The sequence below is a fragment of the Lygodium microphyllum genome, chromosome 8, assembly GCF_053477565.2.
Source record: "Lygodium microphyllum isolate KBCC chromosome 8, Lygodium_microphyllum_v1.1.10, whole genome shotgun sequence".
Taxonomy (NCBI): Eukaryota; Viridiplantae; Streptophyta; class Polypodiopsida; order Schizaeales; family Lygodiaceae; genus Lygodium; species Lygodium microphyllum.
The window spans coordinates 127,152,035-127,224,123 of record NC_141142.1 but is presented as its reverse complement, the minus strand read 5'-3'; the positions used below and the strand labels follow the sequence as shown (position 1 = coordinate 127,224,123).

The 72,089-nt window shown below is 39.7% G+C and overlaps 1 protein-coding gene and 1 pseudogene across 2 annotated transcripts; both read right to left on the bottom strand.

Annotated features, from left to right (window-relative positions):
• Positions 1-34,578: 34,578 nt before the first annotated feature.
• Positions 34,579-47,433, bottom strand: LOC148032835 (uncharacterized; annotated as a pseudogene).
• Positions 47,434-53,875: 6,442 nt separating this feature from the next.
• BGAL8 (beta-galactosidase 8) lies at positions 53,876-64,559 on the bottom strand. 2 transcript variants are annotated; one of them, XM_087683507.1, is made up of 19 exons: positions 64,004-64,551; positions 63,154-63,249; positions 62,886-62,998; positions 62,257-62,323; positions 62,086-62,178; positions 61,626-61,769; positions 61,328-61,416; positions 61,034-61,139; positions 60,861-60,948; positions 60,548-60,666; positions 58,486-58,650; positions 58,142-58,353; positions 57,862-57,962; positions 57,599-57,696; positions 57,315-57,425; positions 56,706-56,816; positions 55,323-55,534; positions 54,891-55,218; positions 53,876-54,531 (listed from the first exon to the last, which is right to left on the bottom strand). In XM_087683507.1, exons 1-19 carry the CDS (start codon positions 64,202-64,204, stop codon positions 54,403-54,405), a joined length of 2,583 nt encoding a protein of 860 aa, XP_087539633.1. In that variant the 5' UTR covers positions 64,205-64,551; the 3' UTR covers positions 53,876-54,402. The 2 variants fall into 2 exon arrangements, with proteins under 2 accessions (XP_087539633.1, XP_087539634.1); XM_087683508.1 differs by lacking the exon at positions 58,486-58,650 and having other exon boundaries at positions 64,004-64,559.
• Positions 64,560-72,089: the final 7,530 nt, after the last annotated feature.

The following is a 72,089-nucleotide window of genomic DNA, read 5'->3' as shown; positions in this document are numbered from 1 at the left end:
GTTAAGCCTTAACAATATACCTACAATCTGCATACTCCCTCATGATGGAATCAAGCGCAATTTGATGGTGCCTTCTTCACGATTTCATGCTTTTTCTCTCTCCACGATTTGATTGGTTGCATAAAATGTTAGGGGGATCCAAGACTCCCAAAAGGCACTACCCCTTTTGGCCTCTCGAAAGTCCACCTCTTCGAATCTTGACCATTTGTTGGCTCCTTCCTCGTCCGGCATCCGATTCGTGCTCTGAAAAATTCTAGGCGTCTGGCTTGACATCCCGCATTGACTAGCAACTCCTGACAACCCGCACGGAAGTCTAAAAAATTGTCAAAAATCCACAAGTGTCGCTTGGGCGCCTTTTAAAAGCCGTCTTTCACTTGGTGCTTAAAATCGTCCTAGCTGGAGCCGCTACCTTCGATGTTGAATGTTTTTCCCCTATATTCCGGTTTTTTTGGAAAATTTTAGGCACATCCGGGGCTCAAAACTCCGCTCTCACTCCTACTACATATCCAATGTTTAGACGTATAGTAACCATGGTGTACATTAAGCTACCAACTATAGATGTATACCTTAGCCATTTTAACGTCTTGCTCATTGGTGCTTTCCTCTTCACTAAGTTTCAAATATGAATGTACTGCAACATTGATTTTCTTCCCCCTTTGAGACACTCCACGAATGTATTCCGTTTGAGATAAGTAGAGTACCATTTTTTTCTCTATCCTACATAAACCTCATGCCAAGAATGTGATGAGGATTTCCCAAGTCCTTCATGTCAAAGGATTCATGCAACATTTTCATTAGGACATCCACATCCATGATTGAATTTCCAACATTTAGCATTCCATCCACATATAGAATCAAAACCATGAAGCTACCATCCCTAGCTTTCCTAGTATATAGATAGTGATCAATCTCACTTCTACTAAGACCACATAAAGGTATCAAATTTCTGATATTGTTTCCCAAGAGCCTATTTCAAACCATATAGGCTCTTGTGTAGCTTACACACCACTATTCCTTGCCATCCACATGAAACCCTTCATGTTGCTACATATGAATGTCCTCATGAAAATCCCCATGCAAGAAATCTTTCTTGATATCCATTTGAACCAACTCCACATCCTCTTTGGCAACCAATTCAAGCACCATACGAGGGGTGGTCATCTTGACTAGAGAAGTTCTTTTTTTCTTCCTTAAACCCCATGACTAGGTCTCATCTTAAGGAGGACATGGCATCAACCCCCCAAGCCTGACTCAAACCTTGACTCAAACCTCAGAACCTACCAACTCCTTGCAAGGCAACAAGTATCTTCTGGAACTTTTCTTTTTCATGATGGAACTCGTGACAAATTTTAGCCTGTAGGCCTCATTCAAAGGCAACCCCTTACTCCGTAAGGACTTTATCACGTCAGAAAGTTAAACTAAGCATTCATACCTAGGCTGGCTACCTTACAGAAGAAAGGTAGCCCCCTATTGGCCATCGAACAAACAAGAATAACACCCAAGATCCGACTTGTGAGCACCTTCAAGTAAGAGACTAGCAACCCAAGTCTTGGCCTCATACCCATAGAAAATAATACATAAAACCTTACCCCTACCTCTCAAAACCATAAAGCAATAAATAATAAGAGACAAGATTATAGAGATGCCTCATATTAAGGAAGAATCCATGTTGATGTGCAAAACACCTATATCATGATAGCAAAAATGACCTAAACTGCAAAATAACACTAGCTAAAAGCCCACAAGTTAAAAGCACCCACATCAAGAAAGAGATTAACTGGCCCTCTTGGTCTAATGAAGTATGACAAGAAAACACTATGCGTAGCAAAACAATGCTAATCTAAATCTTTGACCCCTACATGAACTCTCCTAAAGCACAAATCCTAGATCAAGGGATGGGCCACTCAAGCCCCTATGTTTGTACCTCCATTCAAAAGGGTACCAATTTCCATGGTACTTCCTCTTTACTAAAGTTTATATTCCATCCACCATTTTAGGTATAATGATTTAGAAAAATAATGTCTAGAGATCAATACCAATTTGTGAGCTTAGGATTATAGTATTCAATATCATGACCTAAAATCATAATTGGGTCCACCTCTTTCTACAAAATTGTTGTACATTTCTACACAAGGAGGTGGGACTGACGTCTCCATGAACAATGACATAATGTTCTCCACTTGGACACTTTTATCAAAGGAGCTTGAAACTAAGCTACACTTGGTATATCCAATGGCTTTTCGAGCTAATATATACTTAGATCACCCTTTAAGTCACTAGGTACAACATTGCCCCCTACAGCTAAACGTTTAGACTTCCAAATATACTTAGGTCAAAATGTATTTTGTCCAAGCATATACATAGACCCTTTCTTATCATTCATACTCTTTGTCAAGGGGACTTGTTGTATAAGGTAAGAACCAAATGGAGATGAGGAGCCCAAACGTCTCCTCCTCCTTTTTTTCTTTTTCTTTGATGAACAAGGCCATCCTTCTTTAAATGGATTCCTTGAAACATGGTTGCTACCACACAAGAAGAACTGCTAATTCCAATGCCATGTGCTCCATTGGCTCATAATAAAGTTTTTTTTGAATGAGTCATACTACAAGCATGTAGTCTACTATTTTGAACTGTCTGCATTGGGGAAACACATGGTTCTCTTATGGGTTCATTCACCTCTCTTTCATGCTCAAAAGGACATGTAGGTCTTGTAATATCTACATGTTGTCTTCCAAGATTGAGATCCTCACCATAATGCAAAGGACCTCTTAACTCGTGAAATGGATACACAAAACTCGTGTTTTTCTCCTTGTGCTTATTCTCTTTTAGGATCTCAATTATTTCCACTTTCTTATTGGAAAATGTGTTGAAATTATTTTTGCACATGTAGTATACGAGGAAAATCCAAAAGTTCTCCTAATTAGCTAGAAAATCGTTCTCATACTCCATTGCTTGTTCTTTGGCCTCAACTAGGGTTTTTGGATTACTTAGTGTGACATTTATACTATCATTGAGGTCTAGCCTATTCATAAATAGTTCTCTTAGTGGATCATCAGGAAATGGATTAAATGTCATTGGCCTAAGCCTGAGGCAATCATCAAAGGCAGATATATAAGACTTAATGCTACCATAAGCATGCCTTTTAATAGCCAAGAGCTTCTTAAGAACTTGATCCACATGCAGAGTCTCTTGAAACTATCTAGACAAAGTCATAGACCTCTTGGATTGAACTTATGGTTTTCCTAGATAGACTTTTATAACATTTTTGTGCTTCTCCTTTAAGAGTACTAGAGAACCATAATATTCAATGGGTATTATCAAAGCCATAAGCATAGCATACTATGTTTGTCATGAATTGCATGGTGGGGGAACTTGCTTGAGCTGCAGTGTCAAACACATTATACACACAAGAGGAAGCTCACTCAAGAACACAAGAAGAGAGATAGAGGCCAAATTTTTTTCTTGTTGGTTTCTTCTTCTTTCACACACAATACAATGTACACAAAGTATAGATAAGATATAGTATAAATAAAAGTGGCCTACTAAGTCAAACAATACATAATTGACTATAGTAATCGACTAGCACTATATCTATGCCAATTGTAGGTAGGTGCAACAAACCTGAGCATAGCCTTTTGCAACCAGTCTAGCATTATACCTACTAACAAATCCATTTGAATTATGCTTTTTTTAGACCCACTTATAGCTAATAGCTTCCATGCCCTTGGGCAATGGTACTAGATCCCGTGTCTTATTGACCTCTAATGCAACCATGTCCTCATCCATTGTTGCATCCCAATGAGCATAGCCAATAGCATCCTTAGAACAAGTGGACTCAACATCCTCAACCACCTTTACCATATTAGCATAATGGTGAGTTTCATAACCTTCAAAACCAAATCTTTTAAGAGGATATCTGACCTTGCTAGACCTACATACCACTAGATCACTCAATGGAGCCTTTACATTACCATGTGCTCTCTGTACACCTAGTGTCTTGATGCAAAAAGGAATACTAAGCTCATCATCCAAACTCCTTAAACCATTGGAATCTCCATCAAATACCAAATGACTAGTAGATGTATCATTACCATCTGACACTTTGTTCTTTCCTTTGTCTTTACTTGCAAGACTTATAGATGCACTTGAAGATGTGGGGCTGCTCAATCTCCCAAACCAAGGGCTAATTGTACATGTAGTAGTAGATGATTTTTCTAGTCCATTAAGGCTATGTGATTCTTGATTTTCTTTTTACACATAACTATCATCATCATAATCATATAATGCATCACTACTAGATGCATACAAATTGCTCATCTCATAAAAAATAGCATCCTTGCTCACTCTAAACTCACCTATGATAGGGTTATAATAATGATACACTTTGTACTCTGAACAATATCCAATGAAAATACATTTTTTTTCAGCCTTTGGATCAAGCTTCTTTTGTAGCTCACTTGACACATGAATATATGTAATACATCCAAACATTTTCAAGTGTGACACATTAGACTTCTTGCCTATAAAGCATTCTTCAGGGTGAACTGCAACTATGGGAGTTCTATTCATAATAGAAATAGTAATAAGAACCAAAAATGTTTTGGAAAAATCTTTTCAACCTTTAATGCCTTTGCAACTTCTATAATATGCCTATTTTTCCTTTCTACAATCCTATTTTGCTGTGAGGTATGTCTACAAGTAAACTCTCTTTATTCCATGAGACCTCAAAAAGTCATTGAACTCATTAGAGAGGTAGTCTCCCCCTCCATATGATCTCAAACACTTAACTTTCATGTCTATTTCTATTTCAATAGCAAGCTTGAAAGTTTTGAAGTGCTTAAACACATCTCTCTTTTCCTTAATGAAATACACCCACAACTTTCTTGAACAATCATCAATAAACATGATAAAATATCTACTACCAAGAGATATGTTTCATATAGGCTCCTACACATTTGTATGCACAACATCAAGTATGTTTCTACTCACATCTCTAGCATGTGAAAAAGTTTATCTTATTTGCTTACAAAACTGACATGATTCACACACTTTATGGAATTTTCCAATGCTAAAATCAGGCAACCCTTTGGATTGCATTAATTTCAACCTTTGCACATTTGCATGTGCCATATTTCAATGTCTGCAACCACTCCTTTTGTTGAGAATCAAGCTTACGAACACTAACTCTATCTTGTACAGTTATAGCCAGTTGTTGTAAGTCATGTATGTGGCAAGAACTAAGTTGATCAAATTTAACCGCAATTTGGTAATACAATCAGTTAGTGACCTAGTTGCTTGTGCTATATGTGACTTAGTATTTCTGGTGTGTAACTCATAGTATGAGATAATAATGAAATGATGAGAGAGTACATTTCTCTCTATTGATAGCTCCATGTCTTTGCATGTCTCTTCTTTTCTCTTTTAAAACATGGTATCACAGCTAGAGAGCTTGGCTTTGCAATGCACAGGAGTTCAATCCTAAAGAAGCTAGAAGCTAGAGAGTGATTGTGACTTGCACTTGATGTGGTATGTATCATTGATTTTGGTGTCTACTCCTGACAGAGCCTATTGAGGCTTACAAATTGAGCTCATTAGCATCCATTTGAGCTTGGAGAAGTGATTATAGTGGCTAGCATCAACAGTAGCAGATCAATGTGATCCACCCAGATTTGCACTTGTTTTTCTCCCAATGTAATCTGTTGGAAATGGAAAACAAGGTTTGTGTAGTTGTTGCACTCCTTATTACTAAAGCAAGAACCTTGGTCATTGAGTGAAGATTCTAAGCACTACTAAGTGCACAATATGCATCAGTAAACAACAAGTTAAAAGCCCGTCTAGACCGGCATGAACAGGTTGAAATTGTGCATGTCTCTACATAGAATACTCAATTTTGGTACTCATACTATGTCTAAACACTACAAGATGCTTGGCATTGAGTTCAAAAATAGCATCATGCATTTGGATGCTATTCAAAGGGTCTAAAGATCAGTCATCACTGATTGAATATACAAGCAAGATGCTATCTTAAATCCGATGGAAGCTTGTACTTGAAACTTGGAGTTCACTTAAGCTTACTCTTGGTACCTACTTATGCTTGAATGTTGCTACATGAGTGGTGGATGGTCTAAGAGATGTTATGAGCATTGAATACTTAAATCTAGATTGATTTATAGCTTGATAAATAGGTTATTGGCTAGTTACAATTTGTGCAAGGACTTTTCTCCATGCTTACTTGGTATATATGCAATCAATGATGCTCGCTTGAATGTATCATAAATGGTGAAAGATGTATCAAGGGGTTGTTGGGACTAAAAATACTCTAGTTATTATAGAGTTCTTTGCTATTGGTTGTAACATGCTACTTGCATGTCATAAATGGTGAAAGAATTTCAGTGTATGGTAGCATGAAGTTTATGCATCCACTAATACCTACATAAATATAGTTGATGCTAGAATGGTGTGGTGACGTTATGTGACATTCATGATAAGATTTGGGCCTAGTTTATGCTTAGTTTGATGGTGTTTTCACTACCATAGTACAAATTATAGCCAGAGACATTTGGATAGGGATCCCATAAAGCGGTTTACTACCAGTTGAGTACTTCAACTCAATGTATTGACTCTATAGAGGTCATATACTTGCATGAGGACATTTGTGGGATGTTTTGAATTGCAAATTATGAATGGCAATTGTTATTTGAGTAGTTGATGATATTTGCAGTTGCAACCTGCAAGCTGTGAGATGACAAGCTTTTGAAGATTGTCTAGTGACATTGTGGTTGCCTAACTAAAAAGATATTGCATTGCCTTGAACTTTGAGCATTACATTATGGGGCTAATGCAATAAGAACTAAGAATATTACTCAAACTGTGGGGGAGAAGGTTGACGAAAAGAACTTTGCTTTATGGAAATTTAGAATGCAGAACTTCCTAATTGGAAGAGGCTATTGGGATCTTTGCACAGGAGATGAAGCTAAATCGAGACTCCCAGAAAGGAATCCAATCACAAAGCAACTGAGAGCTCATAGACAGTGGTTAGAAAGAGCTAGTGAAGTTATGCATTGGTTCTTGTTATGCATCTCAGATGCAATGGCCATGCAAATTACTAGTTGTCAGACTCCAAAGGATACTTGGGGCATTCTTATGAAGAATTATGGTAATGTTACTCATGCATGAAAGACTCAGCTAAAACAACAATTCAATAATATGACAAGGAATGGTAGGAGTAGTCAAGCTTATACTACGGAGATTAAAACCATTGCAGATCAACTTGCATCAATTGGTTCCAAAGTTGATGATGATGACATGATTGCAGTCACCTTGAATGGTTTGAGAAAGGAATACAAGACCTTTGAACAAAGATTGTCATTACTATGGGAAGTATGGAGACATAGCAAAGGACTATCATAAAAGCAAGCTAACATGAAAGACTCGTGATGATCAGATAGATAGGTTGTTTGCTATGCAGCATGTTTCTAAGGATATGCCTAAGCAAGGCAAGGCTGATGAACAATGGTATATAGACTCAAGTGCATCCAATCATCTGGTTCCGCATGGTGAATGCTTTGATGAAATGACTACATGCTCTGATGGCTATGTATGCATTGGTGATGATACAAATCATGATATTAAGCATACATGTGTAGTACTGTTAGTCATGCATGATGGTAGGAAAAAGAGTGTGTATTAGCTGTTTTACTAAGAAGAGTATAGAAATGGCTGCAATTTGATTGCTAAAGGCAAAAGAGATGGCAATATGTGTATTTCGGATGCTTCTATTCCTAAGTTAAAGGTATCCATGTTTGCCCATGATAATAGAATAGTTAGAGATGTGGAAATCTGGCATAAGCCCATTGGTCATGTAAACATACAAAGGCTAAAAACTATGCAATAGAAGAAGATCGTACTTGGCATGCCAAAGTTCAAGTATATGGATTTAGGACATGTATGCTCCTCTTGTCAATTTGGAAAGCAAGTGAGATTTCCATTTTTCAGAATGTCAAAACAAATTCTAAACTTGTGTAATCAGTCCATTCCGATATTTGGGGTCCATCCCATAATGCATCTTTTGGTGGTGCCAAATATTATGTATCATTTATTGATGATTTTAGCATATATACATGGCTGTATATTCTGAAGCACAAAGATGAGGTGCTAGATTTCCTCAAGGATCTCAAAACACATTATGAAAATGAACTTGGATATTATATCTTGTGCTTGAGATCTGATGGAGGTAGTGAGTATGTCTCTCGAGAGTTTGACAAGTACTTGGCTAAGTATGGCATTAAAGATAGCTTACTTGCAACTATACATCACAACAAAATGGTGTGGACAGAGAGAGAAAATCGTGTACTTATGGAAGCTTCAAGGGTTGTGCTCAATGAAAAGAATTTGTCAAATGGTTATTGGGCTGAAACAGCTATAATTTATGTCTTGAACAAAACACCTACAGAGTTTGACAAGTACTTGGCTAAGTATGGCATTAAAGATAGCTTACTTGCAGCTATACATCACAACAAAATGGTTTCGCGATAGAGAGAGAATTATACTTATGGAAGATTCAAGGGCCATGATCAATGAAAAGAATTTGTCAAATGATTATTGGGCTAAAGCAGCTATAATTTATGTCTTGAACAGAACACCTACAGATGGCATTCTTGATCTTACACTATATGAGAAATTGTATGGCTACAAACTAGATATCAGCCGCCTTAAATTTTTTTGTTGCATTGCTTATGTACATGTACTTGGTGAGAAGAGAAGGAAGTTATATCCAAAAGCTATCAAGAGTTCCTTTCTTGGTTATGCATAGGACAAAAAAGCATCCAAGTGCTACAATCTGTCTACTCATGAGACACTGATCAACACGGAAATAGTATTTGATGAGTTGGAATCATGGTATGGTGTCAAAATGCAATGGTTTTGATGGATCAGCCAATCATACTCATGCTAAAAATTATCCTTTCACTAGTACTACAGTGAGTGGACCTACAAGTGATATGTCTTCTACAGCCAATCTCACAATATGGTTGCACAGTCATGGTTCTGCATCCACTGACACAGATATATTAGTGAGGGGGAGATTAGATAAAGGCAAAGAAAATATCTTTGATGATATTATTGGCCTGCTTACATTTAGATATGAGTCACCTAGTAGTGGCAGTCGTGATAGTGAATTGGGTATACCATCTGTTATGACGCCTGGAGTAAGATAAAGTAGGTATGTACCTCCTCATGAGAGGCAATCGCATAGTGAACCACAAGTAAGAAGATCAAAAAGGGTCTAAAATCTTGGCCTACAACAGGTATTCATCCAAACATTTTGCTTACATGACTAACGTGATGGGTCACAAACAGCCTAGAAGTTCGAGGAGGCAGTTGGAGATGAAAATTGGTGCATTGCCATGGATGAGGAATACATAGCATTGGCTGAAAATGACACATGAAATTTGGTTAGTCTGTCTGACGACAAAACACCCATTGGCTATAAATGGTTTACAAAATGAATGCAAGGTAGATGGATCATTGGAAAGATACAAAGCTTGGCTAGTTGCGAAGGGATATGCATAGCAATATGGTTTGGATTATGAAGAAACTTTCAGTCTGGTTGCAAAGATGGCAACTGTGAGAATTATCATTGCTTTAATAGCATCTAAGGGATGGTAGCTTTGATAAATGGATGTCAAGAATACATTTTTGAATGGAAATTTGATTGAGGAGGGGTGTATTTGGAACAACCTAAGGGCTATATACACCCTGAATCATGTGTGTAGGCTAAAAAAGGCTCTTTATGGATTGAAACAATCACTAAGAGCATGGAATGCTTACATTAGTATGTATTTACAATAGCTTTTTTTTTTAGATGGGACATACAGACCATAGTTTGTTTATGAAGAAGACAGAGACAAGTTATGTGTTCTTGGTGATTTATGTAGATGACTTGATCATTACTGGAGATGATGATCATGGTATTACTAAAATTAAATCCATGTTACAAGATGAGTTTAAGGTGAAAGATTTGGGAGAGCTAAAATACTTTCTTAGGATTGAGCATGTATCTATACCTCAAGGAATCTGACTACTACAAGATAGTATGCACAATATATGCTGCTTAAATATGGGATGATGGAATGTAAGCCCATGAAATTACTATTGGATTAGAATGTCAAACTTCTAGTTGATGTTGGAAGTGAGATAGAGAATGTCACTATGTGTAGGTAGATGGTGGGAAACCTAATCTATCTTAGTATTACCCGTCCTAGCCTCAGTTGCTCAATGGGGCTGATCAACTAGTTTATGTAGAAGACCTATAGCAAGAGCCACATTTGGATGCAATCAAGAGGATTATGCGGTACTTGAAGGGTACTTTTGATTATGGGTTTTTTTATGGGTTTAAAAAGATGCATGATTGATGACCAAGAAATATGTGCAAATATAGGCACAAAAATGTGCTCACATGGAAACAACTTTTGATAAATTGATACTTTGCAATTGTACCCCTTTGTCAAAAATCAAATATGAAGCAATGTAAAATGAGTAGTCCAAAAGGCTCACATTAAAAAAATGTTGAAAGGAAAAGGAAAGGTCAAACCTTTTGTCTCATGCTAAAAATGAAAGGTCCTTAGACCTTAGTTCATGTATGCAAATTTGAATTTCATAATTCAAGAAAGGAAAAGGAGGTGGTTGCATCCGTGGGATTTGGGGATGTGGGAGGTTGAGGTGGTTACACCCTCTCTCTTCCTTTATCTTCTTCTCTCACGGTTCATTTCTCCCTATCCCATTTTGGCACAACTCTCATCTTTCTTGTTCTTGCTTTTCTCTCTTGTGCTCCTTTGCAAAATCTAATGGAGAGTGAGGAAGAGGAAGAGGGTGAGGATGGAAGAATTGTTCAATTTCTTGTGTGCTTTCCTCTTGTGTGTCTTGAGGATATGGATTCTTGGTGAGAATGAGAGTTTTCTTGCAGGTTTTTATGGCCAGCAATGTATTTGTAGCCTCTACCTAGCCGGTTCGTGGTTCGATTTGTGCCGTGGCAGGGTGCTCTTCATTTGGTGCATTGGCCGGGAAAAGAGGTGGCTATGGAGCTTGCAAGAAAACAAGGTTTTTGAGGTTGCCCATGAAAGGTTTCAGAAAATTTCTCTTATGTTTAGGAAGAAAGGGAAGAAGATGATGAAGTGCACGATGATTGAATTCTTCCAAAATGCAATCTGCTTATTCTTCATACCATGCCAAATCGTCCAAGCCCCCTGTGTGGCATTGCAATTGGGAGTGTTACTGCCAGCGTGAACCACCTTCAGAACATTGCAATTGGGATTTTGACCCGCATGTTCCCCACAAGGACCCCGTGGCCTATCTAAAGATGCGTGAATATGTCGTCCATGAGTAATGGGTTGTCACTGAGAGGGCCAAGGTCTCTCCCTCCTGCGAGCCCATCTCCATCGACCCCATGTCCTAGCCCTCCCAGGGCTTCCTCATCTGTGTCCACCTTTCGCCCACAGGGCCTGTGCCCCTCTCATGAAGCTTCTCCATGAGCTCATCGTGGAGAGAAGGAACCAGCCGCTTATCTAAAGCTGCCCGCAGTGGCGGCGCTGATGCCTGCTAACGATGATGACGGTCATAGCTACAGGCATACATGGACAAGTAGGCAACATGAAGCGCGAAATGCGGGCCTCCAAACGACGATGCTGCCTTCTGTCACGGCTCGATCCCCTCACGTCGCTTCGACCAATCGACGTCTTCTTTTTCTCCCCTATCATGATGTGGCCAATCAGAAGACCTTGAAAAATCAACATAAGAAACCTTAATTATTAACCTTTTTCTCATGGGTGGTTTATATACATATCTTTTGTTATCCTTAATGCAACCTTTATTCTCACCAAGAACATTCTCCAATACTCACAAGCTTTAATTTAGGTTTTCCCTTTTGTTATTTTCTTTTTCAATTTTAATAAAACTTATCTCTCCTTTCCTTTTCAAAAATGAACTAGGTGGAATACCTTATGGTCATATCTTTTGGGAGGGTATGCATTATGGTTATATCTTTTTCGGGTTTTTATTATGAGCTTTATGATGTGGTTGTTTTTTTCTTTCTATGCTAAGAGTGAAGTTGTTCTTGTATGCAAAATTGTTGAAGAGCCCTATCTTTCGGGTTTTTTTTTGTGGTTTTAATTGTGTTATTTTCAACCTAGGCTTCCCGTCCTAGTTATGTGTGTATTTTTTGTGATTATTTTTCTTTCCAAATCCAATGACAATTCAAAGATGAAGAAGAAGAAAATGAAGACCGAAGATGAAGATGAAGATTTTTCCAAGAGCTGATCATGGTTCTTCTTCAAATTTGTTCGCGGGGATGCTTCACACTTAAGCGTGGGAGAAAATTATGACCAAGAAATATGTGCAAATATAGGCACAAAAATGTGCTCACATGGAAACAACTTTTGTTAAATTGATACTTTGCAATTGTACCCCTTTGTCAAAAATCAAATATGAAGCAATGTAAAATGAGTAGTCCAAAAGGCTCACATTAAAAAAATGTTGAAAGGAAAAGGAAAGGTCAAACCTTTTGTCTCATGCTAAAAATGAAAGGTCCTTAGACCTTAATTCATGTATGCAAATTTGAATTTCATAATTCAAGAAAGGAAAAGGAGGTGGTTGCATCCGTGGGATTTGGGGAGGTGGGAGGTTGAGGTGGTTACACCCTCTCTCTTCCTTTATCTTCTTCTCTCACGGTTCATTTCTCCCTATCCCATTTTGGCACAACTCTCATCTTTCTTGTTCTTGCTTTTCTCTCTTGTGCTCCTTTGCAAAATCTAATGGAGAGTGAGGAAGAGGAAGAGGGTGAGGATGGAAGAATTGTTCAATTTCTTGTGTGCTTTCCTCTTGTGTGTCTTGAGGATATGGATTCTTGGTGAGAATGAGAGTTTTCTTGCAGGTTTTTATGGCCAGCAATGTATTTGCAGCCTCTACCTAGCCGGTTCGTGGTTCGATTTGTGCCGTGGCAAGGTGCTCTTCAATGATTTGATAGGATATATAGATGTTGATTGGGCTAGTTGTGCCTATGATAGAAGAGTAACCAATGGCTATGCTTTCAATCTTGAAAGCGGTATGATCAACTAGAGCAATAAACAATTGCTCTCTCCAACATAGAGGTAGAATACAGAGGTGCAACCTTAGCCACATATGAAGCAATTTGGCTTGTGAAACTGCTACATGACTTGGGCATATAGTTGGACAAGAAGGTTACGTTGTTTTGTGGCAACATGACTAGTGTGATGTTGGCTAGCAACCTAGTCTATCATGCTAGATCAAAGCACATAGAAGCTCATTATCATTTCATTAGGAAAATGATACTTGCAAGATAGATAGATCTACTTCATGGGAAGATTGAAGGCCAAGTAGCTAAGTGGCCTATAAGTCAAATTGTGCATAACTAACTATATTAATTGACTGGCACTATAACTATGCCAGTTGTAGGTAGATGCAATAAAATAAATATAATAAGTGATAAGTCAGTGGCAATATGAGCATCATAATAACCATTGACATGCTAAGTGTAGACATATAGACCCATCTGGGGATCATTTTGTTCCTTCTTAGTAAGTATATGTGCATCAATCCCTTCCTTGGCTATAGTATTGCTAGATAGGGTGGAAAGGATAGCTAGCTCACATGAGGCTAAACCTTTACCACTTAAGCAGTACTTAGCCTTAAGTCTTGATGTCTCCTCCTTCCTTAGAAGGGGTCTCCATTACACTTTCAAATCATCCAAGACCTAACATGTCCTTAGAATAGTTTCATGATGTGGAAGTAACTTAGGAATTGTAACATCATGCATAGGAAGTATAAATGCACTCTTACCTTGAGTCATATGTTGTGCAATGCTTTGACCATCCTTAAAGTGAAAATGCCCCATAGGCACTTCACTAGATTTATTTGCATGACATGTATAAGAATACCTAACCCATAATCCCTCAAATTCAAACATGAGGTCATTTGTGGGGCAAAAATTTAATAACATGGCCCATTGGCTAACATCGTGCCAGTCCACAAAGGATCAATATGCCATGTTTAATAGTTGTTGAACTACTCATCTTGGAAGTCATGATACAAACTTGAAACCTTTGAACAAATTAGCTCTCTCACTCTAAGCTCACTGTCGAACCTCACACAACCAACCCCCATAGCCCTATAGCCCTGAGTGACTGGCTATATCTAGAAGAACTCTATCTAAACACTAACATATTGTAGTTATAGTCCACTATTTAACCACCCATCCTGAACTCCAAGCAAGAGTGCCTAACATAAGGTATCCAGCACACCACATAAACGTAACCCTAGCCGATTGTCATGGCCTCTATTTATGAGCATACTAACTTGGTTAGGGGGGTTGGTCCTCCAATCCTCTTCTTTTTGCATAGAATGTAACACTTTCTCAACCTCAACCTCACTTAGATCCCCTTGAATCCTCATATCTAGATAGCATACATAAAGTGAATAAAAGATGCACAGTAATTATTAATGTGCAAACTAATGTGTGTATGAAACAAAAAATCTTTCAATATTTTCTCATGAATATGCTTTAGCAATATGGGGCATTGCTACATAAACTCATGGGCACTAAGTATTCCTAACGCATGCTACCCTCGAGAAAACAAATAACACGTAATCATACTACTAATGAGATGCATCACCTTTCAAAAAAAATTAGCAATATTTAAAAAATAAATAAATGTGTTATAAGGTCCTCATGGAGTATTTTCACCGATGTTGTTCCACTTAATGTTGTCTTCTTCGTGCGTAGGGTTTCTAGGGTTCTTCTTGAGGTGGTATGATAAGTATGATATACCCTCCTATTGTGACAACCAGCTTTTGGGGGGGGGGGGGGGGGGGGGGGGGGGGGGGGGGAGATTAAAGTGAAAAAGAAAATCTTTAAAGGTTGAAAACTTGAACCTTACCTTTATTTGTCCTATCTGTATGCCACCCATTGCAAGGTGTCGCCGCCACTGGACTGCCAATGAATGACTATCGCACCACCCCCTTACTCCATTGTAGGCGTCGACCCTCCCCCAAACATCACAAAATGGAAACTACCATGATAGCCTCAAAAGCAACAAGGGAAGAGAGAAAACATGTAGTGATAATAGAAATGGAGAGAGGGAAGGTAACCCACATCTAAGTAGGAAAAAATAAAGCCTTATTATCATAGATTTAAGTACACACATTATTGTAGTGTGGAGATTCTACTAGAGAGAGAGAGAGGAGATATCCCAAGAAAGTTTGAAAGGCTGAGCTACGCATATAAGCTTGGAGTCTTGCGGAAGCACTATTGAGGTAGGGAGCTCAAGAACAACATGATGATGTCTTGATCTTAGCTGTCCATTAAACAAAGCAACATTTAACCCATGTCTCACAAAGAACTCCCAAGTACTTGTTCCATTCCTACTCCTATTCTTAACACTGTCAAATCTGAAACATGATTGACTAGGAAAGGAAGCAAGTTCTCTTCTATGGAAATGATTCTTATCTTTAGTTTCAGTCCCAATGATACTAAATTGTTCATGACATTGCATGAAGCAATTACCACTCATTAAAAATTAAAGGTTATACATGATATTAGAATAAAGAAAATTTTGCATGGAGTGTGCATGATAAAGTGTTAAATCATTTGGAAAAAAATCCGGTGATGTAAAGAAAAGGCTAGAGATGTGTTATTTTAACATGTGACTGATGTGTATCAATTTATGATTACACTCTAAGAAAAAATAAGTTATTGTGGATTGCATCTCCTTTTGTAAAGTATTCAAAGGACATTGTTTTGAATTATTGAATTTGTCTTTTTAGAAAAAGGCTTATTGTTGTGGGAAAGAGTTACCCTTCTGAGCCAAGATAAATTGATTAAATCTTATAGAGATGTTCAAAGTGATTGCTGAATTGATGTTATGGAAAAGGAATGTTTTCCTAGTTGATGATGATAGACTAGTTACCTTGATTATGTATTCTTAAAAGGCTAAAATCAAGGATTGCACTAGAACAGGGGCCCCCCAAGACTAGATATGGAATTCTACACCAAGGGGGGTGGTTTTACCACTTTGGAAAGCTCGAGTTGGCCCTACTGATGATGAGAGGTCGCTCCATCGGGTGGACATTAGTTATGAGGTGGTAAGGGTGCTAGAGGGGGGGCTCTAGTTAGTAAATTCCTTATGTACCTAGGAAACACCTAACCCCTTACGTGATCCAAGATGATATTCTTGGGAAGCCCTGATACTAGTTAAGGGTGGAATCTTAGTGGGATTGAACCTTTGAGTTGTTACTTCTATATGGGTAGAAGGAGAACTTATAGATACTCCTTTACGGGTGGGAGAAGAAATCATAATAAGAAGATAAGTAAAGAAACTATTTGAAACTCCTTAATAAAGGAATATTCTATCATGTTTGAGTGTTGTGATATAAATTACGTGAATGAACCCATTGACTTATAAGGTTAACAAAGAAAGTTATATTTGCATATCAAACATAAATATGTTAGGTTAATGAAATAAATAAAACATGGCATTGAGGAAAGCAAGAGGACAAAAACCCCGTCGAAAGCAACATTGAGAGAGAGAGAGAGAGAGAGAGAGAGAGAGAGAGAGAGAGAACATGCAATGATAACAGAAATGGAGAGAGGGAAGATATCCCCTCCCTCTAACTAAGGCTATATAAAGCCTTATTGTCATAAGGCTAAGTACATACATTATCATAGTGTGAAGATATTGCCTATGTGTATGTCTGTGAGAGAGAGAGAGAGAGAGAGAGAGAGAGAGAGAGAGAGAGAGAGAGAGAGAGAGAGAGAGAGAGAGAGAGAGAGAGAGAGAGAGAGAGAGAGAGAGAGAGAGAGAGAGAGAGAGAGAGAGAGAGAGAGAGAGAGAGAGAGAGAGAGAGAGAGAGAGGGGGAGGAAGAGAGATATATATAGGTAGATAATAGGGAGATAGAGAGAGAGATAGAGAAAGGTAGAGGAGAGAGAGAGAGAGAGAGAGAGAGAGAGAAAGAGAGAGAGAGAGAGAGTGTGTGTGTGTGTGTGTGTGTGATAGAGGGAGAGGGAGAGGGAGAGGGTGAGAAGAGAGGATATCTCCCAAGAAAGATTGAAAGGGCAAGCTCTGCCTACAAGCTTAGGGTCTTCTGGAAGTATTATTGATGTCGGGGGCTCAAGGACAACATGATGATATCTCAAACTTAGCTACTCCATCAAACAAAACAACATCTAACCCTCAACTTGCAAAGGACCCATGGGTACTTGTCATGTTGCTACTCCTATTCTTGACAATCTCAAATCCAAAACATGATTGACTAGGAAAGGCAGTAATTTGTCTTCTATGGAAATGATTATTATCTTTAGTTTGAGTCCCAATGGCATTAAATTGCTCATGACCATTGCACGAAGGAACAACCACTCAATTGAAAGTAAAGGTTACTCATGGGATTAGAATGAAGAAAAGTGTGCATGGATTTTGTATAATAAAGTGTTGTATCATTCAAAGAAAAATATTATGATGTAAAGAAAAAGCTACATATGTGTTATTTTGACATATGATCGGTATGCATCACTTTGTGATTACACTCTAAGGAAGAATAAGTTATTCTATATTGCATCTCGTTTCACAAAGTATTCGAAGAACATTTTTTTGGGTTGTTGATTTATCATTTGAAGAAAATGCTTATTGTTGTGGGTACGAGATATCATTTCTAGACAATATAAGTTGGTTGAATCTTATGGAAATATTCAATGTGATTATTAGATTGATGTTATGGAAAAGGGATGTTTTCCTAACTGATGATGATAGGCTGGTTGCCTTGGTTGTGTATTCTTAAAGGAAGGATTGAACTAGACTTCCCCCAAGGCTAGTTGTGGAACACTACACCAAGGGGGTTGCTTTTACCACTTTGAAGAGCTCAAACCGGCCCTAATAGTGAGAGGTCACTCTATAGGGTGGACGTAGGAGGTGATAAGGGTACCAAGGGGGACTCTGGCTAGTAAATTCCTTATGTATCTAGGAACTACTTGACCCCTACATGAACTAGGATAGTATTCTTGGGAAGCCTTAAAGGGTGGAATATTCGTGGGATTGAATCTTCGGGTTGTTACTTTTATATGGGTAGAAGGAGAAATAGTAGATAATCTTTAATGGGTGAAAAAAAAATTGTAATAAGAAGATGAATAAAGTAATTGTTTGAAACTACTTGACAAAGGAATAATTTATGTTGTTTGAGTGTTGTGATATAAATTATGTGAACTAACCCAATGACTTAAAAGGTTAATTAAGGAAGATGTCTTTGCATGTCAAACATAAATGTGCTAGATTAATTAGATTTCTAAAATATATCATCATGGTAAGCAAGAGGGTGGAACCCCTGAGGGGTCCATTCTATGGATGGGTGGTCTTAGTGACCCAAGATTTTTCCTTCAAGGTGATAGAATTAGAAAAAGGTTGACTACCTAAGATACATAGCACCATGAAAAGGAGAGTTGGATCTATTATAATAACTCAAATTCAATATTGAGGCCTAATGGATATGATGTCCTTATCATGGAAGATTATTCTCAAAATTGAGTGTGACAATGATGAGAAGGGAAGAGAGACAACTTGAGTATGAAGACTTGTGAGAATCCTATTCAAGATCTCCTTGAGGCATCCCATCTGCTCAAGTTTATAATGGATTCAATATTGAGGCCTAATGGATAAGATGTCCTTATCATGGAAGATTAATCTCAAAATTGAGTGTGATGATGAGAAGGGAAGAGAGACAACTTGAGTATGAAGACTTGTGAGAATCCTATTCAAGATCTCCTTGAGGCATCCCATGTGCTCAAGTTTATATCAACCCTCTCTTCAATATCCCTTTGAGGTGTAGCTTGGCCATTTTGGTACATTATGTAAGTATCAAGTTATGTTCTCTATGTACCAAGTTTTGAAATTTAATGCTTGAAATTTGAAGTGTTGTGTTTTGGCATGAATCTATTAAACTTATTATGTGTTTGTTGTACATTTTCATAGTTTTATTTAAAGCTAAAATACTTTGTTTAAACTATTGGAACATTTTGGTAGCATCATCACATGCATATAACTTGAGTACCAATTTTAAACTTTGGTACTTTTTTGGTGGTACCCCTTGATTGCTTTAATGTTAGCTGCCATTGTTTACATTTATTACTATTTACATTTCTATAGACTTACCTGGGTATTGCTCACTGACGTGACATTTTCATATTTATATTTCAAATGGAATTTGATGAGTTTCAAGAGGCTTAGGTCCAAAGTGCCTTTATGAAATTGATGATTGTTGTAGAACTAAAAAGAGGTAAAAGATTGACATTATTTCTCGTTCTCCACATTGTGGATGAAGGCAAGAAAATCCATGTTTTAGGATCTTGTGTTGCTTGTGGAGAGTGCTTAGACTCTACCTATGTGATTAGAGTTGGGCTTATGAGGAACGTCTTCAAAAGAGTAACTATCTTTTTTTTTTCTTTTTTCTACTTTATTCCTCTTTTCCTTATTTTCAACAGCTCATCTTGTTAAACTTTGCAGGTTATAAAGCAAATATAGAGTATGTGGAAAACCATGCTACAAAAAGGTGTAATATTTCCGCGTACCGCATACGGTCAATATTAACTCTCCGCACGTCATATGAATCTCGCACAAGGATTATCACTAGTGCCAGCAGTTGATTTATAGCCACACGCGGGAAATAGTGACACTCTACCTTACGAGAATAGGGCCGGGGAATTCAAACCGCATAACCGCGGGAAAACAGCCTCTTGGGAAGAGGTCAAGAGGATAAGGTGATATTATTGCAAAAAAAATTTATTACCCTCCCCAGCCGATGTGTGGCTTGGGGAAAGGAGATGGGCCAGCATGGGAAGGAAGGATGGGAGAGAGGCCATGCAATTGACACGTGGGGAGGAACCCTCACTCCCCTTGGCCTATAAAAACCCCCTCTTGGGGAGAAGGAGGGGGTAAGAAGAGTGTGAGAAGGCTGTCGTGTGCCGTGAAGGGGTGGGCCGCCGTGTGAAGGGGCCGGCCGTGGATGGAGGTTGCCGCTGCCGACATGAAGGAAGGAGCTGCGTAGGAGGAGTGAAGAGAGGGGCTGTGCTGGAAGAGCTGTGGGAGGAGAGGAGACTGGGAGAGAGGGAAGCCTGTCGGGCCGTGGAGGAGAGGACGAGAGGTCCGCCATGTAGAAGACCGCCAGCCGATTGCTGCCGCCCAGCTCCGCCCCAGTCCGCCAGTGCAGGCCGCCAGGCCGCCAGACTGCCGTCGTTGCCGCCATCCTGTCCGCCACGTCGTCCATGATTCCCCCCTTAGCCACGTGAGCTGAAGAAGCTCAGAAGCTTCTTTGGAAGCTTCTTTAGAAGCTTCCAAAAGGGGGCCTCATTAACCCCCTTTCACACGGCCCTCTTCCACCATTTGTAAAAAGGAGGCCTTCATAACCCCTTTTCCCACCACCTGGCCCAAAAGGCACTTTTCCACCCATTTCCAAAGGCCTTTCCCACCACCGTCCCGAAATACCTTTCCATCACAATTTCGAAGAAGGTCCATTAACATCCCTCCCCGGGACTTCTAAGAGGAGACGGTGGAGCCTTAAAGACCACCGCAAGATCCATCGAGTAATTCCAGCAAGAAGATTAAGCCGCAAGCCGTCCGAATTCCGTGCCGATTCGAGTTCTTGAGGACTCCTAAGCTTTCATCGCAAACACCATCCCGAAGAGGAACTCTTCCGCTTACAAGGATAAAGGTAGAGTCGGAAGGCCGAATTCCGAGAACCATCACCCGTAGACCACAAGGGCAGATCGGAAGTCGAATTTACGACTACGATGGCTCCAAAAAGATCCCAAGATGCGACCGCGGGAGGCTCGACTCCGAATGTGCAAGTGGACATCACCCCGACTCCACAAGTCCAGGTTCTTCCGTGTTAATTCCGCATAAGGAAATGATTGGGCGCGCTTAGAAAGGAAATTGCACTTTTACGTTTAATATGCATATGGAAATTGAAAGAAATGCATCTTTTGAACATTATGAAAGATTGAACGATTAGAGGGTTAGATGCATGTAGTTGGTACCTTATCAAGGTAAGGAATCTAATCCTAAGCAAGGAAACGGAATTTATATGTGCATTATTTGTCATCCTAGATATGGTAGATTAGGCGTATACTGCACATTAGGTAACATACCTCTCGTAATGATTTCATAGGAAAAGGTTAGCGCCATAAGGTATCATTCGGAAAGAATTAACAAGGTGCTAAAAGTGAACGTATGACTTGCAAAGTAGTTATAAGATGGAATAAATTAACACTAGTTTTGCTTGAGCTTCATCGACTACTTCGTAGCTAGGAGAATGTTGTGAATTGCGTAGTCGTCATGAGAAAAATGTCATTCATTAAGAGCCGCAATTAGGAGTAAAAGCATAGGATGCCAAAGTGTAGACAACAAGGTTGTAGGTACGACTTTCGATGTAAGACCTAGTAGGTCCTAGAAAAAGTTAGTAGCCAGATTATCGTGCACCAAGGAAAGATAGGTTATCATGAACCATGTGACACGTAGAGGAAATTAATCGTGTGCTTATGCGTAGTGGTAGAATTGTATCTATTGCTCTCCGTTAGATTTAGATTATTACCCTTGAGAAGGATCATCCTTGTCACGGGACAAGCGTAATTGAATTGACTAAGTAATATAAACCACAAGGATTCGTATAGTCATGACTGAATCGATATGATAGGAATCCTAAGTGTTGACTAGGGTTTAGTGCAATAATAATTCGACCTAGTTTTAGACAAAAACCGTGAACCTAAAGATCCTACACATCTTCACAAAAATGTCGAAGTAATTGGATGTTCATCCTAAGGATCATTCGTCTTAATGATGGAACTCCGATAGAGTTGCATATTCTAGAACCAGGGCCAACCTAATTAGGAATGGGTTCGGAGACCCTAAAATCCTGTTACTCGATGGAGGTAAACTCCGTGATCGGGAAACGCTAAGCAATGGATAGAAGGATTCCGTGGAATAGATGCAATACCTGTGCACAGAGCCGCAACATTGTATAGTCTTGATATTTGTCCACAAGAGAGTTTTTGTCATCTCTCGAAAATGAGGTTGGCAAGTGATTGAAAAAAATAACTTACAAAAGGATGACTAATCATCCTGTTACTCCTTTTCTTGGGAATAAATTGCCAAGGAAAAGGAAAGTTAAGTATTTGCCTTGAAGCAAAGGACCAGACTATAAACTAAAGCGACATGGTCGCTGGAACCTACCACAACTAAACCTAAAGTATGGATAGGGTATGACCCTGACCCTAAGAATGATAGGAATCTTGCCAAATTGCAATTGATTCCGGATCGAATGCGGGTTGCATTCGGAGGAAAAAGGAGTTACTCCTTAACGGTTTGCCAGCCAAAACGACCATTGGAATTTGTTTGTGCTTGTAACAGTTAGAAAAGCACTGTTTGCATTGTTTGCTCAATGAATTAAAGGAGGAAAACATATCTAAAATTGAAGCCTGAAGGTAGAGGCAGCTTCAGTTACCCCCGACTGCCTGCCTAACCCTAGCCAAGGGGGTTGTGAACCGCGCCGGGAACGTGGACCGAACCCGCCGTGAGAGGTCTCTCCGTTGAGTTTTGCTTGGAGCAGGAGGACGCTTGGGTGCCAGGGGGGGCTCTGGCTGTAAATCCCTCGCCTTCAGGGTCCTGCACAAGAGACTAACGTCACTCGGGATTGGATCTCGAGGCCCGCATACTAGTCTACGGGCGGAAACTTGGGATAGTAATCACAAGAAGGATTACTGGATAGCCTTCGGGCGGATTATGAAAGCGCCTACGGGCGGGAACTCCTTGTATTTCAAAGATAAAGGATAAAATGATAACAAAGAAGTTGTTTGACATTGTTTTCTTTATGTCCTGTGATAAGATTACGTGAAGGAACCAGTGCATAACAGAGTTAATCAAAGAAGCTGTTTGTATGTGTCAAACTAATGTGGTAGGTAATTACATAACTAAAACAAACTGAGGAAAGTGCGGAGGAGGGACCATGGGTCCGTCCTATGGACGGGTGGTCCCGGTTAGCCGGGAACTTTTCTCAAGGTCTTCAACGGACAGAGGATGATCGTCTTCACCGAAACAAGAAAGGAGAACGATGACTTGGAAATACCAATTACCCGATTCAAGCTATTTTAGGGGAACGGAATGGGACTATGCCTTTTGGCAGAGAGGTCGAGCCTTGCATCCCTCTCGTTTCCCATTCTCCTTGAACCAAGTGCAGCGTGAATCCGCTTCGGACCTGGCATTTCTGCGTAAAGTAGTTCGCTCGGGTCTGACGCTAGTTGTCGCTAGCTAATGACCAAACAGGGAAACCCAAATTCAGGTCGATCCTAAGTGGGAACGGCCAGGATACTTCCGCTACGTGGCAGACTCGGGAAGACCTAGATTGCAAAACCCGTAACATTCCATGGGAGTGTCGAGCGGAGTTTTCTAGACATCCTTCCCGATGGACTGCTAAGACGTGTCCTGAATGGTTCTAGTGGACACGTTACAGTTGGTATCAGAGCAAACCAACAAAGAACTTGTTTTTAGGAAATTTTAATAAGAAGAAGTAAAGCAAATGTTGTGTCCCAAACATTTCCTTACTTTGAATACTGTCTTGCAGAATTATGAAGCATGGAACAGGTTCTTAGTGTTCCGAGTCATGTTTATGACCGCGATGCATTCCACAAATTATCGACAAAGGGTTGAGATGATGAACATCCTAGACCGCATTTACAATCCATCACCTGTGTACGTGGAATGGAGATGGATGGGTGTTACAGGGATCTATTACATAACTGCCTATCAACCTGCGCACCTTCAAATTAACTTGAAGAGAATCAAGTGGATGGAAGATTTGAAGATCGTAAAGCTGTTCGTCTTTATTGAGGCTCATGCAAACGCGACCCTACAGGTCGGAGGTCGAAGGATTAACCAGAATAAGTATGTGTACGGGGAAGTGATTCAAAGAATCCCTGCCGACCGAATCAAGGTTTTGGGGCGTCGTGAGAAGAATGGATATCGAAGGAAGAGATACCCTAATCTTCCAATGAACTATCGATTCCTGAAAATTGATGACCCTAATCCGTACTACTACTCAGTTCTTGTAGCTGAATGCAATAATATCTTATTCTCCTCGAATTAATGTATTAACTTGTTCCATCGCTCCAAGGAATAATTGTACCACGAAAGGGCTATGCTGATATGAATGGAATAAAACTTTTTAAACGATTGTCTTGACATGAATATTGATAAAAGAAGTAAAGTGATTTGGTCACTGGACTGAAGAAATACGTGAACGTAGTTTCTTAAGAGTAACAAAACGCCCACTTCAAAGAGAAGTTGATCATGAAATAGGGCTAATACCCAGGACTGCGCCAATTGCAAAGAGACCTTATAGAATGTCCATTCCAGAGGCTATTGAGTTGAAGGAGCAACTCAAGAAACTGTTAGACCAAGGCTACATCAGACCTAGCAGTTCCCCATGGAGAGCTCCAGTATTATTCCAGAAAAAGAAAGATGGGACACTTCGACTATGTATTGATTACCGTAGGTTGAATCAATCAACAGTCAAGAACAAGTGCCCTATTCCTAGAATAGATGAGCTTCTCGATCGCCTTCAAGGTGCAAAGATCTTCTCCAAAAACTGATCTCAAGTCAGGCTACTATCAAAGCAGGATCAAGGATGAGGATATTTCTAAAACGGCTTTTAATACAAGATATGGGCACTTTGAATTCTTGGTTATGTCATTTGGCCTTACAAATGCACCTGCCACTTTCAATAGATTAATGCAGGATATTTTAGGCCATATCTTGATGATTTCGTGCTTGTCTTCTTCGACGACATTTTAGTCTATTCTAACAGGAAGAAGATCACGAGGCCCAACTACGGATTGCGTTGGAGACAATGAGGTCTCATAAGCTGTATGCAAAAATGAAGAAGTGTGCATTCTTCAAACGGCAGATTGAATATCTAGGATTCATAGTATTATCAAAAGGAATATCAGTGGATCCGGCCAAAGTCAGAGATGTGCTTGAATGGCCAATACCAGTATCTGTCAAAGAGATACGTAGTTTTATTGGCTTGACAGGATGGTATAGGATCTTTATCAAAAACTATGCTTTGATTGCAGCACCTTTGAAAGACTTACTGAAGAAGCAAACATTGCATGGTCAACCAAAGTATTGAATTAATCACGATAACTTCACGGATTAGGAAGCACTTATGCATGTCAATTGCAACTAGTCAAGTTAAATGCAATTGGAACATGAATTGGCTATTTGAACATTATTAGAAATAGCTTAAGATATGGAAATTGATCATCGGTACATTCAAAGGAATGAATGAAAAGAGCATAAGGTGACTATGCAATTGTAGGACCTTATTAGCAAGTTTCCTTTTTGTATATTCAAAAGTGACAAGCCTAGGACTACTATTGCCTCATTTCAAGGTTGAAATTATTGAGGAAGCAAACGTCCATTACATGGTCAACTACCGAACAAACTAGCTTCGATAGGTTGAGGCAAAGTTTGGTATCAGCACCTATTCTAAAACTTCTAGACCACAGTAAGGAGTAGAGGTAGTAACTGATACTAGCATGCTTGCCTTAAGATATGTGCTCATGTAGGAAAATCATCCAGTAACATACTCTTCAAAGAAATTGAAGAGTCACGAAAAGAATTATGCTACTCATGATCTGGAGTTATTAGCTATCATCCATGCTCTAAAGCTTTGGAGACACTACCTATTGGATAACAAGTTTACTCTAGTAACCGATCATAAGAGCCTCAAATGGATCTTCACCCAGAACGAGCTCAACATGAGGCAACGTCGATAGATTGAAGTATTGGAGGAATATGATTTTAAGATCAAGTACCGACCTGGAAAGAAGAATGTAGTTGTTGATGCACTCAATCGCAAGGCATTCTTTAATTCACTAATCTTGAAAAATCTATCAATAGCTAGATCTCTAGCTACAGAGGTGTCCATGCCAAACGACCTAATACTTGAGCTAGCTAGAGAGGAAGGATGCCATGGTCTAGCTTATCAAAGGATGCTAAGGGAAGTCTCTATCAAGGATCAGGAACAAAAGCTAGAGGCCAAGTATTGTGAATTCTCTGTCAGTAGTAGACTTGTCTACTATAGGATGAGAGTATGTATACGAGCAAGCCAGTTATTTAAATAGAAGATATTGTGCGAAGCTTATGATTTCACTCTATCGGGACATCAAAGCTGCGAAGGATAGACAGAAGGCATACACGAAGTTGAAGTGTCAAGATAGAATATTTGAGGAAGGAGACATGGTCTTCATTCACGTATGCCCAAAGAAGAGTTCTCTATCCTTAAGAGATTGCAGGAAGCTAAGTCCAAAGCATTGTGGACCATACAAGATCCTTAAGTGCTTAAGACCTAATGTTTATAGACTGCAACTCCCTGAAAACCTAAAGGTTCATAATGTATTCCATAACAGTCTATTGAAGAATGAAGTATGTACCTAGCCCTAATCATGTACTTGATGACCAACAAATTGTAATGCCTAGTCAAGGAATCCGTGAACTAAGGCCGGATGCTAGGGTGAGACAACTGAGATCCAGAACCTTGAGAGAATGCCTCGTCCAGTGGAAAGATCATCCTAAGGAGGATGCTACCTAGATGGATGAAAGCTCCCTCAAACTTTGACATCCCCAGTTTACCTCGAGATGAGGACATCTCGATTCTTCTAAGGGGGAGAGAATGTAATATTTCCGCGTACCGCGTACGGTCAATATTAACTCTCCGCACGTCATATGAATCTCGCACAAGGATTATCACTAGTGCCAGCAGTTGATTTATAGCCACACGCGGGAAATAGTGACACTCTACCTTACGAGAATAGGGCCGGGGAATTCAAACCGCATAACCGCGGGAAAACAGCCTCTTGGGAAGAGGTCAAGAGGATAAGGTGATATTATTGCAAAAAAAATTTATTACCCTCCCCAGCCGATGTGTGGCTTGGGGAAAGGAGATGGGCTAGCATGGGAAGGAAGGATGGGAGAGAGGCCATGCAATTGACACGTGGGGAGGAACCCTCACTCCCCTTGGCCTATAAAAACCCCCTCTTGGGGAGAAGGAGGGGGTAAGAAGAGTGTGAGAAGGCTGTCGTGTGCCGTGAAGGGGTGGGCCGCCGTGTGAAGGGGCCGGCCGTGGATGGAGGTTGCCGCTGCCGACATGAAGGAAGGAGCTGCGTAGGAGGAGTGAAGAGAGGGGCTGTGCTGGAAGAGCTGTGGGAGGAGAGGAGACTGGGAGAGAGGGAAGCCTGTCGGGCCGTGGAGGAGAGGACGAGAGGTCCGCCATGTAGAAGACCGCCAGCCGATTGCTGCCGCCCAGCTCCGCCCCAGTCCGCCAGTGCAGGCCGCCAGGCCGCCAGACTGCCGTCGCTGCCGCCATCCTGTCCGCCACGTCGTCCATGATTCCCCCCTTAGCCACGTGAGCTGAAGAAGCTCAGAAGCTTCTTTGGAAGCTTCTTTAGAAGCTTCCAAAAGGGGGCCTCATTAACCCCCTTTCACACGGCCCTCTTCCACCATTTGTAAAAAGGAGGCCTTCATAACCCCTTTTCCCACCACCTGGCCCAAAAGGCACTTTTCCACCCATTTCCAAAGGCCTTTCCCACCACCGTCCCGAAATACCTTTCCATCACAATTTCGAAGAAGGTCCATTAACATCCCTCCCCGGGACTTCTAAGAGGAGACGGTGGAGCCTTAAAGACCACCGCAAGATCCATCGAGTAATTCCAGCAAGAAGATTAAGCCGCAAGCCGTCCGAATTCCGTGCCGATTCGAGTTCTTGAGGACTCCTAAGCTTTCATCGCAAACACCATCCCAAAGAGGAACTCTTCCGCTTACAATGATAAAGGTAGAGTCGGAAGGCCGAATTCCGAGGACCATCACCCGTAGACCACAAGGGCAGATCGGAAGTCGAATTTACGACTACGATGGCTCCAAAAAGATCCCAAGATGCAACCGCGGGAGGCTCGACTCCGAATGTGCAAGTGGACATCACCCCGACTCCACAAGTTCAGGTTCTTCCGTGTTAATTCCGCATAAGGAAATGATTGGGCGCGCTTAGAAAGGAAATTACACTTTTACGTTTAATATGCATATGGAAATTGAAAGAAATGCATCTTTTGAACATTATGAAAGATTGAACGATTAGAGGGTTAGATGCATGTAGTTGGTACCTTATCAAGGTAAGGAATCTAATCCTAAGCAAGGAAACGGAATTTATATGTGCATTATTTGTCATCCTAGATATGGTAGATTAGGCGTATACTGCACATTAGGTAACATACCTCTCGTAATGATTTCATAGGAAAAGGTTAGCGCCATAAGGTATCATTCGGAAAGAATTAACAGGGTGCTAAAAGTGAACGTATGACTTGCAAAGTAGTTATAAGATGGAATAAATTAACACTAGTTTTGCTTGAGCTTCATCGACTACTTCGTAGCTAGGAGAATGTTGTGAATTGCGTAGTCGTCATGAGAAAAATGTCATTCATTAAGAGCCGCAATTAGGAGTAAAAGCATAGGATGCCAAAGTGTAGACAACAAGGTTGTAGGTACGACTTTCGATGTAAGACCTAGTAGGTCCTAGAAAAAGTTAGTAGCCAGATTATCGTGCACCAAGGAAAGATAGGTTATCATGAACCATGTGACACGTAGAGGAAATTAATCGTGTGCTTACGCGTAGTGGTGGAATTGTATCTATTGCTCTCCGTTAGATTTAGATTATTACCCTTGAGAAGGATCATCCTTGTCACGGGACAAGCGTAATTGAATTGACTAAGTAATATAAACCACAAGGATTCGTATAGTCATGACTGAATCGATATGATAGGAATCCTAAGTGTTGACTAGGGTTTAGTGCAATAATAATTCGACCTAGTTTTAGACAAAAACCGTGAACCTAAAGATCCTACACATCTTCACAAAAATGTCGAAGTAATTGGATGTTCATCCTAAGGATCATTCGTCTTAATGATGGAACTCCGATAGAGTTGCATATTCTAGAACCAGGGCCAACCTAATTAGGAATGGGTTCGGAGACCCTAAAATCCTGTTACTCGATGGAGGTAAACTCCGTGATCGGGAAACGCTAAGCAATGGATAGAAGGATTCCGTGGAATAGATGCAATACCTGTGCACAGAGCCGCAACATTGTATAGTCTTGATATTTGTCCACAAGAGAGTTTTTGTCATCTCTCGAAAATGAGGTTGGCAAGTGATTGAAAAAAATAACTTACAAAAGGATGACTAATCATCCTGTTACTCCTTTTCTTGGGAATAAATTGCCAAGGAAAAGGAAAGTTAAGTATTTGCCTTGAAGCAAAGGACCAGACTATAAACTAAAGCGACATGGTCGCTGGAACCTACCACAACTAAACCTAAAGTATGGATAGGGTATGACCCTGACCCTAAGAATGATAGGAATCTTGCCAAATTGCAATTGATTCCGGATCGAATGCGGGTTGCATTCGGAGGAAAAAGGAGTTACTCCTTAACGGTTTGCCAACCAAAACGACCATTGGAATTTGTTTGTGCTTGTAACAGTTAGAAAAGCACTGTTTGCATTGTTTGCTCAATGAACTAAAGGAGGAAAACATATCTAAAATTGAAGCCTGAAGGTAGAGGCAGCTTCAGTTACCCCCGACTGCCTGCCTAACCCTAGCCAAGGGGGTTGTGAACCGCACCGGGAACGTGGACCGAACCCGCCGTGAGAGGTCTCTCCGTTGAGTTCTGCTTGGAGCAGGAGGACGCTTGGGTGCCAGGGGGGGCTCTGGCTGTAAATCCCTCGCCTTCCGGGTCCTGCACAAGAGACTAACGTCACTCGGGATTGGATCTCGAGGCCCGCATACTAGTCTACGGGCGGAAACTTGGGATAGTAATCACAAGAAGGATTACTGGATAGCCTTCGGGCGGATTATGAAAGCGCCTACGGGCGGGAACTCCTTGTATTTCAAAGATAAAGGATAAAATGATAACAAAGAAGTTGTTTGACATTGTTTTCTTTATGTCCTGTGATAAGATTATGTGAAGGAACCAGTGCATAACAGAGTTAATCAAAGAAGCTGTTTGTATGTGTCAAACTAATGTGGTAGGTAATTACATAACTAAAACAAACTGAGGAAAGTGCGGAGGAGGGACCATGGGTCCGTCCTATGGACGGGTGGTCCCGGTTAGCCGGGAACTTTTCTCAAGGTCTTCAACGGACAGAGGATGATCGTCTTCACCGAAACAAGAAAGGAGAACGATGACTTGGAAATACCAATTACCCGATTCAAGCTATTTTAGGGGAACGGAATGGGACTATGCCTTTTGGCAGAGAGGTCGAGCCTTGCATCCCTCTCGTTTCCCATTCTCCTTGAACCAAGTGTAGCGTGAATCCGCTTCGGACCTGGCATTTCTGCGTAAAGTAGTTCGCTCGGGTCTGACGCTAGTTGTCGCTAGCTAATGACCAAACAGGGAAACCCAAATTCAGGTCGATCCTAAGTGGGAACGGCCAGGATACTTCCGCTACGTGGCAGACTCGGGAAGACCTAGATTGCAAAACCCGTAACATTCCATGGGAGTGTCGAGCGGAGTTTTCTAGACATCCTTCCCGATGGACTGCTAAGACGTGTCCTGAATGGTTCTAGTGGACACGTTACAAAAGGGACTTGAAGGATAGACATGACTTTGATGGAGGACATGGAAGAGGTGCCATGGATTAATGACCCAAAAAAAACTTAGGTGATGCAAAAATGTGCAACACCATTATAGAACATATTTAAGATGTGCTAGATGATTTACAAAAGGACATTTCAAAGGGAGACAATGGCCTCTTTGTGGATTTTTATGAAAATGTATGTAAACCCCATGGTGCCACCCACTCTAAGATAGTTTTTTATGTACATGAGGAGATGTTGGGTGTAAATGACCCCCTAATTCCTAAGTCATTTGATGAGTTAATGATCAAGGAATCTAGAAAAGGCCAAAGTATATGCATGATGTAGAGCTAAAGTTCGGGGCGGAAGGAGTCAATGACTAGAAGGGAGAACCTATTGATAGCGAAGTGCTTATGTGGGAGCTAGCAAGATAGAAGAAGCCAACTAAACCCACTAATTGTGAAGTGCTAAAGGAGGACCTAGAGAGAGAGAAGGGGCCCACTGAACCTATTGTAAGTGAAGAGCAAAAGGCAGAGCTAGAGAGAGAGGAGGAACCCACTATAGATCCTATGTATGAAGAGCTAAAGGCAGAACTGGAGGGCGAGGAGCTTACTTTAGGACCTACAAAAAATAAGTAGCAAGCAGATGAAGATGATGCTCCTCTTGCACAACTTTTTTATATAAAAGAGACAAAGTGTGCTTGTGTGCATATGCCTGAGATGTGTCCATGCAAGTTGTAGTGCATCTCTAAGCATTGTATGGCCTTGTAACTCGGCCTTTTGTTACGAGTCTACTGTGATACTTGATTTCTAGTGTTTTTGGAGCTCAATTATTTATTTTGTGTCTCGGACATATCATATTTGTCAAAAAAAATTATAGCCACAAGATCTTGGTGGATCGACAAGCATAATGGCATACAAAGTAAGCTTCCAAACAATCTTCCTATATCAAAAGACAAATTGATTGTTGATCTTAATGGGGTGCTCTTGAAGGATTTAAAAACACCAAACAAAGAGAATTGGCTATTGGAGGGGTCCAAATCAATTTGGATTAATAGAAAATGTTTCTATATGGTTAGGCCAAATTCAAAAAAGTTCTTATTAGAACTAGCATCTCAAGCAACTATCATGATTTGGAGTTATTTTTGTAGCAAGGCGAAGCTAATGGGGATTTTGTCTACATGCTCCCCATTTACTGTAAAAAATCCAAATGTTCTTATAGGTAAAGTTACTTATATGTTATCGTTAATTATGTATTCTATAGTATTATTTAGTAACCCTTATGTTTTCTCTATATGAACATATATATATTCTCTAGAAGAGTGCAAAGTATGGTGGGAAAGCTTTCATGGCATTCCTTATGTTGATACTAAATATTTGCCAAAGCTTGTGTTTTTAAAGGACTGGCAAAAAGTGTGGTAAAAAATCCTTAGCTTAATGGTAATAACATGATACTTTTCAAAGATACCCACTACAAGTCTTTAAAGAATGAATATGAAAACTACTTAGCAATCTATTTTTATGAGCCAAAAGTGGAACCACTTAATGGTCAGTCATATATGTTAGATATAGTCGAGCCTTGGCTTCAATGATGGATCAATGATCCCTACCCACTAGCATGCTATATGTGGTACTTGATGTTTGATGTTGAAGATGACTTGTCCCCACTAGTGACTAATTACTTTATTCAAATGGAAGGCTTTTCATATCGGTTTGAACCCTTGAAATGTATGATTTGTCATAGCTAGCATGTGACATTCTAAGCACTTTATAATTCATCTTTGTAATTCATCCCAAAGGTTCAAAAGTTATATGATAACCTTACTATACATAGCCACTTCTATCTACCACAATGTATACTAATTTTTTGTGTCAAATTGTCAATATTGAAGCCTTTTTTCGATCATTTTTGGTACTTCCAACCTTTAATATGTAGTTTTTAACATGCACTAATGTTTTGTTTACTGTAGTACTCTAAAGAACTATTGGAGTCATTAGGGTGTAGGTAATTGTGATATTATAGGTGGTACTATGTTGTGACCATATGGCTTTTAAAAATCTTAAATATATAGTACCAAGCTTGGTACTCCAAATTATCAAATTTTTGTACTATTTAAACTTGGCAATGTATTAAAGTGGCAAGAACAAAAGACTTTAGGCCTTTGATATTGTGCAATGTCAAGTTTGATATTGTGTTTAAGTACCAAGAACAACAAACTTCAAGCTTTGGTGTTGAATATACCAAATTTTTTCGGGTAGTAAAGAAGCAACAGCAAATGACTTGAAACTTTTGTACTACATAGTATCAAATTTCGTACTCCATGACACCAAACTAGAAATTGTATTAAAGTGGCAAGATCAATAGAATTTAAGAATTTGATACTATAAAATTCCAAGTTTGATCTTGTATTAAAGTACTAACAACAAAATAATTTAAACATTTGGTATAGTACACCAAATTGGACCATGTAATAAAGAACCAACAACAAAGGTCTTAAAACTTTTGATACTATAGAGTTTAAAATTTTGTATGATGGATTGTACCAAATTTGGTACTCTACAAAAGCAAATTTGGGACTATTAGACTTTAGGTATGTGTTTAGTTGCTTACCAAAATACAAGAAACTCAAGAGAGGAACAAAAATAATCTTCTTTAATTAAAACAACTACATGGTACAACTTTTTTTTTGTGTTAGAAGAAGCTATCATAGAAATCTATCGGTACTTTCTACCATTGTTTGGTACTGTCTATTACAGAATTGTTATGCCTTGATCATCATCATCCTCATATGGTATACTATTATATATGCTTTCATAAACCTTAATAGATAACATAAGTCTTTTGGCATCCAAGGAGAGGCTGCACATAAACTTGATTGCTCTTACAAGGTGTGAATAGATCGTAATCGGAGATGTGTGATTTAGAAGGCTATATGTGACAATCCTACCTTCAACTTGGCCAAAGTGCAAGCCTTCAACTACTTTATCTCCTCTAATAATGTAGTAATGCCATGTTTGGTATTGTGCCATCACTATCTAATACATAATTTTGGTGCATTTGATCATATTTACAAATCCTCATTTTTCTCTGTTGCATTGGCCACAAAGTTGTCTCCAATGGATAGATCTCACACAAATGATCAAGGTTTCCTTCACAAATGATCAAGGTTTCCTCATTTTTCTCTGTTGCATTGGCAAATCAAAACTCCAAATGTTAATGTCTCTAGCATCATCATCCTCATTGCTACAAGTGTTTTCTAATTCTGGGATAGGTTGGATAGTGAGATATTTCCATTCTCCTACACGCTAGTAGTTATTGCATCTTCTCCATTGTCCATAGATGCATGAATCATAGAAACATGAGAGTGCATGGCAATGTAAAGCACATGTACTATCCTTTGAATATCTATCAATGCAATGAAATGAGCATGAGCCTACAACATGCTCACCATCCCATTCGGCATCACGTTGCATATCATTCTTGGAAACTAGACAAAAAACTCTTTATGTACTGCATCTATGCACCTTATCTCTAGACTGAAAAGAATTTGACTATATCTACTACACACTTCATAGCCTAGCCATTTGGTTCCAACTCCTCATGAGTGAGGGTTGTCTTTATGACTACCCCAACTCTATTTCAAGCACTTCTCATGAAGAGAAAAACAATACCTGATGAATAAAGTATCATGCAAGTCACCATTAGCTATGTTAAAATAGAGCACATTTTCCAAAGTATCTCTTGCATTCATGACATAAGTTATATGAACAAGTATTGTAACTTGATTAGACCACCAGTGCATGCATTGTATCTTGTTCTACATCTTAAATGAGTAATTCTCTGCAAAATCAGTAACTCAAACAACAACATTGAATGGAAACTTTATCAAGCACTCTTCAAATTGTTGTGCTTGCCATCGAAAAATGAAGTTGTGGTTGACGAAGTGCCTAAGGTGAGAGGAGAACAAGTCAATAAAAGTAGTGTTTCTCATTCATTGCACTACCAAGTCCTTCCTTTTCTTCTCAGTCCTACATGCATCTGCTTACCTTGTCAAGACATCCGTGAAGATCTTTACAGTCACATCCATACTATCAATTGAAGTCTCACGAGGATACATTGTCAACCCATCAATGCCACATCTATCACAATATCCAAGCAATCATTTTTTTGCATGGTGTTTTGAATCACGAGGATTTGGACACATAAGTGATTCGCACATTCGTGATGCTATGATACACTAATTGACTTGCCATACACTGACTCGGATCATCATTTCTACAATAGATGAAACATGTGCAGGCATGATCCTTTCCATGGTGTCCAAGGTTGTTTTGTCTCATCATACTAAATGGCTCCTTAAAATATATCATTTGGACATCATATATGTATGTGTATATATATATATATATATATATATATATATATATATATATATATATATATATATAATGCTCCTTCAATTTATAGAAAAAGTAATGCTTAATACCTCAGAGCATCTAAGATATATTTGTACTTCTAGATGGACCCTTTTAAACCTTTGGTACAACTCAACCTATGAGATTAAACATTGAAACTCGTGCGATTGGTTTTTCACTTAAAGTAATCATTAGTACTACACTAGAACATTTTGGTATCCTTGTTTGGTACTATATAGTATAGATTTGGTAATATACATTACCAATTTGAAACTTCATGGTACCAATTTGAGACTTGAGACTTCATATTCATAATTTTAGTACTATGCTAACAATACACTATGTTTTGGCCTCTCAAGACCAAAATAGAAACACAGGACACACCGGTCTACCTGAAATAACCCTAATACTACACAAAACTTCTTGAAAAAATTTACAGCCATTATACGCACATAATATTCAGGAAAAATACTCAAACATGAAACACATATCATATTCATGAATGCAGAATTATTGTCCAGAAAGATTTCATACAGTTTACTGCCATCACAACCATTCATGATGAAATAACTTGAAGTAGAGAGCATTAATATTTAGGCTACATACACAAATAGATAGAATTAGCGATCATCTACATGCTCTGCATGAAGAATCTCTCATTCTTGATATGCAGGATCTCCACAAATACAACTTCCTCACGTTTTTTACCTGCCCTTGCCTTTCAGGTGAAACATCATATGAAAGCTAAAGTCACTTTACATATACTAATCCCATAAACCTAAAGAAATACTAAGGTATGAAATAGTACTAAATAGATGACAAAATCCAAGCCCTAACACTTGGCACAACCCGATGGATGACTGGGACAGTCATGACTCGAACCCACAAGCATGCAACTAAATTATATGTAAACTAACCCAAAGAACATTGTTATACCTTGCCAGAGTCCTTGCACCCCTTGACAAGCCACACTAAGCAACAATGAGTAGAGCCCCTCTAGGATACTCAAAGCTCTCTGGTGCAGTTGCATAACCAGCCCTAAGTGTCAGTAATGTGAAAATACCAACTAATCCCTTGATGCAAAGTGGAATACACTGCAACCATTTCAAGGCAACACACCAGTACTGGAAACCGATCAAGTACAATGGCATCCATACTATATCATAGAGAACAAAGATATAGAACCATGATTGAATCAATAAATCACTACTCCAATGGCAAAGAGTAGAAACTTTGATCAGGAAATATGTCGATGACACTCCAACATCTGCATCATAAGAAATATATGGCAACATACCATACCACTTAAATCTCAAACATGAAATTGCATCTCTAAAGAAATATGCAAGATAATCCAAGAAAACCTGTAAAAGAAAACAATAAAAATTTGCATTTGCATCTGCATCATACTCATTCATAGCTTCAATCTGCACTATATCACCTAAAAAATATTACTTTGCATCAATCCAATTTGATAAAACTTGTATCTGTTGACTTTCTAGTCTATTTTCATGTTTCAGAAACTCTTGATCTTCATGTTACTACTATACTTGTTGTTTTTCAGCTTGCTGCAATAATTCTTACTGCATTTCCTGCTTTATAGACTGCTGCCATACCATTTCTTGCTGTAGGAAATTAGGTTACTATTGTAAGAATTCAAGTTGCAAGAATTTGGGTTGCAAGGATTCAAGCTGCTACAATCCATATTGTAATTCTGACATTACCAGCAAACCTAAATACTCCTAAAGTGCTGAAATCTATTGAAAACTTGAAAATTCTAGCAAACTAAAAAAGTCATCTTGCAAGTAAAGAACTTAAACACTTCCTGATAGAGAAAACTGCAATATACTTCTGGAAATGTCATCCAACTCATCACAAATCATCACTGCTATGCTCAAAAACTACTTATCCTGAACAATATCAACCATTCCTGCCAAAACATCAACTACATAGATATCCACTATTGCAGGTACTTGCATCATTCTATTGGCTTCAACTTCATTTCCAAATTGATTAGAATACTTCAAAACTTCGAAAATATCATGCTAAGCTAAAGCATTAACATCTTAATCATTATCTTGATCGTCCACATCTTCATTGTCCACTATAGGCTCAAATTCTTCAGTATCCTGATTTTGGGAATTTTCCTACTGCTCAGGATTAGGATACATAGCTCTAGAATTCTAAAATAATTTATCCAATTTAGTCCTTGCACTTTTCTAAAGTTTAGACTACTCCTTCCTTGCCAAAAAGTCTTCAAGATGCTGTCTTGAATAGTCATAAATAGCAATATGACCAATTTGCTGATTTTCAGGTATCTCTTTGAGTTTATTTTCAGGATAACATGTTCTTGAGTCTTGATTTAATTTATTCTCCTCATTCCTCAACCTCTCCTAAAATTGAGGTTGCTCTTGATCTTCAAGAAAACTACCTAAATGTTGTCCTAACATATTTTGGCCTGCAGATTGAATAGTTTGATGTTCCAAAACTGCATTTCCAACACTGATAGGGTGCTCATGATACCCTTGAATGATGCTCTCCACATCTATTTTAAACGCAGGTACCATTGAAGCATTTTCTTGAAGAAATAATTATTCCACATCACCGTCTACTTCATCTACCATATCAATTGTTTGTGCATGTAGATCCTCAATAATAATATCTTGATTTGGAATATGAGAACAAGCCAACTGAGTATGCAAATCAACAATTACATTATCCCTTTGAAAAACAACTTCCTCAAGAGCATTAATGACATCGAAATAATAAGAAACTTTCAAATCCATTGCAGTCCTAACATGAGAAACCTCTTGTTGAAGCCATGCTTTCTCTTCTTGAAGCTGATTAATGACAGATAAAGCTTCAACTACTGCAATTTCAGCTGTATTCCTCTCCTTTTCCAACTCAGAAGAAAGACATTGAATCATCTCAGTTGAAGATTGAGTCATAGGACATAAATCATGCAAATCTTCATGAAAACCACATGAATGGACTAATTTTTGCAATTCCCAACTTTTAGCCTACTGTTGTAAATCTGTATCTTACTAAAAATTGTTCATTTGATGTCCTAAAACTGGCTAAAAACTAATATGTTGTTGTCATGAAGCTTGTTGTCCTAAAAATTGCCCATACTAGCAATAATCATGAAAATTTACAGCAGTGAAAACAGGCTAAATTTCTTCAGGTTGAACAATGAAATGACCTGGAATAGTATTCAACATGCTGGAAATATAGGTATGCTAAAAAAATACATCCAAAAATTGCACTACATGTAGTGGCATTTCAAGTGCTTATAAAGCCTCTTCAGTGAAATATGACTCCCTTGATGCATAATCTTCCTCAAAACCAGTAAGAGAACCAAGAAAATCATCCATAATAGCATCTTCATTAAGAAAATCATAATCCTCATGCTTGTAATCCATGACAACATCATCTTCTTGAATATGCAAAGGATCTTCTTGATCACTAGACTGATCACCAAACTGATCAATTGTAATAAAGCAATTTTCATGTTGCTTTAATTAGGAAATTAACCTAGTTTAGACTGGAGTATAAAAGGCAAGAGGGTGCCAATGTAAATCATCTTTTAATCATTTTTCACATCTCCACTTCTTGGAGCTTGAAGGTAATTCCTTCCCCACCATTGTAAGGGGTGAGTTCCTTGCAGCAGCCATCATCAATCGATTCTCAAACTTTCATGGCTTCAACATCTCTTGTAATTCTTGGTTGTAAGACGTCTTGAATAAGAAATGGCAAGCTATGGTTCCAAGCATTTCTAGTTGGTCTTGTGTAAATTTCCATTGAAGTGATAAACTTCATTTCATCAACTTCCTTGATGATAACTTCAACACTTCTTTCTTCTTCAGTACAACAAATTTGAGATTGATTATAACAATTGGCAAGACTCCAAAGTATGGAAAATAACTTGAAATTGTCGATGTAAAGTGTGTGATCCTCCACTCTCCCATTGGTAAACTCTTGTGTTGGGTTTGGGGTACTCAAGGATTCTTGGCTGCTTTAGCTCTTGTCCTCTCTTACTCCCTTAGCCTCAATCTTTGGCAAAACCATAGGTAAAGGGTAGTAGTCATCATCATCACTTGAACTTGAATCCTGATCCGAATCCAAAATATCATAATACTTCTCCTTGAGCTTCTCAACTACTCTAAGCAATCTTTGAACCTGCTTCAAACTTGAGCAAGACTTAACCTTCTGGCCTTCATGATCATGATGCCATTCATAAGCATCATCAAGTATAGTCTCAAAAGAAGTCAACTTTTCCCATGCTCTATCCAAACTTGAACCTAAACCATTCTTTGTTGTTGCTGAAGAGAACTTCTTGCGAATACCATTAAACAGCTTACACATATCAACCATGCAAAAATACTTACAAGACTTCCATCTTTCACAGGGCTCATGAACATATGGACAACACTTTGAAGTATGTCCATGCTCAAAGCATACTTTGCATCTCTTTTCCTTCTTCTTGGATTTACCTAATAATGAAGCATATCTAAAGTTTGAAAAGAACCTGCTTTTCTTTGAGCCAACCTTCTAACTTCTGTAATGATGGAATCGTAGATCTTCAGCCTATGATATTCAAGTTATTCCTTAAAATTTCTTGAAAACTCCTTTGTTGGCTAGACCTGTCAGTTTTATCAAGCTTCCTCCCATATTTCCTGCAATTCAGGTTATGCTTGTCATTTCCATCCTACAATAATTCAAGTAACCAGCCTGAAATTCCTGCAGTTCAAGTAACTGCCTGAAATTCTCGCAACTCAGGTAACTACCTGAAATTCTTGCAGTTCAGGTAACTGCCTAAAATTCCTGCAATGTAAGCTATTTCTATAACTTCTCGTAGTTCAGGTTACCATTTCTATTTGCTAGACTTGCTGTAGACAACATAATTGACTGGGAAAAACACACTGTCTTGAATATTAGGGCCCCCTTATTGCTTGAGTTGAGATCAGCCATCACAAACAACACTTGATTTTCAAGAATGACATACAAACATATAATACAACATAATTGTTCACAGCAATATGCTGTCCTAAAAATTGCAGATCTGATATTTCTTATACTTGAACTTCATGACTGCCTTTCTTTATGAATATGCCATCCTAAAATTTTGATATGATAGCTTCATCTTGAAACTCTCAAAATGATTAGAGATCTGAAAATTTCAACCTCAATTAGAAGCAAGAATATGCAAATTGAAAGATGAAACATGAACAACCTGCCTTGAATCCATAGCATTGAAAATTTTTAAAGAGATCAAATTCTTCAAGAATAAGAACTTCAAAATGTCCTCCTTCAAACAGTGTGACTGCAAGATGTGTCTTATGCAAAGATGACGTGATACCTACAACTTGTAGAAGTGCGAAAGAATGCATGAAGATGCAAAAACGCCTTGAATTTTTGAAAAATCTTGCTACATTTTCCTTTTTTTTTTTTTTAATACCATATCTCCTACATCTTCTTGGAAAAGATCAGCTTTCTCTTATTAGCAATTACATAATTGCCAGTACTATCCTCATTCACAAGCTGACCCTGACAATTTCTTACTTCATTGGCAAACCATATCCCTTTCTTTCTTCCTAGGCCTGAAGCCTAAATCATGAGAACTTTTCCCATGAAACTAGCAAGATTTTCCCATGAAACTAGAAGGATCGCCAAAGTGTTTTGGCCTCTCAAGCCCAAAACAGAAACACAAGATACACTAATTGCCTAAAATAACCCTATTACTGCATGAAACTTCTTGAACAAATTTACAGCCATTATACGCACATAATATTCAAGAAAAATACTCAGACATGAAACACATATCATATTCATGAATGTAGAATTGCTATCTAAAAGATACTACACGGTTTACTGCCATCACGATCATTCCTGATGAAATAACTTGAAGTAGACATCATTAATATTCGGGCTACAGACACAGATAGATAGAATCAATAATCATCTGCACGCTCTGCATGAAGAATCTCTCATTCTTGATGTACAAGATCTCCACGAATACAACTTCCTCATGTTTTTTACCTGCACCTGCCTTTCAAGTGAAACATCATATGAAAGCTAAAGTCACTTTACATATACTAATCCCATAAACATAAATGCATACAAGTACTAAGGTATGAAATAATACTAAATAGATTACAGAATCCAAGCCCTGACACACTACTAGACCTAGTTGACAACTCTTTTTTTTTCTATCCAGAATCAATTTGGTGCTTTGCATAAATATTTTGGTACCATGCTAGGAAAAATAACAATGTACTAGACCCCACTGGTAATCCTTTGTGTATTACACAACCCAGTTTGGTACTATATAGAACCAAATTGATACTTTATAGAAGAGTTTTGGTGTTATCCTATGAAATATAATAGAGTACTTGAGCTATTAGGTACTATAAAGTACCAATTTTGAACTTTACACAAGCATTTGCTACTATTATAAAAAATATAAAAGTAGTAAAGCCATTTGGCAACCCCATTTGGTACTGTGATATACCGATTTGAACCTTTGTAGTAACCTTTTGATACTATTCTAGGGAATATACTAGAGTACTAGATCCTTTTTATAATGCACAGCAATAATTTGATACTTTACAAAAGTATTTGGTACTGTGCTAGGAGATCTAATAGAGTACTAATAGTACTAATTTGGTACTTCATATAAGCATTGGGTAATTTATAGTACCCTTTTGGTATTATATTAGTGAATGTAGTAGATCACTAGATCCAATTTGGTTCTTTATAGAAACATTTGGCACTTCATAGTACCCTTTTGGTACTATTACCAAGGAATGTAGTAGAGTAATAGATCCATTTGGTATTGTGTATTATGAATTTGAAACTTTACAAAAACATTTTGGTATTGTACTATGAGATACAATAGACTAGTAGAGCCATTTTGTCCCCGCCCTTTGGTAATGTGCAATATTATGATAAAGTACCAATTCGGTACAACACTGGGAATGTACTGGTACCAAAATGAAATGAAATTCTCTCTTATGTGCCTTATATGGAAGTAATGAGTAGATGGTGTCTAGAGATTATTACATGGTACTCCAATTAGTTGAAAGTGCTATTGAGTACCTAACATGTGCTATTGAGTACCTAACATGGAAGAATAGGGCAGTACAACATACAATTTGAGTACCTTTATATCAATATGGGTTCTCTTATGCCAAAGGTTTCTATAGGAAGCAAATGATGTGATATGAGTTTACAATAGGAAATGAATAAGGTACAACAAAATGTACTATATGTAGACTATAGGACACATGGCACAAAATAAAGGAATAAAAGGCTTGAGTTGACCTAAGAATCATTGATGAGATGGACAAGATGCTTCACAACACTTTTTCCTCCAATCCTCTTCCAATATCCTTTTCAGTTTGGGTGACACTTGAGTCTCCATGCTCCAAAAGGCATAAACCAAATCTTTTAATTCACATGTGATGATGTTGCATTGAGGCAATTGTCTTTGAGAGGCACTCAACGACAAAACTTCCTCATCATCTTTGATCTCAATATGACAATTGGTTGCAACAATGTTTCTTTTATGAATACTCAAAATACTTGCTATTCTTGTATGGTAATTTATATTATGCTATTTGCATATATCAACACCTTCATCAAAGAAGAGGTCATGTGTGGAGTGGAGTACCTTGAGTTAGCTGAGTGTGTTACAGAGGTTGGATAGAAGAGCACTCTCAACATTACCAATTGGTGATTGTAGATCCTAAAAATTCAAATGATTCATTGAAATAACTCTCTCTAGGCACTTATTGTAAGCCCTAGTGTCTGCTTGCACCAAAACTTTATCACATTTAAACATATATGATTTCTTATCTTTGCTTTATCCATTGAAGATGGATTTTTGAACCTGTTACTTTATTTTTCTTTCCTTCTCTAAAAAGACATTGTTGCATCCCAAGGATATTTGAATTCCTCCATAATCCAATCCACGGATTCAATGCCTTGCACAATATTGATGCTAAAAACAGCTTCCATATTCTCACTAGGTCTATTTGTTAGAAATGAGAAGCTATCATGCATATTACCCATGGATGTTGAATTAAATTGTGGCCAATATAGAGAGAGAAAGAGCTATGACCGTATTATGACACCAAACCATGCTTTTATCCTTATAATGTGTATATGGGAGGATAGAGTACATGAACTTATGTGTACACACGTGCATGTGTACATAGAATGTACTTAATGTGTGATTCAATGTTCTTTCATCCCATATAGCCAGATAATCGTAGCTCAATGTTACATAACGTAAACTCAATTTTGCACAACTTTTGAATATAATATCCTCTAACACAATTGCAAATCTTTTGGCTACGTTGAAAATTTTTCCTGAGGAAATTCCCCTAGATTCTCTCAAAAACTTTTAAAAATTACTCCTTTTTTGAAGTAGGGTAAAGATAACGTATGGATCTCTAAATATCTCAAATTTATATATTTTTTGTAAAGACTAGTATGATGAAAAGATTTGTTTCTTAAAAAGTAAAGTATTTTTTAGGAATTTTTTTCCCACACAAGCCAATACCTCAATATCATAAACTTTATACATTATAAATTTATTTCTTTTTCCAAAATTTCATAATAAACTAAATATGGTATATAATAAGAATGTTGAAACTTGGGAAATTTGATGTTGAGATAAAGGCCAATGTGGCTAGGCACCCATCTCATCACTAACCTTAACTATATATGCACGTACTCATTCTTTATTATTTGAGTGATAAGATAATAAGGTGCTACTCACAAGAGAGCTATTGGAGACACCACAAACATAGTGTTGTGTGTGTGTGTGTGTGTGTGTGTGTGTGTGTGTGTGTGTGTGTGTGTGTGTGTGTGTGTGTGTGTGTGTGTGTGTGTGTGTGTGTGAGATTTCCATTCTCCTTACTACTCCAACGGTTGCTATCAAAGCAAGAGGGAGTCTCCAACCAACAATGTCGATAGAAATCTTCATGATCTCTACCTTAGATGGCATTCAATGTGTATGAAGAGGTTGAAATATTCTTAAGGTTAGGCTGTGGAGAAATTTTCCGCTCTATTTTTCGATCTAAGGTTGTTTCGAGGTCTATTTTTGACTTGTAAGAGCCGCATTACAATTCTGTGTAGAGGTTGCTCAATAACTAGAAAATAGTTTAAGAATTACGACATCTACTATAGAGACATTGCATATAGGTTATCATGCATTGTTAACCAATTATACTATTAATAAATAGTTTTAGATTACAAATAGATTAACATGGTTACAAATTATAGCTTTCATAGTTTTGGAGATTATTGTTGGCTCCTTCTAGTTGCAGTAAGTATTACAAGAGTAGAGACTTGAATATATATGTTGTACCAATTCTTGAGCTTAGGATCCTCCTATTTCATTAGATTTATTTTGAGGTCTTCTCTTTGATGGAGGTACTTCCCTTGGTGGGCTCCTCTTCTTTTTTGTGTGGCTACTATCTTCTCTCCAACTAGTCTTGATTTGTGTAGAATGAGATGTTCCTTTGGCTTGAATAGACTTTTGAGATGAAGATACATTAGTTGACATTACCTTACCTTGGACAAAAGAAGATAATGCAATCGTAAGGTTCTCTTCATCTTGAATTCCATCTCTCAAAGGCCCTACACTGAATTGATCATTAAGAGAATTTCTCATCCAAACCAAAATCTTGGAATTTTGAACTATTAGAAATTGTCAAGCAAACCATGGAGCTTAACTTGAAAAAACATGTGACTTTGGGGAGTTTTCCAAAAACCTTACCTCAACAATGTAAATTTTGATGCACTATATCAACTTGGCTACAAAAAATACAAGATTTGGTACTTTTTTGAATGTGGACAAAAAAAGCAATTAAGCACAACCAAAAAGAAAAAAAAATCATAATGGAAAAGCAATAGAGAAAAGAAGAAATCTAAACTACTTTGAGAAAAATTACCATAAATTGCCAATCTAAAATGTAAACAAATGACCCCCTATTGATATTTATAGATAAAAGAAACAAAAGAACAATGTAGTGAAACTAACTTCGAGCTCCACTACTTAACACTTAATATACTTTAATGTACATTGAGTCAAGTAAGCTGAAAAATCATACATAAAATAAGTGAACTTGATGCACTACATCAAGTCCATGAAAATAAGCATACTTCCACATCCCATATTGTTGCACGTTGGACCCTTCTCCATCAAATTTCTAAGGAATTTCCTTTCTTAGAGTTCCTTGTAAGTGTGATCAATTGGCAAGCTTTAATGATTCTAGTTAACATACAAGTTGATATTTTAAAAATTAGTTACTCAGTGATATCAAACCTTCCTCTCTTACATGGCATAACAACAAAAAAACAATATCATTTTTATCATGTCAAAAAAAGAGAGATTCAAAAAGACAATAGGGTTTTAATCGTGGATTTCATGTGGTGGTATGCATAAGTTGGCTAGAGGGGGGAAAAAAAAACAAACTTACTAGAAAACTTGACTCACTACATCAACTTGGTTGAAAAATTGGCAAACTTTTTAGAAAAGTTGATGCACTGCATTAACTTGGCTAAAAAAACTAGCAAATTTTAAAAGAAATTTGATGCGCTACATCAAGTGGGACAAAAAAATTGTACAAATATCAAGAGAATTTCAAGCATTGCCTCAACTTGATGCACAACATCAACTTGGTCGAAAAACTAGCAAACAACTCTAAGAAACTTGATACATTACATCACATTGGCTAAAATTTAACAAAGCTTCTACTAAACTTGATTACACTATATCAATTAAAACTAGAAAATAAAATAGAGTGATTGAACTTGATGCATTATATTGAGTTAAATAAAGTATTAGCAAAAACAGTAGGCAACTTGATCCATTGCATTACATTAGTCACTGAAATAGCAAAATCCTCTAGAAACTTGATGGAGTGTATCAAGTAGGACCAAAAGTGGATCCAAATTCTGAGTGACATCGATGCACATCAAACTAATAGGAAATTTAGTAAACTTTTCAAACATCTGGATACATTACATCAAGTAGACCAAAACATCAATAAAATTGCTAAACACCTTGTTGCACTAATATCAAGTGAAACTCAAAACTATAATGCAACTCTACTTGAATTTGATGCACTACATCAAGTCAATAGAGATATTGACAAACTCTCAATACAATACATCAACTTGCCTTCAAAAACTTAGAAGTTTCTTAGCACCTTGATGTAAAGGGTCAAGTTTTCTATAATCTTAAGAAAGGTCCTTGGTTAAGTGATCAAATATGTTTTATTATATTCACTATAGCTTGATACATTCTTTCAACTTTGCCTACTTTTATCAACCATGATTCACTATAGAGATACAATGGTTCCAAAAAAAAGCATAAGGATACACTTGTAAATAAGTACACATTAGCCATGAACTCTATAAAAAATCCTAAAACAAAAAAAAAAAGTAAGCAAAGTTGAGCCGATACAAAGGTACATTGAACCTTGATGAGGTGGATATATTAGTATATAATAATTCACATATAACCATTGGACATCTTAGAAAAAGTTAAACCATTGCAATTCTTAAAAAAGAAAGTTCCTAGTTTGCAAAAAGATGATAATGACAATGTTAATCATGATGAACCTAAGGGAAGCAAATGCACTAATAGTAAAGCTAAAATCTTGGAAAAGCAAGATTTGCATTTAGATGAAAGCGATGCTCTTGTTGATAGTATAGAAGAGGATGCATCGACATAATCTAAGATATTTGGATCGATTGTTAGATAAGAGGGTTGTGCAAAGAGAGAGAGAGAGAGAGAGAGAGAGAGAGAGAATTCTTCTATTGCACGTGCAATCAGCCGCTGTGCACCCAATTGAGAGAGAGAGAGAGAGTATATTAGAGAGAGAGAACCGTCGCGCGAGAGGATGCTGCGCCCGCTCCGTGCCGCCCTGCCCTCGCTAGGTCTGGTGCGTCCTGTACCTGCGTTTACCTGCGCCGCCGCCGCCTGAAGCCCTACCTGGTGACTCCCACTGTTCGCCTCAGGCTTGTCGTCCTTTCTGTGCGCTAGGCCGTTGCGTCTCGTCACTTCACTCGCGGGCTGCCTCTCTGCCTGCCTCTGTCAGTCGCGGCTGCGCCCTGCGCTGCCGCCAGCATCCCTGGTGTCGCCTTCCAAAAGTCCTGCTCCTAGAGCAATCGGGAGCAGTCGCCCTACTCCTGCAGCGTGTTCGGTTCCGGCCGCCCTGTCCACGCCCAGACGCCTGATCACTGACGTCCTGTCTATGGTAGCATCCCCCTGACGCCATGTTCCCGGACTCTGCTGACGGACCCCTGCCCGGCACCCCAGCCTGTTCATGTCCTGCTGTGGAGACCGCCTGGCCTGTGTTTCGCCTGTCTGCCCCTGCACGGTGACAAGTAAACCTCAGTTTTCATTAGCTCTCCTTACCGAGCACACCCCGGGACAGCACCTCTGTACAGAAAAAAAGGAAAAGCGAGAGAGCCGGCAAAAGAGAGGGTCAGTCCTCCCTCGAGATCAACTCATCAGATACGATGGCTGGTTTGGATCTGGATTTCATAAATCAAACAGTGGCAGCACTGGGCCCGAATTCTGATGCGAAGGAACCTGAGGATATGGTTCCGTGCAACGAAGAGCTGCCCCCTGGTCCCGACATCCAGTCTGCGGATAAACGTACCAAGCATGCTTCGGAAGAGATAGGCATTCCTCAGGATCGGTCCTATGCTCAGGTTGCCTCGGATTCGGTGGACTCTCAGGAAGTGGACTGGGAACATTTGCTGGAATTTGCAAACACCTTGCTTGGCGATTATGTTCAACATAATCAGGAAGCCTTCGCTGACTCTGCACCTGATGATGTGCTGGATGCCACCGTGGACCCAAAAACTGTATTACGCTCCTTTTCGGTATTCTATGATCGCGCTGTCATACTCTTCTTCACTGGGCGAATCCCGTTGCTTTCCCGTATTCGCCAGTGGTTGCAACATCTGTTACAAGGGGAATGTGTTGAAGAGATTTTTGTTGGCTCCCGGGGTTTTTTTGAGGTCCTGCTGAAATCAGAAATGCACCGTGCTGCTCTCCTGTCTAAACTGCCTTTGTTTTTTGATCGCCGGTTGGTTCATGTGGTTCCATGGCGTCCAATGGCAGATTTTCAACGTCTACTGCAACGTGAATGCCCGGTCTGGGTCGAGGTGGAAAACTGTCCGGCTGTTTATTGGCCATTATTGAAGGATGCTATGGCCGCTGTGGGCACTGTTCTGGTCCCTCCCAGTCTCCGGGCTGTCAATCGCAACCGCTTGTGTATGCTATGGGACACTGCACGAAAAAGGCCTGCCTGGTTACGCCTCAATTGCTCTGGCATGCACCCATTACACTTTCGTTTGAAATGGGGCAATTTTGCAGGGCACTGCTTCTCCTGTGGACAGTTGGGGCACTTTATGGCCGAATGCCCGGAACAGCAACACACTTCCCAGGATGGCCATGCTGTGCCGCGCATGGAAGATATGGTGTGTGATGCCCCATCGCTGAATGCTACCCATCAGCCCCAAGCTTTGGCCAAAGGTAAACAACAAGTTGCGGGTCTGGATTCCAGCGCCACTAATTGGGTGGAAGTACGTGCAAAAAAAGGCAACAGGGTTGTTGCGGCCATGGAGAACAATGCGTCTACTACATCACAAGATTCCATGCGTACATACATGCGCAGGAAGGAAATGCAGTCTTCTGAGCGCTCGGCTCCTGCTATGGTTTCCTCTACCCCCCTTCCTCAGCCCGCCAGGAAAATGTATTCGGATCGTTCAAAGGGGCCCTCTGCTAAGCTGGCATTTGATACCAGAGGTAATGTCATTACCCCGTGGGACCGTCGCTATCCCCGTTCCATCCCAAAGCCAGCAGATATGCCGTCTACTTCCAAATCTGGTCCGCAGAACTCTTTTGTAGTGCTGGCGGACTTCTTGGACGAGGGAGTTCTGGACATTCTCGCTGACAAAGTCAAAGCGAGGCAAGCAGTGCCTCGTACCTGATTTTGTTTTGAGTATACATGAAAATCGCCACGTGGAATGTGCGGGGAATTTGTTCTCGGCACAAGCAACATGCTATGTGGACTGTATTGCATGAAAATCAGTGGGATGTCCTGTGCAAGCACAAGAGTCACGATGAAGCCGGAAAAGTGGTAGATTGCCATGGTTTTAGATTGTTTTATGCTGGGTCACAGCCCATGCATTATTCGGGCGTGCTCATGATTGTCCATGACAAATATCAGCTTGTTCTAATTAAAAATGATGTTCATGGCCGTTTTTTGGTGATTGAAATTATATTTGAAGGGGAAATCTTATGGCTACTTGGCCTCTATGCTCCGAATGATTCCGTATCTCGTCGGGCGCTTTGGCAGACTTTGCAGACCTCCTTGTCACTTGGCAGACGGGGGCTTCTTCATGGGGGATTTCAATATGTGTGTGGATTCTTCCCAGTCCACGTCGGAACATTCGGTGATGGATACGCCAGAAAGTCGTATGTGGCAGGCGTTGGCTCTTCACGTTCTTAAGCAAGACCTTTGGTCCTGGCTACACCCGTCTGCTACAGGGTTTACTTTCCATTCTGCCCAGTATGCAACAACATGGTCGAGATTGGATCGTATATATATCATGCAGAATGATGATTTTCTTCCTGAGCTGCTCGAAATCAAGGTGTTGCAGCAATATGCCTTGTCCGACCATTTCCCTCTGCAGCTGGAGCTGCTTGCACAACCCATTGCCCCGTTCAAGCAATTTCTGGTGAGACTCCCTTTGCGTTTCAATTCGTCTTACCTGAAGCATGCAATCTTTCAGGGCTATATGCAGCAATTGATTGACAGATTTCTCTTCGACTTCTCTTCTCAAGGCACTACGTCATTTGAACGATTGCTTTCTAATGTGCAGCGGGTTGCTCGGCAGTATGGGATCCACCATGCGTCTCTTTCTCGGCAACGTCGCAAGGCAGCCGAGGACATGCTGGCTTTGGTTCGTTCTCTGCTGGTGGACTCTCCGGATGATGCGTTTCTGCTAGCGCTGGCCATGCGAGTGGCGGATCTTATTAAATAATTCCAATTGCAATCATATCAACAGGCCAAACTGCGACATCTAACAGATACGTTGCACGATAATGCATGTCAAACCCATAAGTTCTTCCGAGCTCTTCACGCCTCTCCTGCTAGGGAGAATATGACCAGACTCGAGGATGCAGAAGGTCACCTTATCGTGGATCCGCAGACTATTGTGCATATGTGCAGGAATTATTTCCGTGACCTTCTCGGCACCACTTCGCCACCTTCAGATCAAATCGCCCAGGCCCGTTCGGGTTTTTATGACCTGGTCCGCAATCAGCTACCGCAGGACGTGCAAGCTATTATGGAGTCCGATATTTGTGAGGCAGAGGTTATGGATGTCTTGTTACATTTGCCCAAGGATAAAAGCCCGGGTTGGGATGGCCTCACCAATGAGTTCTTGGAAGCTTTTGCTACCCAACTGGCGAAACCATTGCAGGCTTTGTTTCAGCAGGTGTGGCAAACCGGGATCATGCCTTCCTCATGGAAAGAAGGCCTTATTAAACTACTTCCAAAAGTCCCTTCGCCATCTAGGTTGACACAGTGGCGGCCCATTTCCTTAATGGGCTCGATGTACAAAATCTTTTCCAAAATAATGGCGAATCGACTTCATAAGCATCTCCCGGCCATTGTGCATCCTTTACAATATGGTTTCATTAAGGGCCGGAATATTCTGCACAATGTATTGAATGCTCAACTAGCTATTGATTATGCAAGGCATTCGAACCAAGAGGTAGTACTGATTCAACTGGACCTGGAAAAGGCTTTTGACTATCTGGATTGGTCTTTCGTTGCTGAACTTATGTCGGCTATGGGCTTTGGTCCCCGGATGTCTCGTCTTATCTACACCATTAGCGCGGCAGCGTCTTCGCGAGTCATGCTGAACGGAGGTGTTACTGAGCCATTTGTACTTGCCCGCTCTCTCAGACAAGGATGCCCTTTGAGCCCGCTATTCTTTGCCCTCGCGACACATCCAGTTCTTTCCATGTTATCCCATATGGTAGCCTCTTCTCAGTTGGCCGGTCTGTCGCTTCCTTTAGGACAGCACTTCATTAGCCAATCCCTGGCGGATGATACTTCTATGATTTTGCGTGCGGACAAGGACAACCTCAAGCGCGCATTGGATGTTTGGGGCATCTTTGGTCAAGCCTCCGGCCTTCGCATCAATGCGCTCAAATCAGCCATGCTTAGCTGCACGGAGTCGGATTTGCAGTCCTTGGACTGGCAGGGTCGGGTTATTCCTCGTGGCTCCATTGTCAGGCACCTTGGGTACCCTTTGGGTGTCGACGTTCCACCAAAGCAGCTTCTGCAGTGGATATCTCAGAAAATGGTGACTAAGTTTATGTATTGGAAATCTCAAGCATGGCCCTTCCATATTCGTCTCAAAGTGGCCCAGACAATTATGTTGCCAATGCTGACATATTTTTTGCCACTGTTGCCCTGGACTACTATGACTCTCAATGCGCTTACTCAGTCTATTCGCTTCATGCTATGGAAGGACTCATTGCATGCAGATATTTCCTGGATTTCTTGGTCGCATGCCTGCACCCCCAAACGCATGGGTGGCGGAGCTATCTTAGATGCCCAAACTCACATGCAGGCACTCCGCTGGTCTCTCTTCCGCGCCATGTGTTTGGATCATCATCCATGGGTCGATATAGCCCGTTATTTTCTTGAGAGCCATGGGCTTCTACATGGCAATACCCAAATCCAGACTTCTTGGTGGCATGTTCTTAATGCTGATTCGAGGTTCTCCAGTTCTTCTTCGTCGCTGCTTAATCATTTGGTATGTTCTTGGAAACGGGTCCTTATAAAGGCTCAATGGCATCCAGCAGAGGATCGCGTGGCTATGAATTCTTTTCAATTGGAATTATTGGCAGTCTCACGTTTACTTGTATGAGAAGGCAAAAATGAGCTTAGACCACAATTCAACCGGATGGCTCGTTTGGGCTTGTCTTCGGTTGCGGATGCCACCCTTGCTAGTCGCAATGTACTTATATCTTTTCGTACAGCTAGGAGGCTTTACAGGATCCCGCGGGGATATAGGCCGCGTTATGGCAACAGCTTTTGCGGATGCTCCAGAGCAGACAACCCTTTCCTGCCCTTGCTTCAGATCATCCCTGGCAGGATTGGAACCTACAAGGCCGGCTGACTTTAAGCAAAGCTTCTGCTAATCAAGTTTATCATATTCTGATCAAAGATCAACAATGGTTAGTTAACAAAGCCAATGCTTTATGGGGCTTGCGAAAGCCCCGGTCTTGGTGGAGGGCAACTGTGATGGAGGGCTGGTTGAACAAGACCTCCTTCAAATGTAAAGTCTTTCTTTGGAAAGTGATGATTGGTGGTCTTCCGCTTGCGTCAGCTCTTTCCAAGCGACGAATCTCCAATGGCAACTGTTTCTTTTGCACCACTGCTGTGGAATCAGCCCGCCACAGATTTATTTCTTGCCCCGTCGCAAAAAAAGTCTGGTTCTTTTTGTCGGCTATTTGGCAAGGAGCGGTTGGATTCACCCTACGCCCATTTGATTGGGTTTTCGGACAGCCCAAATACCCCACTCCTGCACAGCCACATATGAAACTCATGTATCATTTTCTCCGATATTGGGGCTGTTGGCATAACTGGACCATTAGGAATGCTTTTCTCTTTAACTCCGCCTATAATGTTCAGCGACATATTGCAAGGCTTAAGGGCCTTTTGTATTGGCAGTTGGATCTTCTCCAACATTCTGATTTGCTCTCTAGGGAGGACTTCCGTACCTGGCTTATGGCAATTTCATCTACCCCCTTGCCATAACTTTGTAACTCGTAGCAATTAGCCCCTTTTCACATGATGGCCTGGAATTGGCGTCATGTTTCTTGTAATCAAGTTATCTTGTACTTTTTTTCGTAATTAATACAATTACCTTTTACGAAAAAAAAAAAAAGAGAGAGAGAGAGAGAGAGTCCAAGTAGGTCCTTTTTAAATCTATGAAAGATCAAACTATTGTACCTTTGTTAAATTAAATTATGCATTGGTTGTGTTGCTTTTTTAAGCTTGGCTTCAATTTGCTTTACATTGCAAGAGTTACCTTAAATTATATTAAATAAAATTATAGCATTCAACTTCTATTGCTTGCAATTCAATTGTGGTTTTAAATGCATAATTCCTCCTTAGCATTGATTTACATCACAGGTATGTACATCACAGGTGCGCTGCCTCCTCTACGTTTCACTATGAATCCTTGGCAGGTGAGATGACAGATTATTCTGGGTGATAAAGCACATCTTATGTTAGTCTAGATTGCATACTTTCGAGACAGAGAATCTAAAGAGGCACATCCGACTTCGTAATTATGCTTTCTTACACAAACCATGGTCGACAATATGGAGCCCATACTAAGATACTAACCGATAATTACATCAATCTGTGCAAAGGGTGCTATTTGTAGTGCACGAAGCGTGCTATCTATAATGCACAAACTGGGTCGTTTGATCGAGTCTCTGTGAGCAAATAGAAGCAACAATGGCGGCAATGACTCCTCGCTTGCAAGTGCATGTAAGGTTTCATCGAGTCTAAGTGCATGCATGTAAGTCTCTCTCTCTCTCTCTCAAAGTTTGAACCTCCCGAGTTTCGCAATGACACAGTGCTACAGGCTGCACAAACACCCACCTCTCCAAAGTCATAGTATGTTTGATTAAAACAGAGTATAACCTCAGATATCTAGATTTCAGAAAGAATGTTGAACCAGCCTTCCATTTGTTGAAGGGTCATAACCGCACTTCGGTTTTGGAGGCAGAGAAACATAGGCTTGCTTTGTTGAAGTTAGAATTCAGTTTTTGTTTTTACAGCTTTATATACCTGATGAAATGCGTGCAATCCGATCTCCTTTGTTATTTCCTTGCATCTAATTGTGGCGTCTTACATCCAGTTAGCTGGGTAATATAGGGTACTTAGGTCAGCCCTCTAGGGTACTTAAGCCACTTTAGCCGCCTGCATAATGGAGCTTGTTGCATTGACAAACAGAAACATTCAGTGGCTTTTGTTTTGGAGTGCTTGATTTGGTTTGTAGGACATTGTGGCTTGAGGGGACCCTAGATGACAGACATACTGTTGCGCACATCCGAAGGAGAGGGAATTTGTATTGGTTGATGACACACACGTGAGTTGTGGTTTGCCTGTATGCTGCAGCAACTAATTGCCTTGATATCATCTTCTCTGAGTTGGCTTAGAGCACTGTGCTTCAATTGCCAAACTTTTCACAACCTGTACACATGGATCACCACCAAACTTTTCGCTCGCAACCAGTATTGAGCACATTTTCTTCCCAATGCATGCCTGTCCAAGGATGACCAGAAAGTAAGAACTCCTTAGCATTGATCATTGCAAAAATTGAAACAAAATTGCTGTTCAGTATAACCAATCCACATAGTAACACTCCCAAGCACAAGTAAGAAATGTTACTTCCGTTTGAAGACACTACAGTAATTGTGAAAGTGCTACAATGTTTTACATGAAAGATGAGTGGACCTTATTGCATTAAGTTTAAATGACTCGCTTCTCAGATATGATGCATATACCTGCATATGCATACACGTGTGCCCCTGTTTATGCAATGCATTAGGCCAGATGTAACTTCTTAGACAATGAATACAGTTCACTTTCTCGGGTTAATGGCCAAATATGCCAGTACTGACCTTCCTGACTGTATACAATGAGCTGGCAGCATGGCAACCACTTTTTTGAAAGCTTCCACAATTTCCTTGTGGATTCCCAAAGCTGGCGAATCGAATGTTAGAGATCACCTTACCAGTGCCACAGTCAATTCTAGCCTCAGGTTTACCAACCTTCAATCCAGCAGCATTCCAACTAGTCAACTGTGGAGGGTGTGATTCTGATACATGAGCACACATAGTTACAGCTGTAGTAGTGACAAATGCTATTTTTGTAGGGTCACCTCCAGTTTCTTCAAATAACACCAAGGTATTGTCAGTAGCTTTCAGCCAGGACCTAGGAACATGATACCTGCACATAATCATAGCAAAATCAAGAAAAGTATTTGGAAGGCAACACAACTAGATAGTTACAACAGAAACTGCCTGCAAGATATAAGGTTTATGATAAAGCACCGGCTTTGTGAAGGTTGTCCACAGTTCATACGACACTTGTTGTCGCTGTAAGCACCCCTGTAATCACAAGTGCTAGAGCAGCCTGTTTGTGGAGCTATGTAAGAAGACCAATATCGACCAATTCCTTGGCCATTGACCCATGCCATACCCTTTCCCATACTTGTTAGGTCCAAAGCAACAGGATCACTGCCTGCTGGAGCATCAAAGCTTGTCTGGGATAAAAGGAAGAAAATTTCAGGCATCAAGAAAGTATTGGATACTCAAGAACAGTCTAAAATGAATGCAACACCGCCCTTTTATATGCATCACACTTGCTTTTGAGATGTCTAAAATGAATGCAGCACCACCCTTTTATATACATCATGCTTGCTTTTGAGATTGCTTTTTGGAGCTGCTGAAGAGGCAGAATCAGCACAGAATACCCCTTATTGAACCAAAGTCTTTCTAAGTGTCAGTATGATTAGAAGTTAACATGCCTATGTAGCAGATCTTGGTTGGATATGGACTGTTAAGATTTTTGCAATTATCCTGCACCTCATTTTGGCTCATTTTGAGGGGATTTTCAATAAACTATTTTATGGACTATTTGATAGGATGCTTGCAGTCATTGCTCTTACATGGTCTTAACCACTTAGGATGCTTGCAGTCATCGCTCTTACATGGACTTAACCACTTGATTGGATGACTGTAATCATTGCTCTCAGATGAGTCAATTGTTTGATATTCCCTACATGTAGAGCTCTTATGTGTCTTCTTATTCACCTCCTTTTCCATTCAGTGCTTTTACATGTTACTTATTTTCACATTCATACTCTTTTGTCCCCAATCTCAGGACAGCAGCCAATCTTTGGCTCTTGTTTGCTCTACAGACATGTAATAAGATGCAGATAATTCCATGGCAAAAGTAGCATCTCCAATACAGTATCAGATGACGGGCTTCTAATCTACCTGAGGGGTGCAAGACTGTAGACAGTTCCTTGATATTGACTGCATGAAGTGGCAACCCCCAATTAAGAGATTTTTCACACTGCTGGCTATGCAAAACAAGCCCTTTAACGCATGATTGACAAAGTCTTGAACCTTAAACTCCCATCTCTATTTATTTAGAATCTGGTTATATAAACAAACCCTCTTCATCCTCTTAATAAGCAAGAAAGGATTTTACTGTATGTTCTACATATTAGAAGATGGGTAGTGTCAGAACTTCACCAACATCATAGTACATACAAAGCAGCAACAGGTGAATTTAGTATTCTAGAATGGACTCAAAGAATAAAGACTTAAGTCTTAGGACACAGCTTTCTTTCTAGCTATCTGTCATGCAGGAAAGCATGAATGGTCAGTCACACCACTGAGTAAATAAGGACTCAAGAAGCATCTTACTTTATACCAAGTCATTGGCTGATTCTGAGGAACTTCTGTTGTAGGGGTCCAATCACCTCTTAAGCCTCCACTTTCTGATTGAAGACTCAATTGCTCACCAAGCAACCCAACCTGAAATAGATAAAGCTTTTGGCATTAGAAGCAACTCTCCAGTGCACGTCATATGTTCTTGAAATAGACACCAAGCAGCCAAGGCTATATCGATGCTCAGACTTGCTGAGACCAGTCCACATGCTTCCATAACCATGCAAAACACAATGGCTGCAATACCACGTCCCACAACAGATGGCAACTACTCTTGCATCAAGTGTTTAAGGCTGGCACTAGGAAGAGAAACCAGTTGTGGTAAAATATATCAAGGCTTTCCCAGATTTCCCAGCATTTAGCCACATCCATTCAGAAGTCTTAAGACAAGTTAAAACCATGACAACATGAGAGAGACCTGACTAATTGATACCTGTATATTGAGACATTTCTGACATGCATCTCACCAAATGAAATAGCATTTGCAACAGGAGCAACAACAAATAGGGGAGCATCAACAGTTCGTCAGTCAAACAAGAAGTTTCAAATTCAATGAAGGTGTCAAGGCAGTAAAGGTAGGAAGACCTGATATGTCCAAGTCTGCGTTGACAACTGTTGTGACCCACTCTTCAAGTTTTTTATCATAACAGGACCATCAATTCCTGCTCCCCGCATATCAAAGAAGGCCCCATAATTCTGTCATAATTCAGAGATGCCATGAGTAATGTGTAATGTGACAAAAGGCATGTTGTTAACTTTCTGTGAGTTTTATGGTACAAGACGTTAATTGATCAATCTAGCCTGCAGACTGTTTAAGAAAAAGACAAGGCCAGTGGTCAGTAACTAAGGATGTTCTGCTCGTTGGTTACCTGCAAACCAACTGTCATACTCAACAAATCAATCTTGTTGTTATCAGGGACCAGTTGTATTGGAACGTCCAATTGAAACTTACTACCTTGCCCACTTCCTGCAAACACAAATATAGACTCTCTTTGAAAATAAGACACATGGGTAAGCATACTACTGTAAATGGCAACCCATATTGTCCTGAACCAAGCCTATAAACATAATAAAGAGTACAAGTTTCAAAAATGAACTTGCTTGTTTGCAGTTTGCTGGTAACCATGCTTACCTGCAAGCTTCCCATTGATAAAAACATGGACAGCATGACCCAAGGAGTGCAGTGAAAGGGTTATGTTTCCCCCGGAAAGCTCACTATCACTAACTTCAATGCTGCAGACAATATAGACAACATCAGCATGTAGGCACAAATTCACATTTTTCTTCTGAAAGTGTTGAGCTTCACATTTACATTCTTAGCAACTTCCACAGAACTGATTTACTCAATGCAATATCTGTTTAGGGAGTGCAGACAAAAAGAGACCACTGAAAAGGTCCAACGTTCTACAAACCTTGTTGAGTACCATAAATAATCAGATGCATCTTTAGTCGTGTTTATCTGCTCCAGGAACTTCATAGCAGAAAATGAACTGCTTCCTTGAGCTCCAATCTGTTCCTGCTGGACTTGCCATATTGCTTCTGATAGAAGTTGGCTATTCTCTACTGCTTTTCTGCTGTCTGTTAGGTCAGCTTCTGTTTCCACTATTGATGTTTGTGCATTGATCTGCAAAAGCATCAACAATTTCTCTGAGCACAATGAGTGGACGATGAAGTAAGCCAAAACTTCCGACGGCTGGAAGGCCTCTGTGGTATGTATACAATCAAAAGGAACTAGATGAGGGTGATAGTTTGAGACCTGTGCAGTATTGAAGACGACACTTTTGCAGTCAGGTAGTATACTGACAGACCAAGCAGGAAGCTTGTATGACAGACCATTGTAGTGAACAGTGGCATCTGCTTTATTGTCATAGTTTGCAAGAAAGGCTGCACAAACATCTTTCCCATTTGTATATGTGTGTGCCTGCATTCACAAATGCTCTTATTTTGGTCCATCATTTGTTTCTGCCCCTCTCAGGGTTTCCCATACAATCACAAACAAAAACAGTGTGAGCGTGTGTGTACACTTGCATGCCCATGTGTCTGCATGTTCAAAATAAAGCAGTGTCGATGTGCCTTTAAGAGAAGAGTGTTTGCATGTGTGCTCCTTCACAGGTACAGCACTACTGGCCTACTTTGCTTAACAGCAGTATCACCGTTGAACAGACTTGGAATTCAACTGACAGTGATTGAAAATTTCTGTTTGCTCACTTGTTTGGCTTTGTTCTTGAAAGCTCAACATTACAGAAAGACTGGAAAGAAATCCTTAATTATATAGCTCATGCTATGGCAATTCCTCTCGTGAGGAGAGTATCAATTGGAGTATTTTCCCCTCAATTTGGGATCCCCCTCCAAAAGGCAACAATTCCTGTCTAATAAGGGAATCTAACACTTCAGAGGTCTGATGGAAGGTAAACGGAAACCTTCGCATAAGGATGAGATGGAACATTGATAACATTACAATGCGAGTATCTAAACATCTAGTATACTGAAATGACTGTTTTGAATTGTATAAGACTCCTCTACTGCAAACCATGTTTGGATTTCAAGAATGAAAAATAATTGAGAGACTTAGGCAATTTGGAGATCATGACAGCCTTGTGACCAAAGGGTGTTCTTGTCAAGATGCTTGGCTGGGTGTGCTAGCTGATAATAAGCTGTTGAAAGGAGAAAAGTTTGCAATGGCAAAATGTCCTGAAATCATTTGCTTTTGAAAATGCTCCAAAACATCCATATATCCTGAAGAGTAAGCTCAAGAATCTCTAAGCATGATATTTTCATAGAATGGGTTAAATCATGGACCATAGTCAGCACTGCTGAAAACAGGAATGCCTGCCAGGCATAGGCTGTGTTTCCTTCAAGCCTCAGCAAGAGGTTCACTCTGTGACAGTTTATCACATGAGAGTTCCACTGCAATTTCAGGCCTTTCCTTTCATCAAATGAGTCTGATGCTAGCACTCCAAACACAACTAGCTTCATAACACAACAGCAGCTCTAGGAAAGCCTTTCTCAAATGGTATGCTTTTTTAAAACTGGAACCAAGAAGTTGAAACCTCTTTGGTGCATTGACAGATCTTTTGTGTATCATACTCCAACCTAATAGGACTTGCTAACAAGAGACCACCACCAGATGCCTCAACTACACCAGATGTAGGTTGTATGCTTTTGACAGAGGTGCTGACAAGCTCATTGAAAATATGATGTATGTGTTTGAAAAACAGCCTTGTTTCATATATCATGGGGATTGTCACCGTCCAACAGACACAAGTTCACTCTTATAGCCCAAGATTAGATGCAGATTACGAGTTCTAGCATGGCAGCAGAACTTATTCCAAGTGTTGACAGAACTGGAAACATACAATTCTCTTCCTACCCAATTTTGACCAGTCTAAGTTCCTTGAGGCTTGCTAACTTGATGTGTGCCCACACATGACATTTTCATCATGTACACTCTCATTTTCCCTAACATAGGGAAGAAGTATCAGTTCAGCACTGAAGCAGACTTATGGGATTTTTTGCAATAGACTTTTGCACGCAATCTCAATGAAATCAGGCCTGCTGCTTAACTGATGGCTTTGATAAAAATGTCTTGCAATTTCTACAGCACAGATAGTGATATATTATATTCTGAACTATTTTAGGTGTCATCAGAGTGGTTATCTGCAAGTGTCACAAAGAAGTTGAAAGAATGGGCCGTGTAAAAACTGTTGCTGCACAACTGAACATGCTTTAGATGAACATTTACTGTCAGGTCCATACAGCAACAGTGACTAGACATGCTTTCAATGGATTGCTTGTAATAAGAACAAGAATGGCCTTACTTCCTGCATTGAGCCAAGTGCTACCCGTGTAGGGTCTTGAAGAACAAGAGCTGGCTCACAAAGCTTGATGGCTTGATGTAGATCCTTGAGATGGCCCCATTTAGGCTGTCTGACATTCCCTGTACATTAATCGATACAACTGTAAGAGGCTGAACATTAATTGTGGTTGATAATATAATTTTCCTGTTTTCTAAATGCAAACACAGCATACAGTGCATGAATTGCCTGATACTATAAGAGGGTGCTGCTATGGTTTTACAGGACAAGACATTTCTTTAGAATGTAAGTCCACTCATACAGTTTTGATACAGACCATATTCATCAAGTGGAGCATCATAATCATAGCTTGTTGTTATGAATGGTCCCCCTGTGGTCCGTTCAAAGTTAGTCCCTCCATGGTACTGCCAAAAATCAGTTTATTGTCAGACTATTAGACAGATCTAGCTTCATTACATTCCCATCACTCTCACTTGTCCCACATGTTACCATGTAGTAGTTTTGAAATGTTCCACCCCTTTCATAGAACCGTGCAACTGCAAAAGCAACATCTTGAGTAGGACGGTAAGGCCTGGCGCCTCCAAAAGACTGATACCTACAATTATCAACAGATAATCAAAATGTTATGCCTCAGCCATGAAAATCTAACCAAGTCCCAGTAAGCACAATCAAGAGATTGAGCAGGAAAACCTTTTAACTGTTTTATTTTAGCAGATGCTTCAACAATGCATGCCTTCCATACTCTAAACAACAGCTCGAAAACTTGGAGATAAAATATCATACCAGCCACTCCAATTTTCAGTCCACATTGTAGGCTTATTGTGTGAATTTGGAGCGAATCCATCACAATAAAAGCCATTGCAGGTGTTTATCTGCCAAAGGAGAATGTTAAAAGAACTTTGGCTGCAGGTTTAAGATCCTTTAAAAATTGCATCAAAGGCCTAAAACATTTGCTGCACAAAATTTGGCATCTGATGGCATGTGGTGATAAGATATATGTCCAGGACCAGTAAAGTACTAAATCCACAAGTATCTTCTACACCATTATAAATACCAGTCTCAAAGCACATAGTTGTCTTACAATGGGGTCTGGAGCATCTGCTTGCTGGCACATAATCCATGGCACACCAGTGTTAAGCCCAACGGCCATTTCTGCTGCCCATTTAACATATGCTTTCCCTGGAGCCCCATAGCTACTCATTACATTGCCATACTCATTTTCTATCTGCCATCCACTCCAACATATTAGTCAAGGGTACATTCTTATAAAGTCATGGCTGTATTTACACTCTTTAAAAAAAAGCAGAGTATATCAGACTTACAATTAAGCTAGCAGTTTTCAGAATTGTGTAACAGTATTTTGAGTAGGAATAAATGTGTTAAAGCAGTTTAAAGCAACGAGTTTTGTTATCATCGATACAATTGGGCTTGCAGGAAAACTATTAGGGTGTATAATGCATTCATGAACAAATTATACCAATATGTGCAGCTGCCCGTTTCACAGAACTTTGTTATTCGAAATATTGTTGGAGAGAATGTACCTGTGCTAGGATGATGGGGCCTCCTTGCCAATAGAAAAGTTGTTCCTCCTTCATCATCTCTACAACTTTCGAGGTGAATCTTTGCATTTCATTCTAGCATACATGATTGCAAATTGTTATTGCAGGTGGCTCTAGTGAATAAAGTGCAGCTCCATGCAGAGAGCCAAGTACCTTAAAAAGCTCATTATCAGTGCGAAATGCGATTCCGGGAATGAAGTGAAGCCAAGCTGGAAAACCTCTGCATCCAAGATTACATAAGTCTGTATTGAGACTTAAGAAACAGGAGAGATCGAAATAGTTCTCATTTCTACAAGAACACCCTAGATAAGTCTGTATTAAGCCTTCCTACTAAAACAACTTAGGTAAGTCTGGATTGAGGCTTCAGAAACAGGGGAGATCAAAATAGTTCACGTTTCTATTAAAACAACAAAAAACGGGCACAAGGGAACTGAACTCTCTCTCTCTCTCTCTCTCTCTCTCTCTCTCTCTCTCTCTCTCTCTCTCTCTCTCTCTCTCTCTCTCTCTCTCTCTCTCTCTCTCTCTCTCTCTCTCTCTCTCTCTCTCTCTCTCTCTCTCTCTCTCTCTCTCTCTCTCTCTCTCTCTCTCTCTCTCTCTCTCTCTCTCTCTCTCTCTCTCTCTCTCTCTCTCTCTCTCTCTCTCTCTCTCTCTCTCTCTCTCTCTCTCTCTCTCTCTCTCTCTCTCTCTCTCTCTCTCTCTCTCTCTCTCTCTCTCTCTCTCTCTCTCTCTCTCTCTCTCTCTCTCTCTCTCTCTCTCGTTTGAGACTCTGGCATAATGCATACCCATAATTCCACTCTGCACATGCGTAAGGTCCAATGCGGAGATTCACAAGAAGGCCAGCTTGCTGGGCTGCTTTGATGAATCGAACGAGGTCGAATCTCCCTTCGAAATAGTACTGCATCCATTCAAAAAGGCAACATTGACAGGCATGCAATTAAGCGATCGTTTGCTTCGAGGAAAAAATGGGACTCTGTGAGAGGCCCTGCATAGCCATGAAAGCTTAAATCCCATCAAAAGGACTGTGATTAGTTTGTGTGCTTTGATGCTCACTTGTCCTCGTGTGGGCTCGTGCCCATTCCAGAATACGTAAGTCTCCACCACGTCAAGCCCGCCATCTTTCGCCTTTACCATTAGCTCCGGCCACATCTGCAAAAAGGGAGGGGAAATTTTTTAAATCCTACAGTTGAAACCATTTTCAATTTCTGGTAATTGGGCTTCATCCCAACCGCTGCACTCTTAAGGATAAGGCAGATTACAAGTGATTGGGCTCAATCACAGTCGCTGCACTATTAAGGGTCAGGCAGATTATTAATGATTGGGCTTCATCCCAATCTCTGCACCCTTGAGGGTAAGGCACCGCAGAGCCGCTCAAACGCAGGCATCATACTGCGTATTTGACCCACGCATAGGCGGAAAATGACACGTTTTCTGCAGAATTTGTATGATAAAATTGCGCAGTGTGTGTTCCTTCAATCAGAAACTCATGTTGAAAGGATCATGGCATCAGCATTTAGCCATACTCCTGTAACATTAAATTGTCTGTTTGCACATAACAAAACATGTTTTTCCGAATTTCATTTTGTCAACTGTAAAAATTGCGATGGCATCCGTGCTCCTGTAACATTAAGTTTTCTGTTTGCACATATCAAGCATGTTATAAAATTTCATTTTGAAAGTGCTATAAAAAATTTTCATTGCAAGTATGATTATGGTCCCATTTTGCAATAAGATACAGGAGCCATCGTCCATGGATGTTACTCTGATCAGCGTTAATACTGAAAGAAACCATGCAGATTAATCTAACGGTCATTGAAGGCGAGAAGAACGCAATTCTTATTCTTCTCTGTGTGTGTGTGTGTGTGTGTGTGTGTGTGTGTGTGTGTGTGTGTGTGTGACGCACCTCAGGTGTGCTGCGCGGGTAATGTATGGAGCCTGAGATGAGTACCCTTCTCTGGCCATCGATCACAAGGGCTCTGTGATCATAGCTCACATTGCCAGCAGCTCTTACCTGATTAGCGTCATACACAGTGTAGCCCAACAATAACGCAAGGATTAAGGAGAGGAGTAAACCCATGTTTAACCCTTTGAACCAACATTCCATTCTGCGTCCCTGATGAAAGTATACTTATAATAATAATAATCTTGTCCGGTTTCAATTGATGACCTTCCCTCTCTTCACATTCATATTTATATAATAACCAGTCATCACGCACGCCTTAATGGCAGGCAGCAGCCCCTCTCTTCTCTCTCACCCTTGGCTATGGCGTACTCATCACAAGCAAGAAACTGGTAAAAATTGATATCTTCGCTCTCAAGGGATTAAGAAAAGGGTGAGTGAATCGAAGACTAAGCTAATAATTATGGGCTTAAGATAAAGACGGAGCTTATAAGCAGATCATCATATTGCACAGAAAAAGAAGATTAATCGCTATCATGAAATGGTTATACTTATTATATTATTATGTACTGAAGAGAGATGTCAGTCGGAAAGTCTGCTTCTTCTTTTTTTCTGTTGAATTGCGTGTGCAGTCCATCAACTCACTCGCCACCCTCGCTCTCATGAAACAGCACTGTTTTAATAAAGGCCATATTATCATGAATAAGTTCATCCATTATCCATTATTGGAATTTATTTTCTTTCTACTCTGACTGGTACAAAAAGCCTCATGGGGCAAGTAGGTAAATGATCCAGAGGCTCTCGTCTGACACTTTCACTGACCAAGACGACCCACTGCCCAAGGTGTCCGGCCAATGTCACTCTCTCAGTTTTTCCCCTTTAGTATTTCTTAAATTAATTTAATTTTAAAACCCTAGCAGTACATACAAAAATTTTGGCTCAAACTTTTGGAGGGATTTTTGAATCATTTTCATGATTTTGTCATAATTGTTCACTTGGTCATGAAGTATTTGTAAAGGTTTTAAACCTTATTCTTTGAACTTTGAAGCCTTTTAAGAATAATTGGCATTTTATTTATGCATTAAACCTAGGTTTCTAGTGAGCATTAGTCACTCTCCACAAGTCATAAATTAAGACCCAAACAAACCTTTAGAAGAAGGGAAAAACAATCAAAACTTTGGTATTAAAAGGTTCTTTCCTTCCCCAAGAACATTAATAAATGTTAATTAACTAATTATCAAATTATGTATTTAAAGATTACTTTATAAACCAACCCTACTTAGCCACAACTCTAGAATCCACAGTAAAGAAGATTTAGAGAATATAAGTTTATGGCAAGCCCAATTGATTTGGTTCTCTCTCTCTCTCTCTCTCTCTCTCTCTCTCTCTCTCTCTCTCTCTCTCTCTCTCTCTCTCTCTCTCTCTCTCTCTCTCTCTCCATCAAAACTCTCTAAAAGGCTTTTCCCACCTACGTGTAAGTTCTAAAGTTGGCAAAAGTTTCCAATTTTTATCATGTCATCTTAAGGAACCTATTTGGCTTTCTCAAGTGACCCATCACGTGTTGTGTCGAGAAACTAGAGCATACACAAGACAAGGGCAAAGTTCAAACTTGCAATCCAACATTCTGAGGCCTTGTGTTTCACTAGTTGTGTTAATTTTCTAAAATCTTCAACATGGTCCACTTTGTATGTGCCCTTCTCTTGTCTTTATCAAGAAGCAACCCCCACATCTAACCTAGTTATGCATTGTACCAAACCTCTATATCTCCACATAGATCAAATGGAAAGTTGTTAAATAAAATGTCATTCATAAAGATAGAAAAAATGCCATTGAGTCCCCACCTTAAAGTGCCGGTAGCTATCTAATATGTGGAAATGCCTACTAGTCTTTATACATTTGATTTATGCATATCAAATGTATAAAGACTAGTAGGCATATACATCGCTTGTTGTGAATAGAACCTCACCACACAACTTTCAAGTTTTTTGGTTGGTTATGTACACATCTCTCTTCCTAGATAAAGCATCCATGATTACAAAGATCTCTTATTGTGGGAGATACTTAAAGTCTTGTTATTTGCAAAACTATCTCAAAACAAGAACATTGATATCTTCATAAAATAGTGGAGCTTACGCATGCTATCATCCTCTTATAAACCAAACATTGACAGCATCTATATTAGTTTTTGCACTCTCATGGTCCTAAAGACAGCTCTTAGTAAACTCACAATTCATGCTTTACATATTTATTGAAAGAGAGAAATTTTTCAAATAATAAACCTCTATGCAATTGTAAGAGAAGGGGAAAAAATGCTACAAAATAGTTGCCAAGCTATTTGGTAAAGTTTGATTAATCCATATGGATGTTTAGATATCTATTTTACTCATTATAATATGATATGGACACATTACAAATAAAATGGTAAGAAGATCCATTAATAGTGCAAAAAAATATGAAATAAGCATAGAAAAAGCATAAACATCTCCCATATCACTCAATCTTTGCAATGATCGCATAAATGTGCCAATTATAAAGCACTAATACATTAACTAAATGGTATCAATGTCTAATGACCCCTTATGGCCACATAATTTAATGAGATATAACTATTTTCTACATGCATGACTTTAGCTTTCAAATAAGGTCACAAAGTGCGCACATTTTCATTCTAATAAGTTGCTTATATCATGTGACTATGCTATGAGTGCAAATGAGAAAAGTTAGTACATGTAAAGAGGTCTAAGTATTGTTTAGCACACAAGCTACATGTAATATGTGCAAATGTATGATCTCATGTGTAATATGTGTGGAAATTAAACTCTGAGAGTAAATATAAGAATCACTTTGAAAAACGATGACTTAATGCTCCTATTTCCTACAATTGGTAAGAATGTGGAAGAAGAATGAATGTTCTTTCTTGAAGTTCAAGGATGAAGGTTTCATGATGTTTGTCTAACACGTTATCATTTCACCTTGACCTATTTCATTTTGATTCAAGGTTGAAAGCACCATTTGGGTGTATGGAATGATGTTTGTATAACACGTTATCATTTCACCTTGACTTATTTCATTTTGATTCAAGGTTGAAAGCACCATTTGGGTGTATGAAATGATGTTTGTATAACACTTTATCATTTCACCTTGACTTATTTCATTTTGATTAAAACTCTCGATTGGGTTGGGTATACAAATATGTGAAGTGATTACCACATGTTCAGCACCTAGCGCGCACATCAAGTATACATCATTTGTATGAATTCTCCTATGATACTTCTCAATTCATATGTGGGTTTGATGAAATAAGCTAGTAGAAGTATATGCGTATGTGTTGCAATAGTTATTAAGAGATAGTCATGTTTTACTCATGGGCTAGTAGAGATAATATTCTCAAAGCATCAAGAGGGTAAACTCTATTCAAGATGTTTTAAAATGAAAACCTCTATATATCAAACTCAATGCGTAAGGCGTTAGCCAAGATAACCTCACTACAAGATGTAGGAGGAGAGAGAGAGAGAGAGAGAGAGAGAGAGAGAGAGAGAGAGAGAGAGAGAGAGAGAGAGAGAGAGAGAGAGAGAGAGAGAGAGAGAATGGCCACATGGTGTACGTTGTTGCTGCATTTTAAGGCTCTTTAATGCCACTTAATGGCATTTGTTGCCCTCTTTTGACATGTGGTGATGTGCCCTGTTGCATGCATATATGGGAGGAAAGAGGGTTGATAATGGCTTTGATCACCCAAGAGAGTTTCATGAAATAACAAAGGAAGGATGAATGGATCATGCAGGCTTGTGGCTACCAGATACAAAGGAATTGGAAAGAAGGATATGTGAATATTAGAGGGCTTTTAATCAAAAGAAAAAATCCAATGTTGACAATGGTAAGCTGTAAGAGAGGGGGATTTAATAATGGGAAAATACTAGCTACACTGGCTAGTATATAAGGTGTTAGGGACTTGATTTTTGACCATCAGATTATAATACAAGTCTCCTTTCATCTTCATCTCCTTCTCTAAGCTCTCATGGCTTCTTTCTCTCTCTTTCTGTCTTTCTCTCTCTTTTTCTAGTATTTCTCTCTCCTCATCACTCTCTTTCTCTCTCTTCCTGTAGTCTTTCTCTCTCTTTTGCACCCTCTCTCTCTCCTCTTCTTCTCTCTCTCCTGTCCTCTTCATGACAAGTGGTACAGAGCTCTAGTTCTGATCCATTTAGTTACCTTACATGCTCAGTTACCATCCTTTTTAGTTTAAAAATCCAAGAAGCTTCAGGTACATAGTAACAGGCACAAAAATGGAGGAGCACTGAAGAGCCATAGGTCAAGGACCAAGAGGAAATCAGTCAGGAGCATTAATGGAGTCCTTGGACCAAGTTTGGAGGCAGGAAAATCACATTTAGTAGGTCGTGGGTCATTTTGGGCCAAATTTGAAGGTAAATCTCTAAAAACAGTGGTCACAAGAGTTAGAAAGAGTTTAATCTTGGTTACTTTTCACATGGAGTCTTCTCTTTCCTCATTTTCAAGCTCCTGCCAAGCTCCCATGGAGAAGAAACACCATGGATCTTCTCAACCTCAACCCCAGTGATCTTCATCACTCTTCCAGAGCCTCACTGGGATCCCAGCTATCAATTCAAGCTGTCCAAGGACTGGTTTGACCCTCCCTTTCTCTCCAGGAAGCAGCCCATAAATTTCGATGCAGATTTAGGGGCTGCAATCTGATCAGACTAGGGTCATTTGTAGCTTCTTCTTCATCTTGGACTTCTTCCCCACCATCTAACAGTTAGTTCTTGCAAGTCTGAGGCCACCTTCTCATCTTCTTGGACTTTATTCAACTGTTGAAACCCTAACAGGTGCACGCCATGGACAGCCATGGATTCTCCTTCAGCACTCACTGATTCTTGAGGGCTTTTGCCGTCCTTGGTCCCAAGAACTTGTGCCTACATGAATCTTTGAAGAAGCAAGCATCAAGAGGCCTACCTGTACTTGAAGATGGAGGCAAGAATGCAAGCTGGACATTTGGGGCAGCCATAGCCATAGACCATGACCTTTAATTTCTTCAAGTTCTCTTCAAGATTGCGTCTCGGGCTTCAAGATTGAACTCCTAGCCATCAATGGAGCTTGTTTACCTAATTGGAAGAGCTTTGGAGCACAGGAAGGCATTATGGGGTGAGATTTTGGGGCATTCTTCTTCTATGACCTTCAAGGCATGCTGAGAACTATTGAAGTTCAACCCTTCATTCTCCCATTGAAGAATCAATCTTGAAGACTCAATTCTTGGCTGAAGTTGTCATCATGGAGCTAATGGGAGCATTGGAGAGCAATCATGGGACATTGGCCATTGATTCTCAGCCTTGTCTTCACCAATCAAAGAGGTAATTGACTCTTGAGCTCTCTTCTAATTTCATCCTTTTGTTGAGCCTAAAAAGCCTATTGTTGGAAGAGATTCAAGTAGTCAATCATGCATTTTCTTCAATATTTCAATGTTTACATGCTGCCAATTTAATTTCAGTCCTCTCTTAGGCTTCCTTGCATTCAGAATGATCCATTCTATGCTGAAAATTCTCACTATTATTTACTGATTGCCTCACCCTAACCTCTTGACTTGTGATGATTGATTGACCAAATATTAATCTCTGAAATCCATTGTAAATGAGGTGAGTTAGCAGTGAGTCACTGCTTGGTAAGCTCTCTCCTTATTCCCAACTCAATTCCATGCACCTCATGAAAAGAATTACTTCCAAGCCACCCTGCATAACATGCTGATTGCTTAATTAATAAATATATGCCATGTATATTCTGGGTGAGGAAAAAGTCCGATGCCAGGCAAGGTGGCAAGACAAAAGAGGGGTGATCCCCCCTTGCCATCAAAGACCCTGAAGGGGTGCACAACCCGGCTTGGGGGGAACTTTGCCCACCTTCGGAGCCCAAAGTTGCTTACAAGTGCAAGTACCCACTTGAAGAACTGAAATATTGACTTGGCACTGATGTATGGATGTATTATTGACTAAAAATGTATGGAAATTTCTATTGAGGATGTGTTTGCAGACATGAGAATACATATGCAATCAATGGCAGTGAATACAATGCTTGGGATGTATGAGAGATGCCTATGCATGGGGAATTGTGCTAAGAGATGCTTATGACATGCTTAGTTCTAGAATAAGGCTATAAAAAGTGAATTTGGATGATTGGGCAATGTATTATGCCACGTGGGATGACCTTTCAGTCATGCATTGACAAGTTGATCCATTGCAACCCCTTTCTTAACCTTCATAGGGTGCTGTAAGCAATTTACTTGCATTTATAGAGGTATACCTACTCCTAAGAACTGAGGTGCAGGTCTTGCAGAGTGCCCACAGGTCCTACTAAGTGCTTTGATCAGTTTTGGAACTCTATTGGGATTCCACAAGATACTTACAGATCAAAACAGGCCTCCTACAGGTGTAGACAGGGTGTTGGACTGCACAGTACAACAGTACTTTTCTTATTACAGAATTTTCTATATAAATTTTGGAGCACATGCTTATGCTCAATTTGAAGAGGGCATCCTTGGCTCCTATTTGAACAAAAAAGTAGGTCAATTGGAGCTTCCTAGCTCAAGTTACGGGCAAAACAATGACAGGTGGTCCAACGGGACTACACCTAACTATGGCAGGGAATAAGGGAAAAACTAAGGCAAATGATGACCTTCAGCAACAAATAAGGGATGCACGCGTCCCAGGGCTAAAACTAACCCTGAGGTGGAAGATGAAGATTACTCTCATGACATGGACAACCTCAGTGCACTCACTAACACCCTCAGTTAGCATGAGACAAGGCATGCTGAGAGGCATAGAGAATTGATGGAAGGCATTGGTCAAATGAAGACTGCTATGGACACCCTTACTGTCCAACTCACTAAGTGGATGGAATTCCAAATGAAAGGGAAGGAACATGAGGATAGATCGGGTATACATGCTGAATGAGTGACGGGCCCACGAGTGAATGTAGCAAATATGAACTCTCAAGGCATTTTGGGGAGAGTGGGCATCCCTAAGAGCACTTTTGAACAAGGAGAGCCTTCACATAGACAGGAGGAGCCCATGAACAATGTAATGAGGGGCAATTTTCAACCATCACAAGGGCCCATGCCATCTATGCGAGTTCAGCCATCTTTTGGCAGAAATTTCTCTAACAATGGTTCATTTTTGGGTAGCCACATGGATCAGCCTCAGTTTGGATATGTGGGACAGCCACCTAATCATGAAAGAGAGCTGAGAGACAAGATTATCTTCTCAAAATTCAATAGTCAGTCGTCATCCCCAGCTGAACTTGAAGAGTGGCTCTCCAAGCTTGAGGATTATTTTGACATCGTGCCCCGTAATGATAACCAAAATATCAATTTTGCAACAATCCATTTGGAAGGATTTGCACATACATGGTGGAGGTACACTAAAAGAGAACATCAACAAGTGAACTCATGGGAAGCATTCAAGGCACTCATGATGCGAGTATTTGTCTCACCGGTGGAGAAAGAAAAGCTTGCCCGCCGATGATATAGCCTTGAACAACGTGGTCTTGCTGTTAGAGAATACACAAATCAGTTCCTCAACCTTACCATGTATGTTGAGTCGATTAGTGATTATGCCAAGTTATACAAGTATGTGCACGGGCTGGATCCCCAACAATCGGCTGATGTTTCAGCTCAAAACCCATCGGATTTGTTCAAAGCTATTGAATTCACTGAGAGGTACTCTCGAAAGTATCGCTGGGATGATGACATATGATTTTTGATGTCAAGAAGTGCTTAAAAATAGCCAAAATTTATGAATATCCAGGGAAAAATAGACTTCGTTGAAGGCGGCGGTGGCAATCAGTACGATTTTAAGCGACAAGTCCCTAAAGCGCTAGTGCTAATTTTCATGGAAATCAAACAATGGCGGATGGCCAAGTTGGAGTTTTCCTAGATGCAAAATGGCATCAGGAATCCAATGCAAGTCTCGGATCTCCATTCTGAGGTCGTTTGATCCCCCATTTAATCCCTATAAGGTTTGGGGTTGTGAAGCAGCTACTGGATCTGGAAGCCGGGAAGAGGGTGACAGGGCCCAACTTTGTAGATTTTGAT

Bases quoted from the DNA above. Each gene is read 5' to 3' on its own strand.
- BGAL8 (XM_087683507.1), bottom strand. From the start codon at position 64,204: ATGGAATGTTGGTTCAAAGGGTTAAACATGGGTTTACTCCTCTCCTTA. The intron at 62,999-63,153 runs GTGAGCATCAAA...GAATGGATGCAG, and splicing joins ACGAGCCCACACGAGGACAA to TACTATTTCGAAGGGAGATT. The intron at 61,140-61,327 runs GTATGATATTTT...TGATAATTGTAG, and splicing joins ACTGAAAATTGGAGTGGCTG to GTATCAGTCTTTTGGAGGCG.